This window comes from Nannospalax galili, unplaced genomic scaffold, assembly GCF_000622305.1.
Source record: "Nannospalax galili isolate Female #2095 unplaced genomic scaffold, S.galili_v1.0 scaffold800, whole genome shotgun sequence".
NCBI classification, from domain to species: domain Eukaryota; kingdom Metazoa; phylum Chordata; class Mammalia; order Rodentia; family Spalacidae; genus Nannospalax; species Nannospalax galili.
In genome coordinates, this window is record NW_008347125.1 from 2,970,583 (window position 1) to 3,042,486 (window position 71,904).

The 71,904-nt window shown below is 40.9% G+C and overlaps 3 protein-coding genes and 2 pseudogenes across 4 annotated transcripts in view; 2 read left to right on the forward strand and 3 right to left on the reverse strand.

The window, feature by feature from the left end:
* Positions 1-3,603: 3,603 nt before the first annotated feature.
* Cxcl10 (C-X-C motif chemokine ligand 10) lies at positions 3,604-6,071 on the reverse strand. Its single transcript, XM_008843496.3, has 4 exons — positions 5,962-6,071; positions 5,136-5,262; positions 4,823-4,912; positions 3,604-4,420 (listed from the first exon to the last, which is right to left on the reverse strand). The coding sequence occupies exons 1-4, from the start codon at positions 6,020-6,022 to the stop codon at positions 4,402-4,404; spliced, it is 297 nt and encodes a 98-aa protein (XP_008841718.1). The 5' UTR covers positions 6,023-6,071; the 3' UTR covers positions 3,604-4,401.
* Positions 6,072-9,170: 3,099 nt separating this feature from the next.
* On the reverse strand, positions 9,171-10,236 carry LOC103742447 (annotated as a pseudogene).
* A 16,020-nt stretch (positions 10,237-26,256) lies between these two features.
* Cxcl11 (C-X-C motif chemokine ligand 11) lies at positions 26,257-28,776 on the reverse strand. The gene is made up of 4 exons (XM_017800732.2): positions 28,664-28,776; positions 26,753-26,879; positions 26,579-26,651; positions 26,257-26,330 (listed from the first exon to the last, which is right to left on the reverse strand). The coding sequence occupies exons 1-4, from the start codon at positions 28,722-28,724 to the stop codon at positions 26,289-26,291; spliced, it is 303 nt and encodes a 100-aa protein (XP_017656221.1). The 5' UTR covers positions 28,725-28,776; the 3' UTR covers positions 26,257-26,288.
* Positions 28,777-30,857: 2,081 nt separating this feature from the next.
* Positions 30,858-42,358, forward strand: LOC103742481 (annotated as a pseudogene).
* A 27,381-nt stretch (positions 42,359-69,739) lies between these two features.
* Art3 (ADP-ribosyltransferase 3) overlaps positions 69,740-71,904 on the forward strand; it is a 34,746-nt gene continuing 32,581 nt past the window's right edge. For both annotated transcript variants that reach the window (XM_008843497.2, XM_008843498.2), the window contains exons 1-2: positions 69,740-69,840; positions 71,003-71,080. In XM_008843497.2, the coding sequence (XP_008841719.1) occupies positions 71,012-71,080 (69 nt within the window). In that variant the 5' untranslated portion in view covers positions 69,740-69,840; positions 71,003-71,011. The remainder of the gene's footprint in view (positions 69,841-71,002; positions 71,081-71,904) is intronic.

Here is a 71,904-nt window from a genome sequence, read left to right on the forward strand (position 1 = left end):
AAAGCAGGCTGAGTAGGGGCCAGGGAAGCAAGCCAGTAAGCAGCATTCCTCCTCCATGGCCTGTGTTCCAGCTCCTGCCTCCAGGTTCCTGTCCTGAGTTCCTACCTTTTGGGCTCCCTGATGAACTGCGACCTGGGAGATGTAAGCTGAATAAACCCTTTCCTCCCCAAGTTGGTAGTAGTCAGAGTGTTTTGTCACAGCAATGAAGAAACAAACCAGGACAGTAGGCCAGTGTTCTCCTACTAAGCTCCACCCTTACCCCTTTTTATTTATTTGTGTTTGAGACAGTATCTCACTAAGTTGCCATGCTGGTCTCATCTTGCCAACCTCCTGCCTTAGCCTCCCATGTAGCTGTGATGAGAGGTGCATACCACCATGCCCACCAAGACTTATGCAAGATTGTTTCTGAGATTCATTCAATCTTGTGCTTTATTTTCACTGATATATAATATATCAGTAAAATAACCATACCTCAGTTTTTACCTCATGGACAGTGGATTGTTTTCAGGTTCTGGCTGCTGTTAACAAAGCTGTTATAATCTGTAATATGCTCTTCTTTTCTCTTTTGCTAGTATATATTAATTATACATACTGGGTTTCAATACCACATTTTCATAAATGTACATAATGTATTTTGATCAAACATCCCCCATTACCCTCTCTTCCCCCCCTCATTCCCACTTATCACGGTTCCTCTTCCAACTAGTCCCCCTAATGTGTGTGTGTGTGTGTGTGTGTGTGTGTGTGTGTGGAGAAAGAGAGAGAGAGAGAGAAAGAGAGAGAGAGAGAGAGAGAGACTTTTAATGACCCAGAGTTAACAGAGTTGTTGCAGAATCATGGGTGAGTGGTTGTTGACTGGGGCATAGGCACCTTACCACTAGCTACACCATTGAAGAAAATGTCTTCCCCGCAATTACTGACTGCATATAAATCCTCAGGGAAGGGTGGAGTCACATGAGCTCTCCCTTCTTCCATAACAGGATATCAGTGGGCCCAATCTTGTGCATATCTTGTACAAGTAATCATAGCTGTGATAAGTTTAAGAGTGCAGTGGACATGCGATTCCTGGAAGTGAGTATTCCATACCACGTCCCTTTTTCTTCCTGCTCCTACTTTCTTTCAGCTCCTTCTTCCACAATATTTCCTGAGCCATGGTGTGTGTATGTGTGACCTACAGTTCCATTTTTGGCTGAATACTTGATTGTCACTTATTCTCATTACTTGGACCCATTATGAGCCTTTGGAGTTATTGTTGCCAATTACAAAAAGAAGCTTCTCTGATCAAAAATGACAGCAGTAATAATCTATGGGTATAAATAAGTAGAAGGCAATTTGATGGGCCCATCATGTCCACTTAACAAAATGGATATAGATAGGCCCACTAGAACTTACAATACCCCATAGTCATGGGATTTTGACTGGGTTTATAGTACCAGATAATGATTTGTTCCTGAGGAGTGGGCTTCAAGTCCAAACCGGGAGGAGTTTGCTGCCCCATGACAGATTTGGCACTCTTACAGCAATTGGGTGCATCTTGCCTGGCCTGTTGATAGTGTTGCATGCAGGGTCCTTAACTAGGTAAGACCACTGATGATAATTCTCCCTCAGCAGCCTCATAGCATCTTCTGGCCCTGTGAGGGCTAACCCACAGGGAAGATGCTTAAAGCTCAATTTCAGCATATGGTGTCTTCAACAAGTCCTTACCATCTAGTTTGATGAGCAACCAATGCTGCTAAACTATTCTTGTTGCTAACCTTGTTGCTCTGCTTGTCTTATGTAATAAATTGTTTTATGGTAGTATGATTGCAAAGCATGCAGAATGTACCTGTTCAACCATATTACAATGTCAGACTATTTTCAACAGTCAAGGCTAATTTTTTTTCACTAGTGATAGATTTTCCTCATTGCTGTACATTCCTCATTGATGGTTGGAACTATCTGACTTACATTTTTTGCCTGTCTGATAGTGTGAAATGATATATTTAATGATTTGAATTCAAATTTTCTTTATTAATGAGATTATCTTTTCATATTATGGGCTTGTGCTTTTTCTCTGTGGAATTCTGTTTTTCAACTGCTTCTGCTTGTCTGATTTTATCATTTTTGAGGGGGGGGATGTTTGAGGCAGGGTCTCCTTGTAGCTCCAGCTGGGCCTGGTGCTCGCTCTATAGACCAGGCTGGCCTCAAACTCACAGAGTTCCACCTTCCTCTGCCTCCCAAGGGTTGGGAATAAAGTCATGTGCCACCATGCCTGGCTGATTTTATCCTTTTCATCCATGAGAATTCTTCTGTTTTTTAAGTGTGAGTGTATATGTACCACATGCATGCCAATGCCAGAAGAGGCCAGATAAGAGCTGGAACTGGAGTTAAGGATGGTTGTTAGCAGCTATGAGGTTCAGGGAACCGATCCCAGGTCCTCTGCAGGAGCAACCAGTGCTCTTAACCACTGAGCCATCTCTCCAGTGGCTCCCATGAGAATTCTTTTAGCAATGTTTTTATTACACAGAAAATTGTATATGTGTGTGTGTGTGTGTGTGTGTGTGTGCATGCACGCGCGCCATGGCACACATATGCAGATATGGAGATCAGAGCAGAAGTTGCAGTACTCAGTTCTATCCTTCTGCCATGTACATCCTGGGGATTGAACTCAAGTCTTCAGGCTTGGTGGCAGGTACCTTTACCAGCAGAGCCATCCTTCTGCGCCCCACCCCCCCATGAGAATTCTTTATATATTCTAGGTGCTAATAATTTGATTTGTACTAATTGTGCTGCAGATATCTTAGTAACTAACTGGGCATAGGAGGTGCAGAGATGTGGTAATACAAGCTTCTGGTTTGCGGAACTGAGTGGATAATGGTAGAACTAAATGAACATGAATTCATGGTGAAGAAGCAGACCTAGGAGAGAAGTGAATTGATTTAAGGTACTCCTGTGGAACATTCAAGTGGAGATGATGGATGGAAACTTAGCTATATGGTACTGGCTTAGTTTCCTTTCTGTTGCTGTGATAAAATATTCCCACCCAAAGCAACTTATGGAAAGAAGGAGTTTATTTAAGCTTTATGCTTCCAGGAACCAGTCCATCACTGAGGGAAGTCAGGGCAGGGACTATGGAGGAAGACTGCTTACTGGTTTGCTCTCAGGCTTGCTTCCCCTGGCTCATGCTCAGCCGGTTTTCTTACATGACCCAGGAACACCTGTCCTGGAGTGGTCCCACTCACAGTGGGCTAGGCCCTCCCACATCAATCAACAATCAAGATAGTTTTCTGCAGACATGGCCACAGGCCAGTCTGGTCTGGGAAATCCCTCAGTTGAGACCCCCTCTTCCCAGGTGACCCTTGGTTGTGTTAAGTTGATAATAAAAACTAACCAGGAGAGGGTCTGATGCTCATGCCAAGTTCTCTTACACCATGTCAGTCATGGGGGGGCTCTGGCATGATAGACCTTTCAGGAGCATAAACTTGAAAGGAGTATGGTAATTCTCGAACCCATTTACCCCCTCCCCCCATCCCAACTTCTTTTCCAGGCCATTGATTCTCTAGTATAAGCCTCTAAATAAATGTCTCAGTCACATGACCCACAGGGAACTTCATATTGGTTATCATTGCTTTATTGTCTTTTGGGTCTCAATTGTTTTAATATTTTTAGCACAGCACGTCACTTTTACGTTGAAAATCACCCAACATATTTGTCTTATGTAACATTCAAAACATCTGTATATAAAAACTTCTCCAGTTATTCATTGACATGTACTTAATTGCAAAAATTATTCCACATACAACAAAAATAATATAAAAACATCCAGGAATTCTTTGTCCAGTCTTTCCTTAAATAACATTTATACACACACTTCCAGATACTTTCAGTTTCCTGTAGGTGTTTAGAATCATAACTATCATCCCTTGGGAAGAGGGCATGATATTTCATGGAAGCTCATGAAATAGAGATTGTTCTTAGAAGAACAGAAGGTACTATTACTTTGACTGCATTTGAAATTAAAAGAACTGCGGTCAACTCAAAAGTGAAAAGACAGGAAGGTGAGGAGAGAGTGTCAGGAGCAGGACTGAGACTTGGCTAAGAATGTAGCACCTCAGCATAGCTTACAGTTTAGTGCCAGGGAGAGTTATCATCCACTATCTGAGCTAGTTCTGGGGCTAGCTCTTAGTAATAGAGTTAGAACTCTGTTACTGGAGATACTGTTATCTCAGGTTGATGAACCACCCACTAGCCTGCAGGCATAGTAGCAGCTAACGGTGGTGACCGTGGTTGGTCACTTTTCAGGAGAACTGCAATCCAAGGACAATAGGGTTTGATATACACTCTGTATAGGGAAGTGATGGAGAGGGGCAGCCTCTGTGGTCCATCCTTCTTAGCACTGCAGTGATTTACTTCTCTCTGGTTTTAAGGAGTTCTTTTAGACCTGTAAGAGGAGAAAAGTGTAGTGAGTGGAATAAACTCTGGCTTCAGTCCAGGAACCCAAAGCACCTCAGGGAAAAAAGCTTGGTGCACTTTAGTGCTGCTATACTTGCCACATTTTTTTAGTGAGGAAAGGGGGGAAATTTGGCAGCTTTGCCTTAATAGCTATAACTCTGTCACAAGGTTAAAATGATTGCCTGTTACTTCTAGACAGATATCAGGATGATTTTAGATATTTATGACACAAGAAGTCACCCCATATATATATAAATGGAGGTAGAAAAGGGCATGGTGGTGACAAGTTTTAAGCCCAGATCCCACAGCAAAAAGCCCAGTGCAGATATTTCTTCCCAAGATTGCCAATTCCTAAAGAGCAAAGCAGTTCTGCAAACAACGGCAAGCCTACCTTTTTTTGCTGACTGCTTTCAATAACTTCTTGATGGTCTCAGATTCTGGATTCAGACATCTCTTTTCTTTACTCTTTTTCATTTGGGCACTATAGAAATATAAACAGTGAAATATTTAAAACAACTCCAGGCCAACAAAACAGATGGAATGTACAGTTCTAAAGTCAGACATTCAAGTTTCACTGTAGAGAATACTTTTTGCTTTATGTTAAAGAGTCATCTTAGACTATTTACTGATCTTTTCTGAGTATCATCACACATTTAATATATGATTACATCCAGGAAGTTATCAGCAGGTAGAATTTTACTCACATGATCTCAACCCGTGGACAAGATTGACTTGGACGAATAATTTCAAGTTTTTCTAAGGCCTTTGGATTAAATGGTCGAGAGCTGATTTCGATGCAGATGCAACGTACTGCTCGAGACAGAGGGACTCCTGCAGGGGAGAGAGAGAGAGAGAGAGAGAGAGAGAGAGAGAGAGAGAGATTAGCATAATGTTTCATTTTAGACATTTAATATAAATTAGGCAATATTTAGCAGAACCTCTTCCCATATTGTCACATGTTACTAGTGTGTCTCAGGAGAGATGTTTCCCATTGTATCAGAGGTCTGAATGATCAAATAGTTGATTATCTTGAAAAAGGGAGCTGCAACTTGTTGATTCTAAAACCATGCCTTCAGGCACAGTTCATATTAAGTAAGCTTAGGTAAGGGAGTATCTGTGAATTATTCTCTCTCATCCCCTCACTCTTTCTCTTTTCCCTTCTTTCCTCTTTCCCTTTCTTTTACTTTGCCTGTTTCTCTGACTTCAACTACCGTATGGAAACTCTGAGCAGAAGGAATTGCTGCTTGTTTCTCTCTCCTTTATAGGCACACATTGAATCTTTTTTTTTTTTTTTTTTTTTTTTTTTTTTTTTTAAGACAGGGTCTCCTTGTAGCCCTGCCTGGAACTTGGTATGTAGACCAGGCTGGGCTTGAACTCACAGAGATCTGTCTGCCTCTGCCTCTGCTTCCTGAGTGCTGGACTAAGGGCCTGCCACCATGCCCCGCACATTGAATCTTTAAAATATGTTATTTTTAGAATTTATGCCCAGCCTCTTTCTGATTTTGTTAAGTAGTCCTTGCTCTTTCTTACCTTGAGTCCCACTCAGAGTCAGGAGGATAAGGCAGAAAATAAGAACAGTGCTTTGCTTCATGGTGCTGAGGCTGGAGATTCCTTGACGGAAGGCTCAGAGGGTATCTAAGCAGTTGTTGAGTGTCTCATAAAATCTTGGATTACTGTGCAGTATTTATCTGCAAAGGCAGTTTCCCTCCCTGACTCTGATTGGATAAACAGTTGACTCAGCAAGTCTTTGAGGGAAGTCCCTGTTGCAAAATCAAGGGCAGTGTTTGTATTTATTACAACTTCTGAGTTACGGAATTTCCCTCTGCCTGCCTCTTACTTTTTCAATGAATGAGTTCGGTTTCACTTTCCAAAACACTGAACTATTTCTTGAAAAACATAATTGCAGTGTGTTATAGAATAACTTTTAAATGGAACTGTAATTCTTACCTTTCACCTTCTGTAAAATATCAAGTTAATGTTTAAGTCCCAACCACAGTTTTTGAATGACTATGCTTTAGATTGTGTTTTGCATATATTTTAATTTGTAACAGTAAGACATCAATAGGAATATTTTATATTATTTTCTCTATAAGCTTCAGAGATATGCTTCGCCATTCTCCCCTGCCCTACAAGAACCCTATGACAAGGGTGATATTTTCTTTTCTTAGATGGAAGAATATTAGAGGTTCAATGACTGTATCAGGTACAAAAGGTTGCCATCCATCCATTCACTCTACCTACCATGCGTTTTCTCAATACTTATTATTAAATGTGGTAGTTACTTTAAAAAATATTTTTTGTGGGGCTGGAGAGATGGCTCAGTGGTTAAGAACACTGAATGTTCTTGCAGAAGACCTGGGTTCGAATCCCAGCACCCACATGGCAGCTAACAACTGTCTGTAACTCCGGTTCCAGGGGATCCGACAGCCTCTTCTGTCCTCCGCAGGCATTGCACAACATGGGTGCACTTACCTACATGCAGGCAATACACGCATACACATAAAAATTATAATAAATAGAACATTTAAAAATATTTTGTGTGTGTATGAGTGTTTTGCTGCATGTATATAAGTGCACCCATGCATGCAGTTCCCCTGAAGGCCAGAGGAGGGTGTTGGATCCCTTGGAACTGGAGTTAGCGATGGTTATTAGCTGCTATGTGGGCACTGGGAATGAAACCCAGGTTTCATTCATTTCAGCAAGACCAGCCAGTGCTCTCAACTGCTGAGCCCCTCTCTAGCCCTCGGCTAACAGTCTTTTATTAAGGGGAAATATTTCTTACTTAATAGATTTTTGTTAAACATTCTATAGCATTATGTATCTGTCAGGCATTGATTGAGCTGTTTTATGAATTTTTATTCATTCAATTCTTTTAAGAATATAGGAACTCTAGCTCTATTGTCCATGTTCTTAGACACTTTGTTATGTGGCCGCTCCAAAGGGAATGTTCTTGATTTGGATTCCTGATTTCCATCATGTCTGTTTACACGGTGGAAGTCATTGTTGAGATTATTTTGTGCTTCAGGAAATAAACACCTATAAAAGTTTAAGTTGGGTTGCTATCACACTGCATTTCATGCTAAAATGAAAACTACTATGTAATACACATGTTGTATGTGTGTGTGTTAATTCAGTGAACATCACACAGGTGTGTACTTGGTCACTTGGTGCATTTTAAGTGGTTTTCTTGGCTAAAACATACCATACTGGGTTGGATTTTGGTATAGATTATAGCAAGTATTTTGTACATACTCTGTTATTTCTGTAACTAGGGGAAAACCCATCTCTTCCTACATGCTAAAATTTGTGTTCCAATTTTGTTAAAATACGTGAATTTATTTTGATTTTTATTATTTATTTATTTTATTTTATGTGTATGGGTGTATTGCCTGCATGTGTGTAAGTGCACCTGTGTCCTGCAATGCCTGTGGAGGTCAGAAGAGGGTGTCAGATCCCCTGGAACTGGAGTTATGGACAGTTGTTAGCCACCATATGGGTGCTGGGATTTGAACCTGGGTCTTCTGCAAGATTACAGCCAGTTCTCTTAACTGCTGAGCTATCTCTCTAGTCCCTTGTTTTGATTTTTTAAAAATATTTTTGTTTTTTTAAATTTTATGTGTATGAGTGTATTGCCTACATGTATGTAAGTACAGTATGTGCTTGTAGTGCCCACTGAGATCAGAAGAGTGCATTGGATCCTCTGGAACTGGATGGTCGTTAGTTGCCATGTGGGTGCTGGGAATTGAACCCAGCCAGTGCTCTTAACTGTTGAGCCATTTCTCCAGCCCCCACGTCTTACATATCATTCAGGATCATGCTATTTCTGCAGATAGACAATTTCTGGAACCTATTAGCCTTCTGAACTGGTGTGTGTGTGTGTGTGTGTGTGTGTGTGTGTGTGTGTGTGTGTACATGTGTTCAGGTACATGCATGCATGTAGTGTATGTAAAGGTCAGGGGACAACCTCTGGATTTGGTCCTCAGATACCCTCCACCTTTTGTTGTTTCACTATGTAGGCCAGGTTAGCTTGTTCTTGACCTTCCAGGGATCTGCCTGTCTCTGCCTCCCATCTTGCCATGGCTGGGATTACATGTCCAGATTTTTATGCAGATTCTGAAGCTCTGGAACTCAGGTCCTCACACTTGTGAGGAAAGTGCTTTACCAACCGAACCATCTCCCTAGCCTGTTCTGTGGTGTGTGTGTGTGTGTGTGTGTGTGTGTGTGTGTGTGAATTCATGTGTATGTGGTTACACCTGTGTGTGGGTGCATGTGGAAACCAGCTTGGCATCAAATGTTTTTGTTGGTCACTTTCCTATTTATTTAGTAGGCCAGGGTTTCTCTATCTGGAGCTTGCTGATTTGGCTAGTCTAGCTAACCAGCTTCCCCCAGGGATCCCCTCTCTTCACCTCTGAGTACTGGGATTACAAGAGGATCACCATACCTGCCCAGTTTTTATGTGGGTGCTAGAGATCCAAACTTGCATGGCTAAATGCTGTATCACTAAGACATTTCTTCAGCTTCTGAACTGTTTTTTTTTTTCAAGGTTTGATTATATTTATTTGTTACTTTAAAAAATTTTTTTTCTTTTTGGTCTTTTTGAGACAGGGTCTCCCTGTAGCCCCAGCTGTCCTGGAACTCACTATGTAGACCGGGCTGGCCTCAAACTCACAGAGATCCACCTGCCTCTGCCTCCCAAGTGCTGGGATTAAAGGCCTGCGCCACCACACCCTGCCTAAAGATTATTTTTGACTAGACTCATACTTGGAAGTAGAAGCTCTCAGTGAAAACAGCCTGCGTCTCTTGGCAAGCTGTTCCGCCATTTTCTTTGGCTTCCTTCATTCTCTTGGCCAACAGTTTAGCATATTCTGCAGCCTCCTCCTTATTCTTCTTGGTATGCTGTTTCTTCAGAGCAGTGTCTGCATTTGTGTTGCAGGACACGCGGTGTAAGAACTGAGTCCTGGGTGCTTTAGTTCTGGGCTTCTTACCTCCTTTGTTCAAGGGCTCTCTAACAACATATTGGCGGACATCATCTTTAGAGAGACTGAAAAGTTTGTGGATTCTGCTAGCTCTTTGGGGCCCCAATTGCTGTGGTACAGTGGTATCAGTCAGTCCAGGAATATCCTTCTCTCCTTTTTTTGCAATAACCAAGTTGAGAACACTCAGATTGGCATCCACAATGCATCCAAACAGATTTGTGCTTTCTCTCTCCAGTCCACTTTGGTCTATAACAAGAATGCCCCTTACTCAGCAGCAGGCACACCCCGCTTCATGGGAAAGGCTTGTTTGCCATTTCCACTACTGATCTGGACCACATAACCCTTCCATTCCTCACCTAGGGCATCAGCAACCACTTCTGTGGCCAGGTGCTTCTCATAGGAAGTAGGAAGGTTTTTTTTTCGGTCTTTTTGAGACAGGGTCTCACTGTAGCCCCAGCTGTCCTGGAACTCACAGAGATCCACCTGCCTCTGCCTCCCAAGTGCTGGGACTACAGGTGTGCACCACCATGTCTGGCTGAAGTTTTGGGTTTTTAAAAATTTATTTTTGTTTACATGTATGTGTGTATTACCTGCATGTAGGTAAGTACACCCATGTTGTGCAATGCCTGCAGAGGACAGAAGAAGATGCTGTCGGATCCCCTGGAACTGGAGTTATGGACAGTTGTTAGCTACCATGTGGGTGCTGGGATTTGAACCCGGGTCTTCTGCAAGAACAGTCAGTGTTCTCAACTGCTGAACCATTGTGTTCATTATCCACTTTGATGAGTTTCTGACAGCCAGTGGCTGGGAAGGAGATACTGAGCATCATTGTGATGCAGCCTACCACCTAGTACATGAACTGTTCTTTTAATAGCAATATAGATGCCTTCCTAAGTGCTTCTGATATTTTAACTCTTGTGATTTCCTGAATCATAAAGTGTCTTTCTTTGTCTCTAGAAAATGGTCTTAAAGTCTTTTTTTTTATTGTAGCTTCTCTGGTTCTTTATTTATCCATCATTCACTCATTTATTTTGTATGTGTTATATGTATATGTGCATGTGTGTATGGAATGCATATGGTGGTCAGAGGACAACCTTGGATGTCATTCCTTCTCAGGTAACGTCCTTGTTTTTGAGACAGGATCTCTAACTAGGATCTGGAGCTTGCATGTTAGGGTAGGCTGGCTGGCCAGGAGCCCAAGGGATCTGCCTGTCTGTGCCTCTCCAGTGTTGGGTTACAAACTCATACCACTATACCTGGCTTTTTCCATGAGTGCTGGGAGTTGAACTCAGGTCCTCATGTTTGTGTGGCAAGCACTTTACCAATGGAGTCTTGTCCTCAGCCCCCTCTGACTGTCCTTTTTATTCTTAGCATGATGCATCTGTATTCTTTACTTTCAACCAGTTGTGTCTTTGAATGGGAGCCATGCCTCTTATAAATATAGTTCAAGCAAGTATTATAAATCCATTCCACCAAACTCTGTCTTTCTATTTATAGTGTTTAGTCCATTTATATTTAACATAATGATAAAGTAGTACTTAATGTTTGCCATTTTGCTATTTTCTGTCTCATCATTTTGCTTCTCTTTCCTCTAGCACTGCCTTCTTTCGTATTAAATATTTTCTCCTTTTTCCCTTCCCCTCCCTTCCTTCCTTTTCCCATTCCCTTTCCCTTCCTTGCCCTTTCTCCCTCCCATCCTTCTTTGCCTAGGCCTGTCTCGCTGAGCTGTCTGCTCTGCTTTTCTCTCCCTCTCCTCCTTTTCCCTCCCTTCTCTCCTCTTTTCCCTTCATCTCTTTCTTGAGTCAAGTTCTCACTATACAGCATAACTGGCCTCTAACTCATGATCTTCCTGCCTTTGCCTCCTCAGTGCTGGGAATACAGGTACACATCCCATTTCCAGCTAGATAGATGAAATTCTGGAATTTCAGAATTCATGTATGTAGTGAATTCAAGGCCAGTCTGTGCTACATGAGGCTCTTTCTCAAAAAGTATACTTTCCCCAGAAGTTAATCTAGGTGGGAGTAGGTGAAATCAGCATAGATAATTCTCAGTTACTTTGTAGGCCAGAATCTTCTTTCCAAAGACCGTGGCATAAACAAAACATTCTGCCATTAGAGGATCCTTAATTACTTATCTCAGTGTCTGTAATTACGCATTGAATAAATGAGGGAATGCAAATTTCCTCAGTGCATATTACATACATGGATGGATTTTAGAAGAAGAACAAGAGGAGTTGGACTTAATATTGTCCCTGTACTTGTGTAGAGAACTAAGTTATTCTCAGGGTATACTGGCAGGGATAAGATCTAGTGTCTGTCCTTGATGGAATTGCATTCTAATTTGGAAGACCAAAAAGCATGAAACAATAATAGTGAAAGAAACTATAAGATTCATGTCAAGTGAGTGAAATAAAAAAATTATACTATGGAAGTTCCTAGGAGAGTGTACCCATTAAGGTAAGAAGTGCTTGCTTGGAAGAGATTTCACGAAAAAAGTTAGGCCTCGTAGAACCTTAAGGATGAATTGTACTTAGAAAAGAGGCTGAAAGGGTAACCTTTGCAAGTACAGAAATGTCACCAAACAGCAACATAGAGGGAAGCCAACTAACCTTCAAAAAAGGTTTACATCGACTCATCAGATTTCCACATTTGGACATGGGTATTACTTTCCATAGTCTTAGGAACTGAGTGTAACTTGAGACTTTAATTTCCAGGCCAGGTGTGGTGGTGACTACATATCATCCCAGGGATTGGGAGGTACAGGCAGAAGGATCGGGAGTTTAAGGCCAATTTCAGCTGTGTAGGAAGGTTAGAATGGGATGGGGAAGTAATACCTTGTTGTGATCGGGACTTTATTTTAGCCTTACTGGTTGAGAACATTCATTTACCCCAGTCAGTAGCCACAATCAGCATGTTCTTAGACAGTTAATTATGCTAACTAAGTCTAGTGAAGATGAAGATCCCAGTTAAAAAGACTGTTTATTCATCTCTGGTGAGGATGGTTGGCTGTAATATCCAGGTCACTCCCCTTTTCCAGGATCAGAGTGACTGGGAAGATGGATTAGGATTCAGTATGTTGCCTGGTGAGAACAGAAGCAAAACAAAGATTCCTTCTCTTGTTTGCATGGGAGTCTGCTGAAGGCATAAACCTCATAAATGTTATACCTATATGAGCAGTCATTCAGGAAACGTTCAAACTTGAGCAAACCCACTGTTACTTCTGTCACAGCCAACCTTGCATGGGTTATTTGAGTGGGACCAAAAAAATAGGTAACTCTGAAAATTTATTCTTCTCCTAATGTTTGAAGGCTTTTGGTAAATTTACTTTCCCAGTATTTACTGATCTGGGTCTCATTTTAAAAGGAAGTGAGAGGTAAGGAACCATCCCATCTCAGTTTCAGTTTCCACTTCCGCTGATTTATCTCCTGATCCTTTGGCTATGGCACCAGACCAAAAAATAAAAGAACAACAAATAGTCTGTCCTGAAATGCTTGTGAATACAGGCCTAGGAAAAATGCTTTCCGAGAACTTCGTGTGCTTAGAAGAAGCTTCCTAAGTAAAATGAGCAGCAGGGCTTCAGTGGTTTCTGCAGATGGGAATCCCCTCTGCACTTCAGGATGATCCTTGGGAAGTGGGAGGGAACAAAGCTTCCCCTTTGCAGTTTGAACTTGGTACTCTTAAGAGCTTCCTCAACTGGGCAATGCTGCTTACATGCTTCTGATGACACATGGGCATCTTCATTCATCGGCAGCCTAGGGCAAAGTACGTGCTGACAGAGGAGTTGTGGACACTTGCAGTTGTGTTTGGGAGGGCTGAGAACAGCTATTGTGTGCATGTATTTTAGTGCACAATGATTATTTTTTCTTTCTGTGCTGCATGGATTAAGTATTGCCTGATTGCCTTTTTGGTAAAGTTCAACAAGCTGAAAATCAAATCATATCCTTTGTAGGCATGTATATTTAAATGCTAAAACTATTTCTACAAAGGGAGTAGTTGTTGGAACACCATGAGTGATGTACTCTGACACCAAGCTGTACCTAAAAAGTGTGGAGAGTGAATTTTAAGTTAGGTGTGTTTTACCACAAATATTCAGAACAGAACACAGAGTAGTAGTGTTTATGTCAGAGTTAGAAGATCTGAGGGAATAGAACAGCAAAGAGTTAGCTTGATATATTTGCAGTTGTTGTTAATGTCCTTGATTTGAGTGGAGAGCTCATAGGTCCTCATTATGTTACACAGTAATATGTGGATGCGTCGATCAAGGTGAGAAGTATAGATATCATCAACTGAAACAACAGTCCAAATCTGTATACCTGGGCTCCAGTCCAAACTAACGCCGGCTGAGGTGGCACATGCCTGTAATATCAGCACTGGGGAGGCTGAGGCAGGAGGACCACTGTGAATTTGAGGTCAACCTGGGCTGCAGAGTGTCTAAAAAAAGCAGTAAAAAAAATTAATTTCTTATAAATTTCTCATTTCAGGGAAACATCAAGAGTAAGTTTTAGATTCCTGGTTCCTCCTTTGAAGAGAGGAGACAAGGAAATATGTCAGAACTGGGTGTGGTGGCTCACATCTGTAATCCCAGAACTCAGAATGCCGAAGCAGGGGGTTGCTACAAGTTTGAGGGCAGTTTGTCTTTATAGTGAGATCCAGGCCAGCTACTTAACAGAGTGAGACCTCGGTCTCAAAAAGCAAAACAAGAAAGCCAGGCTTGGTAGCACATACTTGTAATACTGGCACGGGGGAAACTGAGGCAGGAAGCCCACTGTGAATTTGTGGGCAGCCTGGGCTATAGACAAAAAAACCAAAACAAAAAGCGGAAAGCAAGAAATGTGTCATAATCTTACCATGCCAGCATTTTTCTGAGTCATAACATCTTAAACACCAGGAAGTTTCCAAATATACTCTTTTCCATTAAGTTTCAGTAATATTCTGATGTAGCATAGTGACTGAGGGTTTTAAATCATCATGCTATTCAGAGAGCATTATTGTTATTAACCAAGAAATCAAGGAAAGGGGAGAAAGATTATGGCTGATGAAATAAATGTAATAGCTGAGATGAGAGAAAATAAAACCTGAGGTAGGTAGTGGATTCATGATGAGAGCTAGTTTCCTTTCTCCCTTTCCCCTTCTCTCTCTCTCTCTCTCTCTCTCTCTCTCTCTCTCTCTCTCTCTCTCTCTCTCTCCTCTTTTTCTAGAGGCGGCACGGTGGGGAGGCGTATGGCATGAAAGCACCGAAGGGCAGGAAGACTGTGGACTAAGATGTATTGAAAGATCCCAGGGAATCTCATGGCATGAATGGTTCTTAATACAGAGTATAAAGTATGGCTGGTTTTCATATTAGCTACCTATGTAAATGTTTAGTGTTATTTAACAGTTTATAATAAAATCTGTACTTGTTGCATGCCCTCTTTTGTGCTATGCTTTAGGTTTTATTTGTTAAATTTAACCATTAGGACTACTTTATGGAGTATACTTGTTTTAAAAAGCTTAGTGAGATTCCATAGTAAGTTTCACAGTGTAATTCCGTGTTCTCTTTGACATCAGCCTCTGTTCACAAGTAAGATCGATGACAAAAGTCAGCAAATCAGAACATTGGTCATCTCAGCTTTAGGGGCGTAAACTGTCCTTGAAGAAGAAGCAATCTTCCTGACCAAGATCAGCAAGAGTGTACATCACACAGGGACATTCGAGAAAACAGAAGCTATGCTATGGTTTTTGGAAAAGATTTCAATGAAGGTTTTCCTTACAGAAGTGTAGGTAGGATTAAAGAACTGACCAGGAATGCCGAGGGGATCTAGTAGACAGCTGATGTGGAAGTTTGAATGAGAAATGTCCCCCCATAGGCTCAGGTATTTGAACATCAGTCCCCTGTTGGTGGCACTGTTTGAGGACGTCATGGAACCTTTAGGAGGTGGAGCCTTGATGTGTATCGCTGGGGGTGGGCTTTGAGAGTTTATGGGTTCAACTTACCCCCGCCCCCCAGTTCACTCTCTACTTTGAGCTTGCAGTTGAAGATGTTATCCTCAGCTTCCTGCGTCCATACTCATCTCCTGCCATGTCCCTCCCCCACCATTATGGACTCTGTCCCTTGGAACCATTAGCCAAAATGAACTCTTCCTTAAGTTGCTTTTGGTCATGGTATTTTACCACAGCAACACAAAAACCTAAGACAGCTGTTCAGTCTCAGAAAGAGGCAAAGTAGGAAAGCATGTTACTGGAACTTACTGATAAGCCCACTATGTATTAGCACAAGCATATATACATATGTATTTAACAGAGATTCTGGGCGTCTCTGGGAAGTCCAAGGTTGAGGGGCCTGCATCTGGTGAGAGCCTTCTTGTGACTTTATCCATGGCAGAAGGCAAAGGCACAGTGTAATAAGCACCAATGTGCACACATGAAAGATGGATGTAGAGATCAAATATTATATTTTTTTCTCCCATCCACTTTTTTCTCCCATCCAGTTTTTTTTCCTCAAAAAATTATATTTTCTAAAAACAAAATAATTTGGTGAAAAGAGTCATACTGTTTTACATTTCATAAAGCTCTAATGAAAGTCAGATGGGTTCTATCTACTTCTGGATTTGATTTGTTATAATTTGTTTGTTTGTTTGAGACAGGATTTCTCTGTAGCTAGCCTGGAACTCACTATGTAGGCCAGGCTAGCCTTGATCTCACAGAGATCTGCCTGCCTCTACCTCCCAAGTCCTGGGATTAAAGGTGAGGGCCACCATGCCCTGTGATTTGTTGCAATTTTAAATATTTCTATTATTTTAATTTTGTGTGTATGAATGTATTGCTGCATGTGTAAAAGTGCACAGGTGTTTTGCAGTGACTGCAGAGGTCAAAAGAGAGTGTTAGAGCCCCTGGAACTGGAGTCAAAAGCAGTTGTTAGCCACTATGTGGGTGCTGGGAACCAAACCTGAGTCCTCTGCAAGAGCAGCCAGTGCTCTTAACCACTGAACTATCTCTCCAGCCCTGAGACCTGATGTTTTGGGTTTTTTTTTTTTTTTGAGATTTTATTATTTTTAGTCAGGTGTAATGGCTCATGCCTTTAGTCCTAGCACTTGGGAGGCAGAGGCAGGTGGATGTCTGTGAGTTCAAGGCCAACATAGCGTGTCCCAGGCCAGCTGGGACTGCAGAGAGACCCTCCCTCAAAAAGACCAAATAAATAAATCAATGAATAAATAAAGATTTAATTTTTTTTAATTTTATGTGTATGAGTGTAATGCCTGCACTTGTAAGTGCACTTGTGTTGTGCAATGTCTGAAGAGGTCATAAGAGGGCACTGGATCCCTCCCCACCCCCAGAACTGGAGTTACTGTTGTTAGCCATCATATGGGTGCTGGGAAGTGAACCTGGGTCCTCTGAAAGAGCAGCCAGTACTATTCACTGCTGAGTCAATTCTATAGCCTGACTTTATGTTTTAATGACAAATAGCATCTTAATATTATTATGAAATTAACTTTGACTTTGTTGGTTTCTTGAAAGTGTTGCCAAGACCTCTGGACACTTGCCGAACTGCTATAATATATAATGTGTTCATTTAATTATTTTATAGGTATTAACTGAGCACTTAGGATTTTAACGAAGCACATGGATGTTTATATTACCTAGGACATGTAATGCAAACAAATACCCAGGTCAATAATGTTAGTTCATCATTACTGTGACAAAATACCTGAGGTAAGGCCGGGCATGGTGGCACACGCCTTTGGTCCCAGCACTTGGGAGGCAGAGGCAGGTGGATCTTTGTGAGTTCAAGGCCAGCCTGGTCTACATAGCGAGTTCCAGGCCATCTGGGGCTACAGGGAGACCCTGCTTCAAAAAGACCAAACAACAACAACAACAACAACAACAACAAACCAACCCAAAAAACCTGAGGTAATAAAATTACAAGGAGGAAGGTTTGTTTTGTTTTAGAGCTTCAGAAGTTTCAGCCCATAGTTTGTTGGTCATGTTGCTTTGGCCTGTGGTGGCAGAGTATATTACAGTAGGAATGTGTGATAGAGGAGATGGCCAAGGCTATAATACACCTTTCAAGGGCATTCCCTAATGACCTAATTTCCTTCCACTAAGAAAAGTTCTACCACCAAAAGGAACTGTTCTAGTTTGCCTTTTGTTGCTGTGATAAAACACTGACCAACCCCAACTTGGGGAGGAAAAGGTTTATTTAGCTTACACTTCTAGCTTATAGTTTGACATTGAGGGAAGTCACAACAGGAACTCAAGGCAGGAACCTGAAGCAGACACCTATGGAAGCACGATGCTTACTGGCTTGTTCCTCTTGCGATTTTTCTTTATTATTATTATTATTATTATTTTAATTTAATGTGTATGAGTGCATTGCCTGCATGTATATAAATGCACCTGTGTTGTGGAGTTCAGAAGAGGGTGCAGATACAGAGTTACAGATGGTCGTTAGTTGCTGTGTGGGTGCTGGGAATTGAACTTTCTGCAGGAGCAGCCAGTGCTCTTAACCACTGAACCATCTCTCCAGCCCCTTGGCTACTTTTCTTGGACAGCCTGGGCTCACCTACCCAGGGATAGTACAGCCCACAGTTGGCTGAGCCCTCCTACATTAGTTAATTAAAATGCCTAACAGACAAGCCCACAGGCCAGTCTGATGGAGGAAATTCCTTAGCTGAGGTGTCTTCTTTCTAGGTGACACTAGTTTGTGTCAAGTTGATGAAAACTAACCAGCACAAGAACCATCTCCCAAGGTTCCATTATCTCCCAAGAGTTTCACAGACTGGAAACGAAGCCTTCAATACATGGGCCTTTGCAGGACATTCAAGATACAATCTTGCAAATAATGAAAAAAGAAATTAATGATGAAAATAAATCATGAGCATTACCTTCACTACTACAGATTCAGTAACCACAAGTATTTAAAGCACCTCTGTTCTAGTTTGCTTTCTGTTACTTGTGATAAAACACTGCCCAAAACCAACTTGAGGAGGAAAGGGTTTATTTCCTCTTACACTTCCAGGTCACAATTCATTACTGAGGGAAGTCAGGGCAGGAACTCAAGGCAGGAACCCAGAGGCAGGAGCTGAAGCAGAGATCATGGAGGAATTCTGCTTACGGGTTTGCTTCTGGGCTTGCATTCAGCTACCTTTCTTATTCAGCACAGGCCCGCCTGCCCAGGGATGACATCTCTCATAGCAACTGTATTAGTCACTTTTCTGTTGCTGTGATAGAAATGCTGACCCAAGCAATTTATAGAAGAGTTTATTTGAGCTTACGGTTCCAGGGGAATTGCAGTCCATCATGGCAGGGAGGCATGGTGGCTGGAGGTGGCTGGAGCAGGAGCAGCAGAAGTGAAGCTCTTGCATCATCACACAGGCATAAGAAGCAAGAGAGCACTTGGAGATCTGGCAAGGCTTAAGAACTCTGTAAGCCCACCCCCAGTGACGTGCTTCCTCCAGGATAGCCACACCTTCTAAAACTTCCCAAAACAGTGTTATCATCTGGGGACAAAATGTCCAAATACTTGGAGCCTATGGGGGACATTTTCATTCAAACCACCACAGCAATCAAGAAAATGTCCCACAGAAATGCCCACAGACTAATGAAGTTCCTCATTTGAGCTTCCCTCTTTCCTGTTGTGTTGACAATCACAATTAGCCCTCACAACCTCTAAGTGCTGTAAGAGCATGATTCAGAACTGCACATGCCAACCAGACAAATGTGAAGATGTCTGTATGACGGGAAAAATACATGCAGAAACTAGCAAAAACTCTTGGGAATTTTTTGGTACTCTAAGTACTGTTTTACAGGCAAATATTGAGCACCCCCTACCATGTTTTATGGATGCTACAGCAGTACAAATGTGTATCACAGTGTCTCAGTCCTAAGAAAAGCAACTGTTGTTAAGTCAGGAATTTTCTAAATTCCTGCCTAGGAGGCTTCGAGACTAGGAGATTCATGACTGCTGAAATCAGTCTTCCTCCAGAGAGAGAACATTGTATAACTGGATTTTTTGTTTGCTTGTTTGTGTTTTCAGGCTGACCTCAATCTCACAGAGATCTGCCTGCCTCTGCCTCTGCCTCTGAGTGCTAGGATTAAAGACATGGGCAACCATGCCTGGCAACACTGAATATATTTTATAAGTGATAAAATGCATAATGGATGCATTAAGGGGGGGATAATCAGCTCTGAAGTTTACATGTGTGGGAAATAGCCTCAAGAAAATAAAATATCTAGCAACAAACCAAGGACATGAAAGACTTTGACAGATAAAACTACAAAACACTGGGCTGGAGAGGTGGCTCTGGTTAAGAGCTCTGACTGCTCTTGCAGAGGACCCAGGTTCAGTTTCCAGCACCCACATGGCAGCCAACAACCATTTGTAACTCCAGTTCCAGGGGATCAGATTCTGTCTTCTGACCTCCACAGGCACTGCACTACATGGGTCCACTTATGTACATGCAAGCAAGACACTCATATGCATAAAATAAAAGATAAAATATTTTAAAGAAAACTACAAAACACTGAAGAAATTGAGGAAAATATTAGAAGATAGACACATTTCCATTCATGGCTCAGCATATTGATATGAAAATTTGGCTATATTTGTAACTGAAAGAGATCCACAGTTTGAATGCAATTCCTATCAAAATCCCAGTGATGTACCTTAGACAACTAGAAAACACAGTCCTAAGTGAACCTCTTGGCATTGGGCAGACACCTCCTCAGTGGCATTGCTCTTCTGTCAGGGACAGAGCAGATGGCAGTCCTTCGGCTTTGTTGATCCTAGTTTGATGCCTGGGCTGGTGGCCAAAGCTGTTTCATGTATAGGAGACATAAAATCTGACTGCTGACCTTTGTTCTCTTCTTGGGTCTTAGAGGGAAACAATCAAAATGCTAGCCTCAAGTAGATGACTTATTGCTGACTTTCTCATCCACGTCCTGAGCGTCTTTTCCTAGTTCCTTGCTTCATTCATCTGCTTGTTTCCTTTTGAAATCACTGATCATTTTTACAAGTAGACAAATTATTTGGCATTTCAACTAATTCATTGCCTTGGATTTAATAATTACGGAGTTGTGATCTCTTGGTGGGTCATGTTGATTGTTTTCTTCATGTGTTATTTCTGTGTTATGATTTGTGCATCTGCTGACTTGGGTATGTCTTCTGGTTTTCTTTGGGGATCTTAGTTAGCATCCTACTCTTGAGGGCACAATACCCAGTCTACTCAGAGAGAAGAAAACAAGTGGCTGTAACAGCAGCATTGCCAAACCAGGCAAGATAGGGCAAGATATGCCCACATATTTCAGCTGGTTAAAGCCAACTAGAAATAAAATGGCAAAATAATTTTACTGTGAAGTTAAACATTTGAGCAAAAAGTGAAAATAGTAAATGAAGTAAAGAAATGTGCAAGGGAAAGGGCAAAAAGAAAGGATCAGGTTGGATGAAAGAAGAGTGCTATGAACAGAGAGAAAAAAAAGCAAGAGATAAGGAAAGTCGGGTTCACAATGGAGAAGAGTGCAGAGGGTTAAACGAGCATTAGGTAGAGGAATGAAAATTAAAAGCAAATCTTTAAAAGTCAAAATACTATCAGTCTAGTTCTCCTTCCCCAAAATACCAGAGCAACTTCCTTTTGGGTCCTCTAAAATTAGAGTCTACCAGCTGAGGCATCAATGAAGTTAGATGGAGTCTTGTCTTTTCTACTATGCTGAATTTGGACTGGTCAAGAATCAAGTGTCTGGGGGCTTGGAAAGACGAGTCAGTGGTTAAGAGCACTGGCTGCTCTTGCAGAAGATCTGGGTTCAGTTCCCAGCACCCACATGGAGGCTAACAACCATCTGTAACTCCAGTTCCAGAGGATCTGATACCCTCTTCTGACCTCCACGGGCACAGTATGACACGAGTGCACTTACATACAGGCAATACACTCATACACATAAAAATAAAATATTAAAAAAAGAATCAGGTATCTGTTAGAAAATACTGTTTTGGTACTTCAGTGATACTGTAGTTGAAAATTACATGGTGATCTCAGACTTGCTCAGTTACCAGTGTCTAGAAAGTAAAATTAGCAAGACAAGAAGCTACCAATATCCCTCTTCCAAAAAGATACCAAGCAGTTTTGTGAGTGTGTATTATTTATAGTCCACAGAGTATGCTGACCCCTTCATAACTATTTCTGCTTACTAGCTGTGGAGTGTTTTTTGAGACAGGGTTTTTCTATGTAGCCCAGACTTGTCTCAAACATGTGGTGCTCCAGCCTCAGCCTTTCCACAGCTGGGGTTACAGGAATACACTGAAACACCTGGCTTAGCAAAGGAAAACTCATGAGACAGATAAAAAGATGTTAATTCTTTGTGGCCATAATAAATAATAATACCATACTCAGTATCCCAAAATAGTTAAATATAGTCTTTCCTTTTCTAGTAGAAGTTTGCTGAAATATCCCATATATTTGGGAACTCTTCTTGATGAGAAGGAAAGAGCCCTAAATTTCAGAGTCACTTGTCAGTAGTTGGCATTTCATACTCCATACGTTTAACATCTAACCTTCAGACTTGCCCGAAACCACAGCTTCCCCTGGAACTTCTATTCCTGCTAGTGGCAGTATTGTATCAGTTACTTTTCTTATGACTGACCAGACAAGAAGCCACATGAGGAGAAGTTTATTTTGGCTCCATCATGGGGAAGGCATGGTGGAGAATCACATTGTCTGTGGATGGCTAGAACTTGCAGGCTGGCTTGCTCAGAGCTCAGCAGATCAGGAAGCAGATAGCTTGGGCCAGAGTGGAGCTGGAATATTAGGTGGGCCCTGCCCCATGACCCTACCTGTATCCATAAGGTTCTACAACCCTTCAAAACAGTGGAACAGCTGGAGACAAGTGTTCAAACACAAGAGCCCATGGGGGGCATTTCACATTCAAGTACTAACTATTCTTTCAAACTTCAAAACCTTAGCGATTTCTTGATTCCCGTCTCTCTCTTGACTAGAGATTCAAATCCTTAGTATTTTCTTTATTCCTTTCCTCTGCTTCAGCCATTACATTCAATCTTATTACTGAGTCTGCAATGTAGTTCTCATTTTACTTCTATTTGCACCATTACCATATTAATTTAGCCCTTTTCATTGTGAGAAAATACACATAACATAAAACCATTTTATGTTATACATAGCCCTCATTGGCGTTAAGTACATTCCTGGTGCTATGTAACCACCACCACAGTCCAGTGCCAGTACTCTTGTATCTCAGTCAGACACCCATGCTACCAAGGAGCCGTTATTCACCAGCCGTAAATCTACAGACATGCCTGATTATACTTCTGAAATAAATATTTTCATTTTCCAAATGCATATGTGGCTATAGAAGGAGTACTGTATCAGTCAGAGTTTTTAATTATGTCCAGAAAAACCAATCTTGACTAGCATAAGGAGGAAAAGGAATTTAATTAGCAGTTGAAGAATCACAGGAAGACTAGGACAAGGCTTATTAACTTCTTCAACTTCCTTTGTGCCCAGTAAATTTTATGTGACTCTTCAGATAGATAGGTACAAAGCAAATGTTTACTAATCATGAAGAATTTATTTTAAAATAATTATTTGGCATACATATAATTTTGCCATTTACTAAAGATGAACAAGCTTGCATACTAATGAGATTGCATTGTTCCATTTTACATAATTCAGTCTCTGTTAGATGCTGACACTAGAGGACAGGGAGCATCTTCAATGTGTTTCAAAGTTAACTGATACTTCATTTTACAATTGTCAGTGTTGTGAACACTGCTTCGCATAGTTACAAGATGACTAGTGTGTTTAGTGACACTTCAGAAATTGTTAGAAATTCTGTCCTAACCCTAAACTAAATAAAATGAATCCTAAGCTAAAATTAATTGATTTTTTTAAAAATGAAACTCAAGTCAGCAACTCAGTCTTTGTTTTCTCAGTGCTGGGGATTGGACCTAGGAGTCCTGTCCAAGGACCCACATTCTGCAGACTCTTACTCTCTAAACTTTGGCTATTTGTAAACTTTTGTGTTACTGGCCCTCTGTTGCATGAGGGAACTTCATTGATGAGAGCTGAGAGTTGCATTAGTGTTCTCTTTACCCCTTGTTCTATGTTCTGTGAGCCTCAGGTGCAGAGGTTGCATTTAGATGTGCCACTTAGGCTTGGGAAATTCACAGACAATGTCTATATATGACTAGTTTTGAATTCTGTAATAATCTATATCTGTTGCAAAAGAAGTTTCTTTGATGAGTGGTGACTATGTACTTGTCTCTAAATATAAGCATCCATATTTTGCACATAGTAAGAAATTATATTTGTCTAGGGATGTGACAGCCTTGGGATTTTCTCTAAGATCTATGACCTTTCTAGCCATGTGTATTTGGCTATGTTTACAGTACCACACATGAGTTTCCTGTCATTGAGTGGACTTTAAGTCCAATTAGGTAGCTGTTGATTACCCCCAAGATAAAAGTGCCATTATTACACCAATGTCGTTTGCTGTGCCGGTCATTGATGTGGTTATTAGGCCTTAAAGTTGGGGTTGGACCATTGAAAATTCTTAATGGCATCCTTTACGGGGAGGAAGAAGAAAGAAGCCTCCTCTATGTGAATACATGAAAGTGTACACTCCACAAAAAGAACAGAGAAACATAGTAGATCTGGGAAAGAAACAGCCATGTCAGACACAGCAGCTCAGCAAATGTGGGAGAAGGAAAGAAACGACAGTCCGAAAATGTGAAAGGTTTTATTGTTTCTATAATAAAAACAACTGTTTCTATAAGAGCAGAAAACTGTGTATGCACAGTAAAAACACTAAAGTTCATTGTGTGCACAATAGTCTTTGATCTGAGCTAAGGTGTTTCAAGCAGTGTTCATTGGCATGGCCTGGTGTAACGTCATGCATAGTGCAGTGCATGTTGCATTGAAGTCCCACAATGCAACGTGGGCAAGCACGGCCAGAAACACCTTAGATTCTTCATGTGTTTGATTCTGAATTAATTTTTGGTTGTGTGCATTCAGAGCTCTTTTACTGTTGTCAAGTTTTTTGAGACTCCTCCATTGAGTTACATTGTAACCCATTGTTTAAGAAGCTGTGGACTAGAGAATTGGGCTTAGAAAATGGACTAGAACCCAAGGGTGCAAGGTAGCATAAAGGACTAGGGAGAGTCCTGCTCTGTGTTAGGAAGCCTGTGTTGTGCCCAGTTCGTGAGACCCCCAAGACCACCAAGGAGCCGACCGATGCAAACATACAAGGGGACCAAGCTTAAGCTTGGGTCCACTCTGTCACCCACTCAGCGGATCTCAGATGTGAGACCCCTTGCTTTGGGAGACAGAGGTTTTTATAGGTTTATATCAGCAAGTTCAGCAAGTAGGGGAGTAGGGGGGTCTCCATCCTGGCAAACATCTGATTGGCTGCAGCTCAGTGCCAAACCATAAACTGCTGGCTTCAGGAAATCTGAAAAGACATCTGGACTTTAGTACTTTCCTGTCCCTGGTTAATTGACCATTGGTAGGGGAGTTGTTCTCTATCCATTCCAAGTATTGTGGTTTTTCTTGGACAGGGCTCAGGGCTGGGTCAATCCCATGGAGGTTTTATCCAAGATGGAGTCACTCAGGCCCCTCACCTGCTCTACTTATCAAGTCTTACGCTGCTGCTGCTTTAAAGCATTTTATTACCCATAGCTTCTTTGCTGTCCTAGCTGAAGTTCAAAGTTCAAGGTAGAAACAGCTTGACTAAATCTTTGTTGTGGGTAGAAGGGAAATCTCCTTTGTGTCTTGCCTCAGAGATCCACAATATAAGGAATTTGCCCAAGGTGAAAAGGGGATTTGAACTAGGAATATCTTCACCTCCTGAAGAGATGTCTTTTATGACTATCACTAAAGTCTGTTCCTAAAGAATTCTGCAGGATGACAAGTAGTTGTGTGCTTCTGAAATACAAGGTAAACAATTTAAAAGCATCTGAGTGTTCCAGAAAGTGTATGGTTGTTTATACTTTAATGAGGTTTATGGAGTGAGCACACACCTTTAATCCCAGCAGTTGGCAGGCAGAGGCAGGCAGACCTCTTGAGTTTGAAGCTAGCCTGGTCTACATTGTGAGTTCAAGGCCAACCTGGTTTACATAGCAAGTTCCAGGTCAGCCAGGGCTACATAGCAAGATTCCATGTATTTAAAAGAAATAGAATTATGGTAGCTTATTAGAGAAAGAAATAGAATCACAGAGAATAAAGATGATTGACAGATATGTTGACAGCATATATTTTTTCAACATTTTTGGTAAGAAAAAACAATTTACATTTAAAGTATATTTGAGTTACTGTCATCGATAAAATTGGATAAAACCAAATACATATGAAATACACTATCTTAATTCTTTTAAAGCATCTCAGTGAAAAAAACTTGAAAAAAGTCAGTGTTACTAACTCAATTCTGAAATATTTGTGCTCTCACTACCTCTATATCTTATACATTTCTGTAATCCATCTCATCAATTACAGCCTTTTTAAATAAAGGAAACAAGATGATACATGAAAACTTTCCCCTTGATGTTTACATGCTAATGATAGTTGGGGAGAGGCATATTCGTGTGAACAGTTCTTTGAGGAATGTCATACTACACATGTAGATGCTTCTGGGTTGGTTTACAGTAACAATCTTAATGTTTCCATCGTAAACCGAGAAGGTAACATGGATGTGCTAGTATAGACACAGGACTTCTACAGATAAACGTTTTCATGCCCAAGCAGAACAGTTAGAAGTACCAAGTCTCCTCGAAGTTTCTGTAACCTAGCAGTGAGGGAATGTATATTCAACAGGCAGGAAGAAGTCTGTTTCCGGTTGGAGCATTCTTATTTCAGTAGTCAGGGTTCAGCTTCCAGGTTTCCAAACCCTCTTGTCCGGGACTTCATATGTTCCAGTGTTTTAAAAAATTCTTTTTTTCGTGGTACTGTGATGAAAAAATGAAGAGTTTTATTTACTGGGCTGTTTTTGTTTCCTCAGTAATTAAGAGCTGACCCGTAAAAACACAGAAAAAAGGATGTTGTCATAACCCCTTAATTGAGTATTTCAGACATATTCCATCATAGCAGAGTCCTTCTTCAGTTGTCTGTCTGTCTGTCTGTTTGTTTGTCTGTTTTTCCAAAGCTCACTCTTGGTTAAAGCAGATTACAACTTGGAAGTGGTCTGGTAACCTACCTGTCTTATGAGGCGTCCTTGCTTTGAGCTGGGATCCAGGCATCTTTGTCCTCTATGCTCTTTCAGGGTAATGCTGTCAAGGGACAATACAAAGAAGCCTTAAACTTCAGGAGGGGAAAACATCAGTGAAACAAAGTCATCCCCACTGTCATCTTCTGCAAGTCTATTACTTACATCACTTCAACTCTGTCACAACTGTTACTTGGGTAAATTACGGAGGCTTTCTCAATGTTAGCTCTTCTCACTGCTTTCATTCCAGGGCCTCTGCAAAGGCAGCGCCCCCCTTTGAACATAAGGACACCTAGAACAGATCACAGCATTGGTTAGGCTTGTATCTGCAAAACATGGCTGCGGTTACGATCCTGGTAGTGAATATGAGATACATTTCTATTACGATGTTGATAATTTTCTCTTTGAATTTGTTAGCAAACCATTACTATATAAAAGGATGCCTGTGGGCCATTTATTAGAGGTGAAGTGTGTTTGCCTCTTTTATGCATAGGAATTCTTCCAGAATCAGTTTAAAAAGTGAGTAGTTTTGTTGTAAACTGTTTATGATCCAGGCTGTGAAAGAAGGTAAGAAAGCACAGAATTCGCATAGCTCTAGAAGTCACAGTAGGTTTCACAAAGGAATTTCTGTCTTGGTTTAAAATTCATACATATATTAAAGTCTGAAAAGAATTAATGGAATATGTTAGAATTTTGTCAGATCATTGTATTTTAAAGGAGTTAGTCATAAGAAAATAGCCTACATTCTTTACTGATAAATACTGTACTTTACATTTGGTCTGTTACTGTGTTAAAGTTATTAAAACAAAATAGTAAAAAAAAAAAAATGTGACTTTCTATGTAGTTTGTCCAGATGGAAATGAAGTTGTGAATCTCTCTAGAATAATTTCCTGGTTTATGCTAATTTACCTTATCCTTGATTAATTCATTCCTTAATTTTTATTTTTAATTATTTAATTTAGGGTTTAGACAGGTCTCACTATTTGGACCAGGCTGGACTCCAACTCACTCTAAAGCCCAGAATGACCTTGAATGTGAAGCACTACACAGTCTGCCCCATTTCAGTATTATCCTGTCCCAGCCTTCTGAATGGCAAGATTACAAGTGTGTGTATGCCACCCGCCCAGCACTCGTTTTCTTTAAATAACAGCTACACAACATACAGCAACACAAAGAACGGAAGTTGCCTTTGTGAAATGGTGGAGTTCCTGCTAGTGTTGTTGTTTTCTTCTATATTTATTTTGAATAATTTTATAACTGATTAAATGGATATGTATACAAGTACAGTTTCATAGTCATCAGTGATCTTTTTTTTTATTAAATGATCAAATAACAATTCTTTTGATTTTTGTCTTTCCAAATTCAGATTATCATAAAATCATGTTATCCTTTACAGCTAAAACTATGTTTGAGAATTCCCAAACATCCCCAGGGAAACAAAGATTTGTTATTTTATTTATTTTAAAACATTTCATTTTTTAAATGTGTATGTGTGTGTGTGTGTGTTTATGTATTTCTTAATTGGCTGTAATAATTACATGAAAAGAACTATCAAATCACAAGAGATACATTTCTAGGGTAAAGCTATGAGGAAAATATTAATGTTTCTATTCAGAAACAATATTCTTTTGGAGAAGACCTATAGAGAATTATCAATATCTTCACTATCTTTTTAATATTCTTGTCCATAGTGAAATATTGATCAAAAACCTAGTGAAATAATTATGTATCATAGCCCTAGAGAGAAATTTCCTTTTCTCTATCCTGAAATTGTTGATTATTGATGATAATAAATTAATAGTCTCCCAATTCCATATAAAATGGTCTTAGCTACTAGTAAAGTCTCTTGCTAGATAATTGTCACAAAATAAAAAATTCCTTGGTTTATCATCTCTGGTTATAATAATCATGTGTAGTTCCTTAAACATTTCCAACATTTTCTGCCAATACTCTTAAGTAACTTCTCATGTATGAAGTTAAGTAAACTTACCAGATTTTAGGATAAAAGTAGGAGAAAAGACATTTGAAAAATTACAAAACCCACATACCAACTGAGAAGTGAGAAGTACCATATACCTTGAACAACTGCGGTGCAGAGTATCACAGCCAAGGCCACAGCCATGCCCTTCGTGGTCATCTTGGTGATTGTTGATGCTGATGCTGCTCCTGCTTGGGCTTTGCGGCTCCCCTTGGAGAGTAGAAAGGCTGAACCTGAAGGGAAGATCTTAATTGGTGCATCCAGAGCATTTTATAGACCAGCAGTCCCTACATGGCAATAGGAATTTCCCTTCTTGACTCATGTTGCTTTATTGCTTCCTAGAGTTTCTGTTTTGTTCTCCTGCCAGTGCCACTGTCTCTTCCTATCTGCTGGAGTAAAGAAAGTGACCCGAATGTGAAAGCACTGGGGAAAGAGTAAAGCGCTGACTCAGGGCAGAGTAGGCTGATCCTTATGGGAACTAGCCTGCTTCAGGTGGCTTTTCCTAGAAATGCTTTTAGTTGGTGGCTCTGGGCAGTGGTATTCCAATTCGCATCGATTCAGGAAGACCTTTCTGTTTTCAGTCTTCACCATCTGTCCTTCACATAACTACACAAAAGAGCATGCTAAAATGTTTTCAAAAATCACCTTTTCTTTTAAAATCTAAACCCTTTCTAGATAAAGATGTATTACTGGACACTGCTGTCCTTCCTTTAACTTTACATTTTTGTCTATAATTGCATGTCTAGAAAGTTCTTCCCATACTGCTGTACTTGCTTCTACTTTTCATTTTTTTTGTATTTAATTATTATTATTGTTTTATTTCTGTGTCTCTTTGTGTGTGTGTGTGTGTGTGTGTGTGTGTGTGTGTATGGTATATATGGGAAACTGAGAAGGCTAGAAAAGGGTGTCAGAACCCCGAGAGCTTTCCATCTAACTTTCATAGCAGACTGTGTTAGGCCTCTGTTTTTCTGTGTGACAGGATCCTATATTATAGTCAGTTTAGAAGATTGTGGGAGAGAAGACAGGAAATAAGATCTTCCTCTGTGATGAAGACCATGTGGTATGTTGTAGGGAGGATGCTGTTGATCTGTATCACCCTTGAAGAGGAGGGGCTAAGCCTACCTATGTGGGCATATGGCATCCTCTGCTTTTCTTCAGAGATCACAGTTCGAATGCTGAGGAAGGTTTATTTCATTCTTCACTTCAGGTCTTCAGATAATAGATGCAAAACTGCAGGGTTTGAGAAGGGCTGGTTTTGTGCCATAACCTTCATACCTGATTTCCTTAAATCCTACAGAAGATAAGCTTAGCCAGGCTTTGGGCAGGTGCTCACTCCTTACACACATCTTCTTTCTCTCAGTGCTCCTGTCTCACAGTTATCCTGGGAAGCACCTCCCTTTCTGCAGGAGTCGTTTGTTCATCCACTCAGTCAACAAGTGTTCTTTGGCTGTTTGGCACATCCCGGCATTCTTACAGCCATTGGCGATAGTGAGCAAAGGCAACCGAATCCTTCTTGTGTACTTTTTGTCTTACACATCTGATTTCTTTTTTTACATTAAAAAATTATTTAGTATTTTTATTTTCTGTGTATGAGTGTATTGCCTGCATGTAGGTAAAGTGCACCGGTGTTGTGCAATGCCCGCAGAGGACAGAAGAGGCTGTCGGATCCCCTGGAACTGGAGTTACAGACAGTTGCTAGCTGCCATGTGGGTGCTGGGATTCAAACCTGGGTCTTTTGCAAGAACAGCCAGTGTTCTTAACCTCTAAGCCGTCTCTCTAGCCCATATACATATCTGATTTCTAATGGGTCTACAGATGCCTGGGGCAAAGAGGGCCTTCAGTGTTAATGAGTCTGACTTGTTCTACCTAACACTCTCTGGTATCACATGAGAAAGAATTTCTTCCGAACATTCCCTCATCTTCTGAGTCTGACAGCTCTTCTTTCTGTTTACAAAAGTTTGTTCTTGAAGCATGGAATGCCTCTTTTATCTCTTTTTGAATCCTTTAGGTCATAGTATCTTCATGAATTTGCTTTTGAGACAGTCTCTTGCTGTGGAGTGCAGGGCTGGCCTAACTTATAGATTCCAAGTGCTGAGAGTAATGGCCTGAGCCACCATGACTGGGGCTTTTACTTTTTAAAAATTATTTTATTTTATTATTTTTATTTTCTGTGTATGAGTATATTGTCTGCATGTGTGCAAGTGCACCTGTGTTGTGCAAGGCCCGCGGAGATCAGAAGAGGGCATCAGATCCTCCGGAACTGGAGTTACAGACGGTTGGTTGTTAGTCGCCATGTGGTGCAAGGAACCGGACCTACGCCCTCTGTAAGGATAGTCAGTGCTCTTAACTGCTGAGCCATCTCTCCAGCCCACGTTTTTACTTTCTGAAATAACATCTTGATATCATATTACATAATTTTTTTCTTCTAACTTAATAGAACTCACTGTCCTTGTCTTGCTTTACCCAGACATATAATGTAGACCATATCTGTAATTGCAAATATCCTAACAGCCACATTTAAAATTGTGTAACTGTATTAATTCAACTGTGAACCTAGAAACTTACAGCCACTTGTGAAAGAGATGTACTCTTGCTCTGGAGTGTGTTATTGAATATGTTAAAGCTGTAATGAAATGCTTCTTCTAATCATATAGTTATTAAAAATAAAAAAAAATAAATAAAAATATAAAAACTTTAAAATATTAAAAATAAACAAATGAAAAGAATTTAAGGAATATATTTTATCTAATCCAAAATAAAAGATTATTTCACTGTCCAATCAATATAAAACATTAAATGAGATTTTATTTTTATTATTAAGTCTTCAAATTGAACTAGTCATACGTCAGATGCTTGGTACTCAGTAGTCATATGTGCATAGTACATACCATACTGGACAGGAGGCTCTAGTTACTGTATTCATTTGGCATTTAACATATACTGCCTTGATGCTTAATCCAAAACTAAGTTGGGACTGAAGAGGACAACATGCTATGATTTTGTTTTTAAAAAAACTTCTTTAAATTTCCCTAATAGTTTTTTTTCCCTGTTTATTGATGCATTATATCTCATTATTCTTTAAGTGAAAAAGGATTGAACTACATTTTCTTTTTTACAAAGATTTATTTTTTTAAAAAATATTTATTTATTTATTTATTTATTTGGTCTTTTTGAGACAGGGCCCCCCTGAAGCCCCAGCTGTCCTGGAACTCACTATGTAGATCAGGCTAGCCTTGAACTCACTGAGATCCTCCTGCCTTTGCCTCCCAAGTGCTGGGACTACAGGCATGCACCACCACGCCCGGCTATTATTTTTACTTTATGTGTACGAGTGTATTACCTGCACTTGTTTATTTTTTTGAGACAGGAACTCCTATGTAGCCCCAGCTCACCTGGAACTCACTATGTAGCCCAGGCTGGCCTCCAACTCACAGAAATCCACCTGCCTCTGCCTCCTGAGTGCTGGGATTAAAGGTGTGTGCCACCATGCCTGGCTGTTTTTATTATTTTAGTTATGTGTATGCATCTGTACCTGTGGGGGGTTGGTATGTACACATGAGTGCAGGTACACTTGGAGGCCAAAGGTCTTAGATTCTGGATCTGGAGTTACAGGCAGTTTTGAGCCGCTCAACTTAGGTGCTAGGAACTGAACTCAGATTCTCTGGAAGAGCAGTACATGCTCTTAACCACTGAGCCATCTCTCCAGCCCCCTATACTATATTTTCTATCTTTTTAGTACTATAGAACTTTTTAGTTAATTCTCAAACTAGACTATTTTCTGTTGTGTATTCTCAAAGAAGTTTCCCCTTAAGCCTAAATATCTAATTTTCATAATCAACAAAGTCCTTTCCAGCTTAGACATTCTGTAATTTGGGCTGGAGAGATGGCTCAGCGGTTGAAGAGCACTGACTGTTCTTGTAGAAGACCTGGGTTTGAATCCCAGCACCCACATGGTTAACTGTCTGTAACTCCAGTTCTAGGGGATCCAACACTACTTTCTGTCCTCCATGGACACTGTATCACATGGGTTCACTTCAATAATTCTGTAATCTGTGTATCCTGGTTAGCTTTCTGTTGCTGTGATGACACCATGACCAAAAGCATTTGAGATGGAAAGGGTTTCTTTCAGTTTAGAGGTTACAGTCCTTCATTGAGGGATGCCAGGGCAGGAGCTCAGCAGGAACTGATGCAGAGACCATGGAGGAATGCTGCTTACTGGCTCACTTTCTGGCTAGGTCCTTGCTGGCTTTTTTATATAGCCCAGACCACCTGCTGGAGGAATAGTTCCACGGACAGTGGGCTGGGCCCTCCTACATTAATCAGTAATAAAGACAATTCCCCACAGACATGACCACATGTTACCAGTCTGATAAAGGAAATTCTTTACATGAGGTTCCCTTTTCCCAAGTGACACTAGGTTTGTCAAGTTGACAGTAAAAACTAACCATCACACTGTGATCCATTTGAACTTTTAGTAACATTCCTGAATTATTCAGTTAATGTAGAATGTTAAAACATTGGGGCTGAGGATTCAGCGCAGTAGTGGGGCACTTGCCTAGTGCATCTACAAGGCTCCATGTTTGATCCCTAGTAGTTCCTCAAAATAGTTTTCAAATTTGAAGAGATTAATGCAGGTCATTTAAATATAATTCTAACTCACTGTTCAGTGGGCTTCTCAGTAACTTATTGACTCCCCCCAACTAAAGTCAATTCCAAAGATGCTTTCTTCAGTTCGGTTAGTGAAAAGCATATTAGAAATGGAAACTATAATATTTCCACTTGTTACAAACCAGCACGACTTAACAAAATCCTGTTTTGAGTTTATGGAAGGCAGATGACTCACTCCTATGGACAAGGTTGCCAGACACCTAAAATAACACGACTAGACTGAAGACGTTTATGTAGAAACACAGACTCTTAAAACTACAGCAGTATGATACCTACTGCTCTTTAATAAAGCAAATAAAATCATTTTAGGGAGCTCCCAGTAAATTTTTAAAGCTGTCAATGCAATAATACTATGATTTTCTTATAATATTTAAAAAATACTTGTCCCAGAAGTCAGAAAAATCCTTCATACTATATTCAAGGTAGCTGTTAGGCATTGAGTAAGGTTATATGAAAGAAAAAAGCTAAACAGAAGCTTGAAATAAATTGTATAAGCCCCCAAATCCATTAAAGCATGTGGGAAAGTGTGTGTTTTGTTGTTACTGAAAAGGGTTCCAGAGTGATGATGAATTTTGAATAAAATTGTTTCTGAGCTTACACTTGATCTTTTTCTGATAATTTGACAGAAGAAAACGTTTTTTAAAAATGTATTATGCTAATGCAGTCTAGTATTTGAAAATAAGGTCTGCCAGAGCTCACATTTTATAAGGACTGCTTTGTCTTTATATGTGCCACCCTGAAGACTACAGTATCTAATACAGGCACAAAGTAAGGGGCATTTTTCAGTAGCCACCGTTACTGACTGGTTTGAGAGAACCAATGTTTGTTGTTGGTCTTGCCTTACCAGTATGCTAGAAGGGTTTAGATCAAAATGGTGACATGTCTCATATGAAATATTGCTGAACTTTGCATGGGATTTCTGATGCCAAAGGAAAGGCACGCTTCTGTACTCTGAAAGATACAAGAAGAGAAGAATTAGCTCTTGGCTTCCAGTGATTGAAGATTAGAAAATGTATTTTGCATGTGTATGTGCATTTTTGTGCATTTGAATATGAATGTTCATATGTGTTTGAATGTGCATGAGTGCCCATGCATGCAGAGGCCTAAAGTTGATATTGAGTGTCTTCTGTGATCACTCTCCACTTTATTTACTGAGGCATGATCTCTCACTGAACCCAGAGCTTGTCAATTCTGGCTAGTTTGATTAGCTAGTTTGCCCTGGGGATCCCTTGTCTCTGCCTCCCAAGTACTGGGCCTACAGTGGCTGCCATGCCTGCCTAGCATTTATGTGGGTTTGGGGGATCTGAACTCTGGTCCTCACACTTGTCAGACAAGTGCTTTATGTACTGAGCCATTTCCTTAGCCCCCCAAAAAACAATTACCAAGAGTTCAATTTACTTTACTTTTTAACTAAAGAGATTCATGGTGATCTCATGCCTACTATCTGTTCCTGGAGTTGGATGGACTCTTACTGGCTCAATTAAATCTACAGCACAATTTTCTGAAACAGTTGAGCTATAGGTGTTTTGTTGAGCTACAACTTCCCTTTTTTTTTTTTTTCCCAGAAATTAGGTGATTAAGAGTTTGACCTACTGTTTTTCTTCTGAAAGGAAAACTTAATATTTATCTTTTTAGAAGAGTTATCTGATATAATGGCAATCATGTGTGCTGGACACCTTCAGCTACTGGACATTTCTGGGTAGAGGGAACTTCAGTTGAGGAATTTTCTCCATTGGATTGGCCTGTGGCCATGTCTGTGGGGCATATTCTTGATGAGTGATATGGGAGGGCCCAGCCCACTGTGGGTGATGCCACCTCTGGGCAGGTGATCCTGGGTTTTATAAGAAAGTAGGCTGAGCACCGGCCAGGGAACCAAGCCAGTAAGCAACGTTCCTCCATGGTCTGTGCTTCAGCTCTTCTTCCAGGGTCCTGCCCTGGCTTCCTTCAGTGATGAACTGTGACCTGGGAGATGTAAGATGAAATAAATCCTTTCCTCCCCAAATTGGTTTCGGTCAGTGTTTTTATCACAGAACAGAAAATAACTAGGACACCAAGGCACCATTATTTGCTTTTTTATACCCTGGGAAAGCATAGTATATAAGCATTGTTTTATCTATAACCAAACTTAGTTGGCTTGGGATGTTACCTTGTATGAAATCCTCTGCCAAGCTAATTTTATTACATGATTAACAAGTGTCAAAGCTGCTTATTTTTTTAAATTTTACTTTCAAGTAATTCTGAAGAAATGAAAAGAACACGAATTTGAAAACTAATTAATTCAGAATTTAAGTAAATTCAAAAGAGACATATGCCAAAATTGAGAGCATAAGAACCTCACAGAATTGACCAGCTCTCGTTCCCTGTCGCCTGTACTCACAGCATGTTTGCTGCCATTTGCATGTATTTGAGCCAGGAACAGTGCAGCACAAAACAACTTCAGTATCTACCTAAACTCCAAAGAAATGGTTTTTCTCACAACAAAGACGGCTCTATGCATGGCCTTCAGTTGGCCGCCTGGAAAATGACTGCAGTCGACAACTGCCAGGATGATGTGGATGTTCATGTTAATTTTCCAGTTGGGAAACAACCCGCCTATTGTTAAGGAATAGAAACACGTGAGAGCGTAGCAGTGAACAGCTTTACAAACAAGCCGTGGAGGAAGCTGGATCCTGAGACAGGAGGCTAGCACAGTAGCTTCACACCATTAGTTTAGTGCCTCTGCTGCCCAAGAAGCTGGAGGGGAGAGGTGGACAGAGCTAGTGATACTATTTCTGGTCTAGTTGGAAAGGATCTTGCCTGGAGAGATGAGTTCTACATATGAATATTAGAAGAGCCATGTGTGTAAGGTAGGGTACTGTACTGGGTTTTCTCGTATTTTAGTAGAATATGAATCAAATGATCATTTATAAGGACTGTCGTTTGATGGTTTGAAAAGGGTTAACTAGACTTAATGTTTTAAATAGGAGACCTGGTCAGAAATGTGACAAAAGGGATTGGAAGGACGTTGTTGTCGTTGTTGATATAGTAAACGACTTTTTTAGGATTCAAGACAAAGAACAACCTTTTAAATATTTAGAAATGCTATGTTCTTTTCAAAATTTAGTACAATTCTTTTTAAATGAAAAGCCAATAAAGAGTTCTATCATTTCCTGTTTCCTGTTCTGCCTTAGACCTACAACTTGTTTAATTCCTAGCTACTGAATTCTTAGGGTTTTTTTTTAAGAATATTTTTATTATTCCAAAGAGACAATTTTTAACACATTTTTCCAGAAATAACTTGAAGCACGTTACATAAAAATATACAATGAAGTTTAAGAGTGAAAAAGTAGGGATAAGAAATCGAAGACTAAAGCCGGGCATGGTGACATACATCCTCAATCTCAGCACTTGGGAGGCAGAGCCTGGCAGATCTCTGTGAGCTCCAGGCCAGCCCAGTCCATCCAACAAGCTCCAGGCTAGCTGGGGTCACAGGGAGACCCTGTCCCAAAAAGACCAAAAAAAACCCCAACATGGGGTCAAGTTTGGTGGAAGAGTGAAGGTTTCCATTAGCTCTTGAGCTCTTAGTTTTAATGCATGGACAAGTAAGTAGTAAAAGATATGGTCAGAGAATTGTTGCTGCCTCCTCGAGGACCTTACATCTGTACCTGTGAGTAGCTGGGTAGACATAGTTGCCGAATGGGTGCTGGAGACCAGAGTAGCTGCAGTTGTTTGATGTCTACTGTGTGCCACAGAGTGTACAGTCTCCCCAGCTTCCTAACAGTTCTGTAAGAAAAAGTACTTCATCTTTTTAAAGAAGAAAACAAAGATTCAAGAGATTATACAATTCTGTCTTAAGTCATTTAGAACTATTTAGTAAGAAGCAGTGTCGGGGTTCAGCAATGAACAGCACACAAGAATTCCTTTCTACTGTGTTACAGCAGGAAGAAAAGGCAATCTCAAAGATCTGACTGAAACTCCCAGACCCAGGCCTCCCTGGAAAATAGAAAAGGCCAAAAAAGACTGCAGAGCAGAAGGTTAAATGTGGAACAATTTAAGATAAAGAACCTGAAGGTCCTGGGTGAAGAAGCATTTAAGACACCTGGAAAATGTCCAGAGCCCCTTTAATTTACATTTCAAATGGTTTCTGTGTTCCTCTGTCAGTACTGTTTATCTCCTATGTCCCCATCACCACTAGCAGTAGTAAAAAGTAGTACAAAGTCTCAGACTTGCCAGTGCATATTCCACAGAATAAGGAAAAAAGCCAGAAAAGGTGGGAGGCCTGTGGTGTTGACTAGTTATCTGAGATGCACAGAGGCTATCCTAACAGTAGCTGACATTAGTACAGCAGGCCAGCTTCTGTCTGCAGGAACCTGTGTGGAGGCCATGTGTCCTTGCAGAGCCAGTGGGGAAGGACAGACAAGGGGCAAAGAAACTTCTTCATTCCCATCCCTCCAGGACACTGCATTTCCCTTCCTGCAGCTTATGTTCTGAGTCCTTTCCAAGGTCCAGTGAGCTGTTAGCTCTCTCCTCATCCAAAGCTCTCCTTTTCCTGAAACCTTTGAGTTTGTATCTCTGGGAGGATGGCAAGGATCAGCCCAGTTAGCAGACTGAGTTTAGTAAGGGATTAAACTAGTGGAGGTAGACTTTCACTTGTTTCTTTGGAATCCATCCCAAATCTGAAGAGTTTACAGAGCTCAGAGCTGAGTCTGGAAAGCCAGAGGGGCCTGTGAATGTCCGAAGAGCAGGGATTCCAAAAATAGTTCTTTAAGCTAGGAATCAGGGATTAGGGGAAGAGAAAAGAGTAGCAGGTTTAGGGTAAGGGAAATTTCCAGGCTTGGAAGTTGCTATTAGTTTGTTTTGTTTTTCGACAAGTCTTCCTGTAGCCTCAGCTGGTCTGGAACTTGCTAAGTAGACCAGGCTGGTCTCAATCTCACAGAATTCTGCCTGCCTCTGCTGGGATTAAAGGCGTATTCCATCATTTCCAATGCATTATTGTTTAATAGAAGCAGAGCAATTGTGGGTGGAAAGGGTAGGGGTTACACGTGTTTTAAAAAGGCCAGGGAGGAGATAAAATTCCCATTGCCCACCAAATGAAGGGAGAGTGAGTAAGAGAGCTGTATTCCTCAGTCATCAGAAGGAGACTAGAAGACTTTTCTCCCTAGAAAAGTAGATTAGATTACATTTCTAGATCAGCCTGCTAAAATAGTTGCCTTATAATGATTTTTAAATATAGATTCCAGCTATCATGAGGAAAACTATCTCAGAAGAAAACAATGGGTCTTCAAATGAAATTTGAATGTGGTCCTACCGATAAGTGAGAAATCGCCTATAGATTAGAATTAAAGGATATTCATTATAAAGATAATGTGTGCTGGCAATGTGGCTCAGTCTATAAAGTGCTTAGTACACAAGCACAAGGACCTAAGTTCAGGCCTCCAGTACCCATGTAAATGCCAGATGCCCTGGCACAATCTGAACCCCAATGCTGGAGAGGTGGAAATAGGCAGAGCTCATCGGGCAGCAGTCCAGCCAAAGTGATGAGCTCCAGGTTCAGTGGGAGATCCTGTCTCAAAAACTAAGGTAGAGAGTGACTGAAGAAGATACTCGACATTGACCTCTGCCCTCCATGCTTGCACACTTGTGCTGATACATATACACATGCACATACTCACATGAACACATATACTACACACACACACACACACACACACACACACACACACACACAAGATAATTTATACTTAAATTTTAAAAGGTTACACGTCTAGCTGGACATGGCACTGTATGCATTTAATCCCAGCGCTTGTGAGACAGAGATTGGTGGATCTTTGTGAGTTCAAGTTAGGCCAGCCTTGTCTACATAGTGAGTTCCAGGCCAGCCAGAGCTACACAGTGAGACCCTGTCTCAAAAAAGAAAAGAAAAAAGTTATGTGCCTGGCTAGCTCAGTTGGTAGAGCATGAGACACATTAAGATAGTTTAAAAAAAAGAAAGGACCTTGGTGATAACTCGGTTGATAAAGAATTTGGCATGAGGACCTGAGTTCAGATCCTCAGAAGCCACATACATAAAGCTGGAGGTGATTGTGCTCCTCCGTAATCAGAGTGCTGCTGTGTTGAGGTGGAAGGTAGAGACAAGAGAATCCCCAGATCACATGTGCCAGCGAGCCTGGCCTACGCAGCTGTGAACAAGATATTCTTTCTCAAGTAAGATTGTCCTTTGATCTCCACACATGCCTGTACTCACATGAATACATACGCATCATATATCATACATGCAGAAAGATTTTAAAAAGTAGTACTTGTGAAGAACATCAAACTGTTGTTTAGAATGTCACTCCATTCTGTTTATCTGATGTCTTCTTGGACTGGGTTTATTCATTTTTGGCAAGAGAACTACAAAATGATGTTTTTAAGTGTTATATCAAGTTTCATAACATTGAGTGAGTTATTATTAATGCTGTTCATTTTGACCCTTTTATTAAGTTTGCATCTGCTGGGAAGAATTATTGCAGATTAGAGAATGAGAAAAAGGGATATAATGAGTCCTGGGTAGGATCCTGGAAAAAGGACGTTAGTGGCAACATTCAGACCAAATTTAAATGCAGTCTGAAGTTAGTTAGCAATATTGTACCATTGTTCATTTCCCATTCTTTTTTTTATATTTTATTATTTTTATTTTATGTGTACGAGTGTATTGCCTGCATGTGTGAGTGCACCCGTGTCGTGCAATGCAATGCCGTGGAGGTCAGAAGAGAGCTTTGGATTCCCTTGGAACTGGAGTTAAGGACCGTTCGTAGCCACCATGTGGGTACTGGGACTTGAACCCGGTCCTCTGCAAGAGCAGTCAGTGCTCTTAACCCCTGAGCCATCTCTCCAGCCCCAATTCCCCGTTCTTGATAACTGCACTATGATTATAAAAGATGGTTCCAAGAGGGGAAGAAAAGTGAGGGGGTAGGGATATTCTTTGTACCATTTTAATAATTTCTTATAGTTAAACACGAACTCAGAAAGTCAAGGGAGGGGTAGTAATTATGCAAATCAATACTCGTGTATGAAACTCTCAAAAATCCAAACATTAAGACACTTGAGCGCAATGGCTGTGCAGTGTCAGGGCGCCAGCAACAGGAGGTGAGTTTCTGTTGTGCTAAGTGAAACCAAGAGAGCTAATAATGGCAACACAGCAGCAGAAGACGCTCCTCCTGCCAGGAAGATGCCTGTGCACGTGCCAGAGAGAGAGGGAGTAAGAAGGGGACCCGCAGCTAGGAAAGGATAAGGACAGGACAGAAGACAAGTCTGTGAAGGGCTTGTTGTTAAAGAGCACAGCTCCTGTGGACCTGGCGTGTACAGCCAAGGTGGGAAAGATATGTATGTATTGTGAAGGGATGGTGTCTGTGTCAGGCTAAATCAAATCAATCTCCACTTCAACAAGAACATTCTTATTCAGCTGTTAGATGAAGCCTGGTGTTTGGAAGAGATGGGGCCGAGTTGAGAAAATAGGGAAGCACAGCTTGGTGGCTTGTTCTGGTGACCTCACAAGGCAAAACGTTTCAGAAAAAAAAATCCTTGACAAAAAAACAATAGGGGAGATGGTGAGAAGTCTGACAAAGTGCCTGGAAAGTATGCCATGTTACAGCTAGACCCATAAAACAAGCAATCTCCTAGAACCTTGAAACCAGAGTCACAGCTGGATCTTCAGATGCAGGAGCTGATAAAGATGATTTGTAAATATACAGACCATGCAAGTGATGATGACCGAAATGAAGTATGATACCAAGAAAGCCCCACTCGGAAAGGTGACACAAGATCAAGGCAGTCTACCCGTCTCTCAAGAAGACTGAGGATTGTATCTGGGCTGGCCAACTGGGGTGAGTGCTCCTTGAAGCATGCAATGAATTTTACACCAGGATCCCACATGGCTTGGACTCCATACCCCTTTCAGTAAGCAACCGGATAGAGAAAGAACTGTCAGACAAGGAAAAACTGCTGGAGGCTTTGGGAGACATTGAGATCGCCCTAAAACTGGTGAAGACAGAATGTCAGAGCCTAGAACACCCACTGGACCAACACTATAGAAACCTACACTATGCTTTGTGCCCTCTGGACCATGAATGTTATGAGTAATGCTCCTATACATACCTATACACAATGACTATAGTATGACCTTGCTGGATGTTTCTGAAGTACAGAGGAGGGAGAGAAGAAGCCTTCAGAGAGGTGCTTCCTAACAGGATGCTGCTCTGGCTCGGTTCCAGGCCGAGTACCTGGGTGGAAATCCTGAGCCATGGACTTTGCATTGCCCCACATAAGGCTCCTGTCACCTGTCACATGTTTGGGAAAGGAATCTACTCTGCTGACATGCCCTCCAAGAGTCCCAAGTACTGCTTTGCGTCTTTGCCTAAAGAATGCAGGACTGGGGCTGGAAAGCTGGTTCAGTGATTAATTGAAGAACACTGGCTGTTCTTGTTGAGGACCTGGGTTTGACTCCCAGCACCCACATGGCAGCTAACACCTGCCTTTATTTAGGTACAGTTCCAGGGGAATCTGACACCCTCTTATGACCTCCACAAGCATTGTATGACACGGGAGCACTTACATATATGCAAGCAATACACTCATATACATAAAAATCAAAATAATGGGCCGGGCGTGGTGGTACACGCCTTTAATCCCAGCACTCAGGAGGCAGAGGCAGTCGGATCTCTGTGCGTTCAAGGCCAGCCTGGTCTACATAGTGAGTTCCAGGACAGCTGGGGCTACAGGGAGACCCTGTGTCAAAAAGACCAAAAGAATAAAAATAAAAATAAATAAAAATTTAAAAAAATAAAAATAATTTTAAAAAGAGCACAGGACTGCTACTTTTATTAGAGGTGGCTCTGGGTTGGTGTAGTGAGCTACTAGAAGCCAATTTAAAGGCAGAAGGATTACTTCCTAGCGAACACGGCACCAAGGGGCTGGGCAAGATGGCTCCCAGCCCCACCCACTTCTTCAAACGGGAATGTACCGCCAGTAGGAGCAGCAAATGACATGGGGATTTTGAATTCAGAAGGTATACCCTCCACCACAATGAGTTTATTGTCTGTAGTGTCAACCAGGTCCATTTGCAATACCTTCTAAAGGTTTAGTTTAGCTTCCGGCCACTGTGGTGAACGTTGATACTAAATAAATCTGGGAAGATACAATTTTCAAGCAAAAAAGAAAAAAAGACATTATGTTTTTGAACTTTTTACTATTTGGGGTAATAAAATGTTATAAATCTAAAACTATATTAAAAAATAAAAGAAAGTTAAAATAATATAATGCTTATTATGATGATCAGTTTAAACTCAGAAGCAATAAAGCAAAAGAACTTTGTATGGGACCTGAGAATTAAAATTTGGGGAAATAGGTTCAGACGGTTCTGAATGAGTGTTCCAAGGACATTCGAATGGTACACAACTTTAAAGAAGAGGGGGCTGGAGAGAGGGCTCAGTGGTTAAGAGCACTGGCTGCTCTTCCAGGGGATCTGAGCTCAGGTCCTAGCACCCACATGGCAACTAACAACTGTCTATAACTCCAGTTCCAAGGGATCTGATGCCCTTTTTTGACCTCCTTTGGTGTTGTACATATATGGTGTACTTACATACATGCACACCAAACATTCATACACATAAAATAAAAATTTTAAGAGAAAGAAAAACTGAGGGTGAAGGAAATTCTACAAGTTACATGAAGTAAAGGTGATTAGTGCAGAGAAGCTATCCTAACTCTAAGCTGTATCACTAAGATATACATCATGATTGATACTAGGAGTTATCTTTGGTGTTAAGTCTGTTGGCCATTTGTGACAGTTCTAAGGTCAATATCCTTGTGTATTTTTCTTGTGCTCAGTTTAAGAATTCACTAGCCACCTAGTATATGCAGAGGCCTGGTCCTCTGTTGGCCTCCCAATTTCATTTTGAAATGTTGCCTTTCAGCTCCTTTTAACCATAATTTTCTTCTGATTTTCACATTACTCTGTGCCCAGTATACTCTCTCTATTAACAATTTGATTTCTTGCCACAGCCCTGTGAGGGGAACCATTGTCCCCATTTGATGTATGTAGCTACAGAAAGGGAGAATCATGCACATTGTCATGCAGCTACTGACAGTAACAACTGGAACACAGCTGGGCTGAGATTTGCATGGAAGCATTCTATTTTTGTAGCACAGCTACATACTTTTGAACATTTTATTTATATTTTATGTGTATGGGTTTTGCCTGCATGTATGTAAGTGTACTGTGTGTGTGCCCAAGGAGGTCAGAAGAGGGTGTCAGATACCCTGGAAGTGGAGTTACAAATGGTTATTAGCCACTGTATGGGTGCTAGGAACTGAACCCTGGTCCTCTGCAAGAGCAGCCAGTTCTCTTAACCATGGAGCCATCTCTCTAGCCACTACAGTGAAATACTTATTTAAAAAACCACAACAAACCAACCATATAATAGTAAGGCATAGTTGGTGTACCCTGAAATGCTGTGAGAATGCAGTAAAACTGAAGTTTACTGTCACTGTCAAGAATGCTTTGATCACTATGAATGCCTTTTTCATTGAGATTTTCTGTGGTTTATGTGTTGTGTTTGTTTTAAAAAACTCAACCATTTGTCAGCCATTGGAATGAACGATGGTCTTGTGAAGTTTTTTAAATTGAAGAAAAAATATGATCTGAATTACTGTAGGTCACACCCCTGGGGTCTGAAAGACTGCTTGCATCTGGTCTGGCTAGTCTATAATAGGGAGCTTCTGTAATCTGCCCCAGATAGAAGTTTCCGTGGGATATGTGTTACTCTGAAGACTGAGTTAAATAGAAAGTTAATAAAGTGCATCTATTAACACTTAGAAATTTGGTAAGCTCCACAATTTTAGGAACCAATCACTGTTGATTCATTCATATATTTAGACATATTCATTTCTACCTTTCTGTTTTCTTGGGCAAAAAGTTCCCTCATTATTTAAAAGGTGAGAAAGGTAAGAGGAATTTCCTATCTGTTCACACCCTAACACAGAGCATTTTGTCTGCTGTAGAAGCAATTTGCCTTTCTTTTCTATCCATAATTAGGGCATTTTTCCATGTATTGAGTTAAAATTTTAAAAAGAAATTGGGATGCCTTTTTTGGTTTTTAAATTTGTGGGATGGGGAGGGGCACATAAGAGCTTATATTTGCTTTAGAACATCCTTCCCTGTTTGCATCTCTCACCCCTCCTTCCCTCTCTCCCCTCTTTCCTCCCTCTCTCTCCCTTTCATCTTACTATGTAGTCCAGGCTGGACCTCAAACGTATGATCCCCTGCATCAGCCTCCATGACTACCTTAGTTTTCTTTCTTTACCTTTCTTCTTTTTCCCACAGTCTTTGTTCCCATTTTCAGGTCTTTTTCTTTTTCCCATCCATGTTTTTGATTGATTGTTATCAATCAAAATCAGTTCCTATCGGGAACGGAAATTTTTTAAACTACTGGGAAAATTTTTAAAGATTGTTTCTTGGCCCTAACTTTAAAAGACTGTGAGTTGGACCTTTCTTGTCTTTCTGACTACAAAAGTGTAGTAGAAATGACTTTTTTGTGGAGCTGGAGAAATGGCTCAGTGGTTAAGAACACTGGTTGTTCTTGCAGAACTGGGTTTGAATCCCAGCACCCACATGGCAGGGGATCCGACAGCCTCTTCTGACCTCTGCGGGCACTGCATGACACGGATGCACTTACCTACATGCAGGCATGCATACACATAAAATAAAAATAATAAATAAATCTTTAAAAATGTAAAAAAAAAAAGAAATGACTTTTTTGCATACTTAGAGGAAAAAGCATGTCCTTCACCTGCCATTCAGCGCTCTCATCACATATCAGGCAATCCCAAATTGCACCGACTTTAACAATCTAGAAATTAGCAAAATTTAGAAGCACTGAGGGCAGGGGTTAAAAAAAAACACACGCAAACCTCAAAAATAAGTTGGAAGACTGTCAAGCTTATACATACTTGACAAAAAAAGATAAACCATTAGCTACACTGGCACCAGAAATAGAACACCAGCACTTACGAAACAAGCAGAAAGGCTGTTGGTGGCGTGATATGCGAGAAATGTGTGAGTCTATTTAGGAAGTCAGAACCTCTTTACCTACAGCTGTTAATGGGTCCCACCATTGTAAGAACCTTGCTTGAAAAATCTTCCATATTCCCTCATTAACCTTATATAAAATAAAGTCTTTATGTGTGTGTGTGCACATGTGTATGATGTATGGGTATGTGCGTGCATGCGTGCGTGTGTGTGTGTGTGTGTGTGTGTGTGAGCCAGAGGTCAACATTAGGTGTTTTCCTCAAACACTCCCTACCTACTTATTTACCTTTATGTGTATGGATATTTTTAGTGTATGTATGTATGTATGTAAGTGCACCCATGAGTGCAATGCCCGCAGAAGCCAGAAGAGGGCATCAGATCTCTGGAACTGGAGTTGTTAACTGCCCTGTGGGTACAGGGAACCAATCCTGGGTTCTCTGTATGAGCAACCCAGTGTTCTTAACCACTGAACCATCTCTCCAGCCCCTCTACCTTATTCTTTGAGACAAGGTCTCTTACTGCACTGGAATTCATGAATTTGGCTAGGCTGGATAGCCAATAGGCTCCAGAGATTCACCCATCTCCATCTCTCCAGCACTGTACTTACAAATGCATGCCACCATGCCTAGCTCTTATGAAGGTGCTAGGAATCGGAACTCAGGTTCATATGTTTGCTCGACAGGCACTTGACCAACTAAGCCATGTCCCCAGTCCCAAAGTCTTAATAAACTTCTTTCTGTAGTTCCTGTCTTAGGAAATATCTCCCTTCTTTTCTTTATTCTTCTCTCTGTCCATTTATATCTGGAGCTGAACTCTCCTCTATCCCCACAAGGGAGAATGAATGAATATACTGACCTGAGCTATGTGTCAGGTCTCTCTTCTGATTTTTTTTAAAGTTAAGGAGCCTCTCTTGTGGATATTAATAGTGTAGAAGGGCTGGAGAGATAAGATGTTTGATGTGTAAGCATAAGGACCTGAGTTCAAGCCCCTAGCACCCATGTAAACAGCCAAGAATGGTGGTACATGTTTACAATCCCAGTGCTGGTGAGGTAGAGACAGGAGGGTCCATGGGGCTTGATGACCAGCCATTCTAGACAATCAAAAATCTCTAGATTCAGTGACCTCAAATAACAAGGTGGAATGTAATTGAGGAAGGCATTCCATGTCAACTGCTAACCTCTACATGCACATGCACACATGTGCAAGTGTGTTCTAGCCTGGGTAAACACACACAAACACATACTTGAACACACACACACACACACACACACACACACAATGTAGGATGCTATTCTGAAAGACCTTGAGGTGGTACGAGTACGTGGGAAGGATGCCAACTTTCTTGGATGCAGCTCCAAATCAGTTGACAACCTTACTTGGAGATTTTGACTCCTTCTCTGGTAAGACAAGTTCCTCTTTTCCTGTCACATTTCATGCTAGATTTACTGGTTCAGTAAATAGAGACCAAGTCCTTTGTTCAGGGAAAGAATTCCAAGAGAACTCAGAAGGAAGGTGTTCATCAGAACAGATAGAGTTCATTCTTGGTTTTAACCAATGATAAGGGTCAAACTGTCTTTGTTCAGGCACCACTGAATTGTGTCATCTCTCTGCGAAATATTCAACTGCCTATGCAACATCTCCATTTTGGTACAACAGACACCTCCAGCTCAGCATTACTAAAACTAAACTCCTAAACCTTTCTGTGTATCTCACAGTACCATTGACCTATGGTACCATCAATTACCAGCTGGAAATCAACGGTACAAGTCAGTAACATGGAATGTGCAGTAGCCTTTTAACGCATTACTCAAGCCCATTCTGGGACCTTCCATACCAAGTTTCCACAGGAGAACCCTTGATTTCTTAAGGCAGGCTCAACCTTGTGTGTGTCTCTCTGGTACTCTTAAAAAATTTCAGCAATCCTTAGGAGTAAAACCAAATTCATTCAGTATCATAGTCCAGTCTACCTCCCCAGCTACATCTTCCAGCGCTTGGGCCCTTGCTACCTGAGCACCAGCCATACTAGCCTACCAACCTTTTCGTTCCTCCAGTGCACAGTAGTCCCTCCCACACATCCCACAAAGCCTTTGCCTTTCTCTTTCCTACCCCCAGAATGTTCCCTATCGCCTTCCCTGCTGTACATGCCATTCATCGTGCACTGTGGACAGTGGTAATTTTCTTTCCGTGCTTTCAGAGATCCCTACCAATACAGAGCAGGTTCCCTTACTAATTATCTTATGGAGAGATTCTTTTTTCAGCACTCTAGTTATATGTGTTTGCGTGTTCTCGGGCACGCACACGCACGTGCGCTGTCTTTTTCTATGTACTACCAACTTGAAACTTTTTATTTTTTGAGACAGTGTCTCACAGTACAACCCAAGCTGGCCCGAAACTTGCCATGTTGTAGCGCAACCTGCTCTCAAATTCACTATCCCCCTGCCTTAGGCTTGTGCTAAAATTACAGGCATGTGTCACCAATTTGACTCCCCATCAGACTGGTGTTTAAGAGCAAGGACAGTTTCTGGGGTTTGATGACTATAGAATTACCAGATTTTTGAATAGTGATAGTTAAAAATAATTTGTAAAGATAAAGATGTAAACAACTGTAAAGTGAAAGGTTTTTTTTTTTTTTTTTTTTCCAGTTTTCATCACGAGCCAGGCAGAAACTGAGAGAGAGGCAGTAGTGCTTTTTTCATATGGAACATTCACTTGTTCAAGCCGGTTCTAGCTTTGGACACAGAAAATAAGACAAAAACAAAACAAAAACCCCTTGTACTTCTACCCAGCTACCAACTGTTTCCATAGCTTCTGAAAAAGTTTAGCAAGCTGAAACAGTAGGCTCAGGTGTGACCGCTTCTACCTCAGGTGTGACCACTTCTATGTACATAGCTTTGTTACTTTTCCTCAACTTTAAATGATAAAGTAATAAATAACAATTCTTGGTAGCATTGTTACGTGACTTAAATGGTATAATAATGCCTAGGGGAGGGCTGGAGAGATGGCTCAGTGGTTAAGGCAGACTCGGGTTCGAATCCCAGTACCCACGTGGCAGCTAACAACCGTCTATAACTCCAGTTCCAGGGGATCTAATACCCTCTTCTGTCCTCTGCAGGCACTGCACAACATGGGTTCACTTTCATACATGCAGGCAATACAGTCATACACATAAAAAATTTTTTAAAAATGGAAGGTGCTTGGTGCTACACCTGGCACACGCTTAGTGCTTCGCAGATGAGAGCACCATTCACCACCATCATTGTCACAGACTGCACTGGGTTCCCCCTACTCATAAATTGAAAAATTAATCCCCAGTGTGACTTTTCAGAGATAGGGCCTTTAAGGAAATAATTAAGATTGAACGAGACTATAAAATTGGAGCCCTAGTCCAAACAGATTCATGTTCTCATAAGAAGGGGCACCAACTTGGAGACCATTGTGGAAGCAGTGGTGGGAAGATTTTAAGAGCCAGGGGTGGTAGATGACCACAAGGAAACAGTTTTCCAGGTTTCTGGGAACTTGCTCATTACGAACTTATAGCAATGGTGTCAGCATGAAAACTCAACCCAGATAAAAACTCAGCATAGAACTGGGGAAATGGGCAGAGGCTCCAACCTTAGCAGAGGAATTATTGGTAGCTGATCACTGCTTGGTGAGGGAGAGTTGGTCTTTAAGAGAATGATACTAGATAGACTGAACAGGCTCCGGTGGATGGGCTCACACCGAGGGACAACTGGGGACATAAACTTTACTTGATAATCCTTAACCTATAGAGAGAATGCATGAAATCCGATGGGAGGAGCCTAAATATGATTAAGATGTATTGTATGAAATGCACAAAAATTCAATAAAAATATATATTGAGAAAACAGGGAAAGGCTCTAAGGGATGCATACAGGGGATGTATACAGGGGATATAAGAACACGAAAAGTAGGCAGCTCTCAATAAGGAAAGAAAAAGACACACCTGCCAACACCTTGTTCTCTGACTTGCAGCTTCCAGGGCCAAAAGAAAGTTTCTGATATACGACAGGTAGCCAGTTAATAAAATCATCACAAACCTTTTAGAAATCTCTTCACAGTCTTCACTTTCTCCTATTTTCCCTTAACCTACTGATAACAGATTTTTCTACTGTGGAACTACATAAATTACTTGTTAGTTTTATGTAACTAAGTCCCAAAGACTTTTTCTTTGAAATGTATTTTTTCAATTTTCATATATATTGTTATGTTGAACATATTCCCCCCTCATACACTCTGTGCTGGATGGCTTCAGTTGTCAACTTGACACACCTGGGAAGAGGAAGCCTCAACTGGGGAGTTTCTTCTATCAGATTGGCCTGTTGGCATGTCTGTGAAGCATTCTTTTGATTGTTGAGTGATGTGGGAGGGCCCAGCCCATGGTGAATGGTGCCACCTCTGGGAAACTGGTCCTGGGTTGTATAAGAAAGCAGGCTGAGGAGTTGGAGAGATGACTCCTCAGTTAAGAGCACTGACTGCTCTTGTAGAAGACTCGGGTTCAAATCCTAGCACCCACATAGAGGCTAACAACCATCCATAACTCCAGTACCAGGGGATCTCACACCTTCTTCTGGCCTTGGACACTGCACAACATGGTGCACTTACATACATGCAGGCATAACACTCATACACATAAAAATAAATACATAAAAAATTTTAAAAAGACTAGCCGGGTGTGGTGGTGCACGCCTTTAATCCCAGCACTAAGGAGGCAGAGGCAGGCGGATCTCTGTGAGTTCAAGGCCAGCCTGGTCTATATAGTGAGTTCCAGGACAACTGAGGCTACAGGGAGACCCTGTCTCAAAAAGATAAAAAAAAAAAAAAAAATTTAAAAAAAGAAAGAAGGCTGAGCACAGGATAGGGGCACAAGGTAGAAAGCAGCATTTCTCCATGGTCTGTGCTTCAGGTCCTGCCTCCAGGCTCCTGCCTTGAGTTCCTGTCTGACTTCTCTTAAAGATGAGACTGTCACTTCAAAGTGTAAAATGCAATAAACGCTTTCTTCCCCCAAGCTGGTTTTGGTCAGTGTTTTATCATAGCAATAGGAAGCTAACAGAACACTCTCCTGTCCTCCCTTTTTTTTTTCCTCACCCTTTCTTCTTGTTAATACCTAAAGAACTTTTTTAAAATTTCTCATCTCCTCTGTCTTTTTGGCCTTTGACTCCCAACTGTTTTCTTCCTCATGAAAATCTTTTCTCTGACTGAGGGGATGATTCAGAAGGTAAAACACTTGCTATACAAGTACCAAGACTAGGGTTTGGATCCCTGGAACCCACTCAAAAGCCAAACCAGGCAGGCATGGCAGCTGTCTGTAATCCCAGTTTGCTGGAGGTAGAGATACTGAATCCCTGGAGCAAGATGGCCAGCCAAGACTAATTGAAACAGCCAGTTCTGGAATCAATGAGAGACCCTGCCCTCAATAAATAAGGTGAAGAGTAATGGAGAATGGTACCCAGTATCAGCTCCTGGCCTTCACATGAAATGCACACATTCAAACACATGTACATGCACACCACATACATATACAACACAGGGAAAAAAATCTCTGCTCTCGAAGCTTGTTTAGCCTCCTTGAAATCTGGTCTTCATCTGCACTAAAATGCCACTGGTGTGGAGGGCATGATTCTCAGTATCAAGATCCATCTTATCTATTGAATATATGTCTATTGGGTTATACATTAACTGGAATAAGCTTCTGTTAAGAAGTCCATATCTTCATTCCTGGAACCCGTAACGAAAGGAACCTTGTACGTGAAGCTAATCATTGTGGACCTTAAAGTACATATATTACATTGGTACTATGGTTTGGACATTCTTTGTCCTCACCAAAGCTCATGTTAAAATTTCATTGCACTGGGTAAAGCTCTTGCCACACCCAGAACCCACATAAAGACAGAAGGAGAGAACCAATCCATAGAGTTGTCCTCTGATTACATGTGTCATGGCATGAGCACCCTCACACATAAAGACAAGGTAATAATAAATTCTTATTTTCAATATGGCAGTGTCAAGAGATAGTGGACCTTTAAGAAATAATTCGGTCATAGAGGCTTCAACCTCCTGAAGGGATTCACGTAGCTCTCATGAGTGGATTAGTTACTGTGAGTGATGCAGCAAGCCTGGCACCGCCAGTCTCTTGAGTACATGCTTTCTCTTCCACATGGACCTAATTTCCCTTCCATTTTTCTTGGATACTGCAGGCGGCCCTCACCAGAAGCTGAGCAAATGCTAGGTCCATGCTCATGGGCTTAGAGAAGTGCAAACTAAATACATCTCTTTATAAATTACCCAGCTTAAAATTTTTTGTTATAGCAGCACAACACGGATTAATTCTATGGGCACTTACAAGTTGAAGAGGCAGACAGAATTATCAGCTATAAAGATAGAATGGAAGAAAAGGCAGGAGAGGTTTGAGTTGAGAAGGGCCCCAGCTACTGTTGCTGATAAGAGGAAGGTCAAGGAACGAGGGCGAAGACCAAGGAACGTGGGTGGCCTCCTGAATCGGAATTGTGTCAGCTGATGGCCAACATGGAAGGAGTGTCAGTTGTGCTTCTTCAAAGAACTGAATCCTGCCAACAACTGAATGAACACAGAAATGTATTCTCCTTTAGAACTTTGTTATAATTCTAGCTAAATCCTTGACTTAGCCTGAGGAGACGTATGTTGGACTTTTCACCCACAACTCTAAAATATTTTTAGTCACTAAGACTGTGATAATCTGTCATAGCAACAATAGAAACTGAATGCAGCTAGTGACCTTTAATTTTGAATTATTGTCTCAGATCATTCTCTGAACCATAAATCCAGTGCTTACAGGGTATTTTCTCCATAATGTCCTATAAGGCTCTGCTCTCAAACTCATTCTTTAAAACAAAGTTCTTAAGCCAGGTGTTGTGGCGCATGTCTTTAGTCTCAGCACGCAGGAGGCAGAGGCAGGTGGATCTCCGTCAGTTCGAGGCCAGCCTGGTCTATATAGTGAGTTCCAGGCCAGCTGGGGCTACAGGGAGACACTTTTTAAAAAAAAAAAAAAAAAAAAAAAAAAAAAAGTTCTTTTCCCTAATACCCACTGCTGATCCTACCTTGTTCAACACTGTGCTCACACATTTGGATGCCTTGGCTGGAAATCCTGGGATGGACCTCACCTCCTCCTCTCCTCTTCTTTGTCTCCATGCTTCTAGTCTGTGTGATTGTTACCAGTTTTTTCATTCAAGGCCCATCACCACTGATTTAAGTCAACTGCTCAGCACGTCAGGCTTGAATTTGCCTCCCAGATGATTTCCCAGCATATCTCTGTTTCCGGTTAAAAGTTCCTGCTTAATTTGTCTTTCTGCTGTACTGAAGTGACATTTGTGATGGGGTCACTTTTCTCCTCTACATGATTTTTGTTGCCACTTCACTCAGGTCCCAACTTTAAAGGCCCTGATTTTCTCCGCAAGCTTAACTGCTCCTTAGAACATATTGTTGGGGTCTGGAGAGCTGGCTCAACGGTTAAGAACACTGACTGCTCTTGCAGAGGACCCGGGTTCCATTCCCAGCGCCCTCATGGCAGCTACGAACCATCCTTAACTCCAGTTCCAGGGGAATCCGAAGCCCTCTTCTGATTTCTGCGGCATTGCACGACACGGGTGCACTCACATACATGCAGGCAATACACTCATACACATAAAATAAAAATAATAAATAAAATATTTAAAAAACATATAGCTGACTGCTAAGACAGGTAGACACTTTCAGGGGCAAACGCCTTTATTTTCAGCTAAAGCACGCAAGCTGAAATGCCTAGATTCATTCCTGCCCACTGTTTTAAATATGTGTTCAACGACTGTGAGCTAAGCATGTCAGAAGTGTGTCTGTTATCTTTCTTAAATTATGACCTTAAACTGGGCATGCTCAGGAATATGGCCACTCAGGCTAAAGATAAAATGAGGAATGACCTGGAATCTTGTGCTTTCCTGTATCAGTATGCATAGTCCCCTCCCCCCAAGATAAGAGATGCCCCCAGGTTTCAGGGGAGAGTTTTGTTTCAGCATAATGACTTGTGGTTCTTACAAGACATTGTGGAGAAGACCCTTACCTGTTCAAGGGGGGGATTCCTTACCTGCTGCAGGTAATAACAAACTTTCTCACTCTCTTACATCTTGGCCTTGCTTTGCTTTGGGCTTTGCTTTTACCAAGACGGGAACTCATTGTGCTCCCTCACAGGAGAGGCTATCCAGCTGTACTGAGTGCCCTGCATTGTCTTGAATACCTGCTGTTCTTTTATATCATCAGTGCCTGGCGTGTTCTTTCTTATTTTTTCCCTCCCTCATTCCTTGTCCTTCAGTTTTCAAACTGAATTGTTGCCTCAACATCTCTGCCCCACTCCAGGCAGTTGGCCTCCTTTTTGACCCATACCGCCCTACTCACAGTGTTGTAATTTTGGTTTATGTGGCATCCTGTGTATACACTAAGTTCTTTGAGGATTGTATTTCACCTCCATTTTTATGCTAAGCATATACTGGCCTGAGCAAGGGGTCAAAAGATGCCCATGCGTAAAGGCTGTAAACCACAAAAGTGCGTTTCCGCATGAATTCCTAGATTGCCTAAGGACAATTTTAGTGCAATACTTCTAGGGTAGTTTTGTCACGGCCTTTTAATTAATTTTATATAAAGGTAACAAGATAGCATTTGAATTTGGTATTTGAGTGGGAGTAGACAGCTCACTGAAAAGTTATTTTAAAAGAGAAAGCGATTGTGGGTAATAAGACATGTAAGAATGCTACCAGACCCACTCAAGTAAATCACCCACTGGTCTCCAAAGGGGATTATCCCTTCAGTTTTACTTCCCCTTTTCTAAAAGTGGATGTTTCCTGTTCCAAAAGGCAGTACATTTATACTTTTAAAATAGCATTAAGTTATCTTTAGTTTTAAGGCTGGCTGATGTTCCCACTAAGTGTTACTTCATGGGGGGTTTCCAACCTGGGGAACAGAGTAAATAACTGAACTATTGATTACAACATTCATCAAGCCACAGGACAGAGGTTTACTGTTACCTTCATGTTATATAAATGGCTCACCTATTTAATAGCGCATTTAGAAGGAAATGTACACAGCTGAAAGTGAAAACGTCTCTTCCTCCCCCTTCCCACCCTTATCTAGAAGGTCATCACTTCTACAGAGACCAGTGTAAATTAAATCCGTTTCCTCCTCCTTCTGTGTCTTCAGTCCATAAGGCCCTATTTTGGACAATTGAAAATGAATGGCAATAGTTTGTTTTTCCATTACATTTTATATTATATGGAGACATGGCTCAGTGGTTAAGAACACTGGTTATTCTTGAAGAAGACCCGGATTTGAATCCCAGCACCCACATAGCAGGTAACAACTGTCTGTAACTCCAGTCCCAGGGGATCCGACAGCCTCTTCTGACCTCCATGGGCATTGCACGGCATGGGTGCATTTACCTACATACAGGCAATACATGCATACACATAAAAAAAAAAAAAAAGCTGGGTGTGGTGGTGCATGCCTTTAATCCCAGCACTCGGGAGGCAGAGGCAGGAGGATCTCTGTGAGTTCAAGGCCAGCCTGGTCTACATACTGAGTTTCAGGACAGCTGGGACATTCTGTGATAGACTTACTGAATGATCATTTAAGTATTTCTTCCCATTTCTAGGTCTCCATCCACCAAGGACATCATTTCCATTTTTTTCATGTTATGTGTACTGTAATTTTAAGCCTCTCCTCTTCTCTTGCCACATGAAATGAATGAACAAGGGCTTATGGAGCCTAAGGGTTATCTAGAAATGTCTAACAGAAAGGCATAGACTTCATGTGGCAATTCCACTTCCAGTCTTGATATTTCAATTGTTATTATTATAGAAAGTCTTAAAGGACATATGAGGACCCACTTGGAATGGTTCCTTTCCTTTAAGCCATCTTCCACACTTTGTGTCTCTGGCCACACTCACCTCTGAACCTTCTGGTTTTGCTTAGCCATAGCAAGCAAACTGTTCTAGCTCAGTATTGTCTACAAGAAATACAGTGAACTGGGTCTGGCGGCCATTGCTACACGCCCAGCACTCAAGAGGCTGAATCAGGAGAGTTGCAAGTCTGAAGCCATCCTAGGCCACAGAGCAACATTATTGCAAAAACACTAACAGAAAACAGGGTAACGGGGTAGCTCAGGTGGCAGTTTGCCTAGCATGCCCAAATCCCAAGGTTTGATTTCCAGCACTGTGTAAACCAGGTGCAGTAGTACATGCCTGTAATTCTGGGGTTGTGGGGGGGGGGGTAAGAGACCAGGAGAGTCAGGAGTTCAAGGTCATCCTCAGCTACATAATGAGTTGGAGGTCAGCATGGGCTACATTAGACCCTGTCTCAAAAAAGGAGGAGGAGAAGGAGAAAGAGAAGGAGAAGAAAGCTACGTGTGTGATTTAAAGCTTTCTAAGTCAGGTGTGGTAGTTCACACCTGTAATCCCAGCATTCAGGGCAGAACTAGAGGCTGTTCCAAGAGGCCAGCCTGGTCTACATTGCAAGTTCTATGCCAGCCTAGACTGCAGAATGAGATCCTGTCTTTACAAACCAAAGCGGGGGGGGGGGGGGGGTAAGCTACATTTTAAGAAAAAAAGAGAAACAAGTGAAATTAATTATCTTAATCCATTGTATTTATCTAAAGGGTATGTTTTACTTTTTTTCTTACTATATATTTAAAAACCTGACAGCCATTTGTATTTGCATATTTTCATCAGAAATTATTGATCTCTATTTAGACTTTATGAAATGTCAAATTGAAAAATAGATGCAAATACTTCAGTTGTTCCAAACATTGAAAATTTTCCAATAAATAAGTCATTGGTTTTAAATTTTAAGTTAAAATTAAATAAAATTAACTCCACTGAAACATTTCTTTTTCACCAAGTTACATTTAAAGTGCTTAGTACTTAGCATGTACCTAGCATAGAGTGAGTAGGGCTACTGGAGAGGAGTTCCAGCTCTCTCCAAAAGAATGTTCCCCTACAACAAATTCCAGCAGCTTCTTCCCCATTCCTGCTTTTTCTCAGATCTTACCATCTCAGGGATCTTCTCTTGACACCACTCTAATACAAAATACCCTCAGTCCCCTCTCCACACTTCTAACACAGCTCTGCACTCTGCCTTATGTCTTTCCCATCGATTGATTGCTAACGTATTATCTGGTTGTTAATTGGCTCTCTCCCTCTCCTCCATTTCTTGCTAGATAATGAACTTTCTAGAGGCAAGTATCCACTTCATTCACTGATATATCTCAACACCCAGAATGGTGGTAGAGGCTTAGTAAACATTTGTGGTTCAAGAGTTGGGGATTTGGCATTTAGACCAGTGGTAGAGTGCTTGATGGCTCTGGATATACTCATAGTAATTGCTCATGGTTTAGAGAGGAAAAGGGGAGCAGAAAGTGCCAGAACAAAGAAGTTCATAGGATAGGGAAATAGGAATTAGCATTTAGGAAGTGGACTTAGTGTAAGAATAAGAAGTATACAGCTTGATTCTAGAAAAGAGAAGCATGCTGTCTTCTCTGGAATGGAACTCTAGAAAAGGTTGATGAAGTAGTTAGAAACACTTGCTAGGTTCCACATTGAAGGGTTGTTTTTATTTTTGGTTTTTTTCTCTTCTGCATGTTTTTGAGCAAACTAGAGTGCTCCCAAGGTCTCTTAGAAAAGTGTGGTGTCTCACACATAGGAAGGAGCAAAGCAGCAGAAGCAGAGTGCTGACAAACGCTTCAAAGGCTTCTTTCCAGTTTCCTGGAATTGAAGATTTTTGTGATGGAATTGGTGCAATGCCCCTAAGTGAGCCTCCTTGGGGAAGATAACTGGGGCAGGGCTGGCTTACAGCCTTCTATGAGAAGACTTCCCACAAGGAAAGGGAACTCACCTAATGTTAGTAGGAAGACCACCTAATAAGGTTGATGGGGAACAGTAATAGGGTTTCCACTTTCAATGCCCAGTGCAAAGAGGCTATGATGACTGACCATCAGGGCACCCCGAATCTGTAGAAAATATTGAGACACTGAACCAGCCACTAGAGATCACTATTGCAGAGATCAGACTGACAGCTACAACTGCCAGAAAACAAATGACTTTCCCCAGTGTCAAAGTGGCACAATGCCCATGAGAGGCCATATGCAAAAAGGAAACTGTACTTCTCTGTATTGGACATCAACTCAGTTCACAAATTTCCCTGCCCACTAATGGTAAAACAAATTAATTTTTCTATCGGGATTTAGTTAATTGAAACAATGTTCCTTGCGTAAAGACTTAAATTCAAAATGCTTTTTTTCCAGAGAGTAGTCCAAGTCCCTCCACTGAAGTAGAGGGAGTCTGTTCTGGTGCTGCCCCCTGGTAGTCATTGGCCTTCAGTGTTGCCTGATCTGGCATGCTCTTACAGTGGTGGTTTCCTTTCAGGACTGTCATATCCCGCCTTGCCCTCCAATTTCTAAGATGAGTGTGCTCTGCATTCACTTATCAGGACCCTGCCTCTAGGATCCCCAGTTCTTGTCCAGGCTCTTCTCTGGGCCTCGTTAATATTGGAGTAGCGTTTCCTGTATCTCTGTGGCTAACCAAAGAAATTGCCAGGAGTACCTGGGCAATATATTTTTGTTGTTGTTGTCTGTTAAAAATTAACTGAGGGGCTGGTGGGATGGCTCAGCAGTTAATAACACTAACTGCTCTTGCAGAGGACCAGGATTCGAATCCCAGCACTCACATGGCAGCTAACAACTATCTGTAACTCCAGTTCCAGAGGAATCTGACTCCCTTTTCTGACATCCACAGGCTCTGCATGAAATGGGTACACTTACATACATGCAGGCAATATACCCATACACATAAAATAGAAATAAATAAATAAATATTAAAAAATTCTTTATTATTGTTTTCTGTGTATGAGAGTATTGCCTGCACGTTTCTAAAATAACTGAATTTAAATATACTCTGTATAATTAAAATTCATCAATTTGGGGGGATTGTAAGTTCTATGACTTTTGACAAAATATGTTGTCATGAACCACTTACTACAGTTATGAGTTAAAACATGAGAGAGGGGCACATTTAATTCATTGAAAGCAAAACAAGACAACAAACAAAAAATCCAAGCTTTGGCCTGAGGAGATGAACCAGCAGCTAAAAGTGCTTGTCAGGCACTTGACTACCTGAGTTCAATCCCTAGAACCCACATGAAAAGATGGATGTGTTGCATCTGAAACCCTAGATGCCTATAGCAAGGTGAGTGTCAGAGACAGGAGAATCAACTGGAAGCTCACTGGTCAGATGGCCTGGAGTACACAGTGTAGCAGCAGAAACAAGCGACCCTGCTAACAAGGTGGATGGTAAGAACCAACTCCCAAAAGTTGTCCTCAAACCTCCACACACACACACATACACATACTGTGGCATATCCATGCACACACATACACACACAGTAGTAAATTTTAAAAAATTTAAAACAGTTTTATCAAGATGGCAGTCACATACCATAAGATTTACCTATTTAAAATGTGTAATTCTGGGGGCTGGAGAGATGGCTCAGCGGTTAAGAAGACTGGTTGTTCTTGCAGAAGACTCAGGTTTGAATCTCAGCACCCACATGGCAGCTAACAACTGTCTGTAATTCCAGTCCCAGGGGATCTGACAGCCTTTTCTGACCTCAGCAGGCATTGCACGACACAGGTGCACTTTCCTACATGCAGGCAATACACACATACACATAAAATAAAAATAAAATTTTTAAATAAAAAATTTGTAATTCTGAATGGTCATGATGGCATATATCTGCAATCCCCGCACTTGGGTGGTAAAGGTAGGAGGATTGTTAATTTGAGGCACAGTTGAGCTACATTGGGCATTTGAGGTCATTGTTACAGACACTTTTAGAATTACTGCCATATGGGACATGTATAGATTTTAAAAAATTATGTTAAAGAAGTCAGTGACCAAAGACTATATATTGCCTATATGATAACTTTCCAATGACATGGAGAAAGGGCAAAACTATAATGAGAGGAAGCAGATCAGTGATTGACAGGGTCTTTGGTGGAAAGAGTAGACTGACGGCAAACTTGATACAGAAACTGTTTTGTAGTGGTGAAGTGTTTTCATTCCTCTGAATATAAAACATACCCATTAGCAGTCTTCCTCATTCCCCCCTTTATATTTTTAGCCCTAAAAGGCTGGTTTTTCTTTCACTATAGATTTGTTTATTGTAGATATTTCTTTTTAAATATTGTTTTTGGTTTATTTATTTATTTATTTATTTATTTATTGGTCTTTTTGAGACAGGGTTTCCCTGTTGTCCCAACTGGCATGGAACTCACTATGGAGACCAGATTGGCCTCAAACTCACAGAGATCTGCCTGCCTATGCCTCCCAAGTGCTGGGCTTAAAGGCGTGCACCACCATACCTGGCTTTAATTATTTTCTTCTTTTTTTTTTATGTATATGAGTGTATTGCCTACATGTATCTAAGTCTACCTGCATCATGCAATGCCCATGGAGGTCAGAAGAGGGTATCAGATCCCCTGTGACTGAAATTGCAGACAGCTGTTAGCTGCTGTGTGAGTGCTGAGAACCAAACCCAGGTCTTCTGTCAGTGCACTTAACCACAGTAGATATTTCATGTAAACATATCAGTCTATCTTTTTTTTTTTAAGAGTTCAATAATATTCTGTTTATCAATGCATTAGATTGTGGACACTTGAGATGAAATCTAGAACCCCTGTTGCTATGATAAATAATACTGCTATTGAGAAAGGGTAATGGAGGGGGCAAATATGATCAAGATCCTTTATATACACTTATGAAGCTATCACAATGAGGGGCTGGAGAGACAGCTTAGTGGTTCAAAGCACTGACTGCTTTTGCAGAGGACCCAGCACCCACATGGTGACTAACAACCATTCGTAGCGCAAGTTCCAGGGGATCTGACGCCCTCTCCTAGCCTCCACAGGCATTGCATGCATGGGTGCACTTAAATCCATGCAGGCAAAACACTCATACAATAAAATAAATAAGATATTAAAAAGAAAACTAGAACAGATGGGGAGATATTTTAGAATGACTGAAGAGTAGATATGGGTTTCTTTGAGCATCATAAAATTAATGTATGTGAAGTAAAAATAGAAAATGCTATTATGACATTAACTATATATGAAAATCCCTCCCAGAAACCCAACTCCAGTGACTTAAAAGGCACTCCTTCAAAGAAAACGTGAAAGAACGTGAAAATATGTCAATGTTTAGGGTTTTTTTCTCTTAGCAAAAAAAAAAAAAATTTCTTGTAACGGTAACAAAGATTTCTCTCACTATGAAGACTACATTATTACTGAAAAATGCCAGCATACAGCTGGGCTTGGCAGCACACATTTGTAAACCCAACATTTACAAGTGGAAGGAGGTTCACAAGGCATGTAATAAGACCTTGACTCAAACACCAAAACAAAAACCAACAAAAACCTCCAGCATAATGAAAAAAAGTAAAGGAGAAAAACAAAGCACCAACATTAAAACTGTGTATATTTGATGACATAAAAAGGATTTAAGTGAATTACAATATCTGAAGTTTGCAATGAAAATAAGTCTGCAATAAAAAATGTATATTTTTTCCTTTATTATTTTCTCATGTTTTATACAGATAGTCTAAAGGGGTAATGCATATAACAAGGTTAAGGTACAGCCTTCAAAAATATTTACTAGTTCAAGTGTGACATTAGGGAAAAGCCAAAACAGAACCTGAGTTATCCAGGGGCTTTTCAGGCAAGTTGAAGGTCACAACTCTTCTTTGTTTTCTCAAGATTTTATATATGTGTGTATATATGTATATATGTTTATTTTTAAAAAATTATTGTTGTCGTAGGTATGTGAGTGTGGGTGCACATGTGCCATGGAGTTCATGGGGTGATCAGAGGACAACTTTCAGGCATCAATTCTCTCCTCTATGGTCACTGGGGATCAAACTCAAGTCGTCAGGCTTATATAATAAGTGCCCTTACCCACTGAGCCATCTTGCCCTCCTACCCAAAATTAACTTTCTGAAGAACCCTTTCTTTTAATATAACATTAAGAACTTTGAAACACATTCATTTACAAAAGGGAACATATTGTAAATCAATAGTTTGAAAAGTTATCTTTTCAAGAGGATCATAAAAAGAAATACGAGAGTGGAGATCTAGCTTAGTGGTTAAGAGAACTGGCTATTCTTGCAGAGGACCCAGGTTAGGGTCCCAGCACCCACATGGCAGCTAACAACCATTCATAATTCCAGTTCCAGGGGATCTGAATCCTTCTTCTGGCGTCCATGGGCATTGCATGCATGGGTGCACTTACATACATGCAGGCAAAACACTCATACACATAAAATATAAATAAGCCACGAAATTTTCAAAAATACAGGGTCAGGAATGTAGCTAGTGATGCCTACCATGAGTGAGGCCCTAGGTTCAGTCCTCAGCACTATAAAGAAACAAAAACAACTCATAAAATACAAATAAAAGAAGTCTTTCAAAATCCTAGTCAGTAGTATACAAATCCATGCATGATTATAAATATATGAATGAAGGGAAAATAACTTCCACCATTTATTCATAACTCTTAGCACCAAATGGAGGTGTGTGTGTGTGTGTGTGTGTGTGTTTGTGTATGAGAGAGAGAGAGAGACTTGACAGTGTGTCAGTGCTTTCACCTTTAAGATTTCTGCTGTATAGTCTTCCAGATTCTTAAAAAAAAAAAAATCCATGTTGAGGGGCTGGAGACATGGCTCAGCGATTAAGAACACTGGTTATTCTTGCAGAAGACCTGGGTTCGAATTCCGGCACCCACATGGCAGCTAACAACTGTCCGTAACTCCAGTTCCAGGGGATCCAACAGCCTCTTCTGTCCTCCGAGGGCATTGCACGACACGGGTGCACTCACCTACGTGCAGGCAATACATTCATATACATAAAATAAAAAATAATAAGTAAAATATTTTTTTAAACCCATGTTGAATACATGAAAGAAGGTTCTTCACCTCATCAAGTAGCTTTCTTCAGGTTAGATAGGATCTCCATCATTCCTGTTCTACGGCTGTAGGGGAAGCCCTGAGGTAGAGCACTACAATTATCCTGCACAAGGCCCTGGATCTGATCCCAAGTGCCACAAGAAAGGATTTTAATTATATTTATAAAATTCTGATTTACTTTTGGAAGACACATAAACATGAAAGAATAAAGCCACCCATCTGTTAAGCCATTTTCTTACCAAACAAATTTAGTATATATTTTGATGACTAAATGCAAAATAGCTTCTGTGCTGGATCGTTTTAGTGTCAACTTGACACACCTGGGTTGAGGGAGCCTCAACTGGGGAATGCCTCTATTGGACTGGCCTGTGGCCTGAGGGGCATCTTCTTGATGAGTGATGGTGGGAGGGCCCAGCCCACTGTGGGTGGTGCCACCCCTGGGCAGCTGGGCCTGTGTTGCATAAGAAAGCAGGCTGAGCAGGGCCCAGGGAAGCAAGCCAGTAAGCAGCATTCCTCCATGGCTTGTGCTCTTGATCCTCCTTCCAGGTTCCTGCCCTGAGTTCCTACCTTGGGCTCCCAGATGAACTGCGACCTGGGAGATGTAAGCTGAATAAACCCTTTCCTCCCCAAGTTGGTAGTGGTCTGAGTGTTTTGTCACAGCAATAAAGAACAGCTAAGACAGCTTCTTTTATCTAGCTCAAAATTGAGATGTTTTAAAAGGTCATGTCATATCAAAAGCATGCCCTTTCATTAACAGCAAACAGAAGTTACACCATCTTTTGAAAACTCTAGATTACAAAAAGTAGTAGTGCATGTAAAGGTTAGCTATAATTGTCAACTTGATACAACCTAGAATCACCTGGGAAGAATTTCAATGAGTGATTGCCTATGTTGAGTTTGCCTGTGGGCATGTCTGCAGAAGACTGTCTTAATGTGGGAAGAGCCAGCCCACTAGGGGTGACACTATTGTAGGCCTAGAGAACTGAACCCCCAAAGTCTAAAACAGGACGCAGTTTACTGTACTGGTACAGTGACCCAGAGTGAGCTAGTTCTCTAAAGCAAGGCCCTGAGCAAAGAAAAATTCAGCTTTTTATACTTTTTTTGTTTTCATGTCTCTTATAGCGCACATTTTGATTGGTGTTTTTTAAAACTCCATAAGAGGATACAGAATGGCTGAAATGCTTGGAGGGAGACCTTGAGGGCTTGGACAGGAGACAGGCAGAAATGCGCATCATTCATACTTTATGCTGTCACAGCACCATTCCCTAGGCAGGTGGTCCTGAACTGTGTAGGAGTGGAGTGATGAAGCTGAGCACAGCAGGGACTCCAGCGCTATGCACTCGTTTTCCTCTGCTCTTCACTGGATATGGTGTGGCTAGCTGTGTGAAGTTCCTTTCTTGATTTTCCTACTTGATAGCTGTAACCTGGAATTGTAAACAGAAGAAACACATTTCCCCTCTAAGTTGCTTTTGTCAGGGTGTTGAACACAGCCACAGAAATGAAATTAGGGCAGTATATAATAAAATTTCTTACTTAAATTAGAAGAGAATCATAAACTTGGGCGGGGGGACAACATATCTGTTGCAAGCCTGAGAAAAGTCATTTATTACCAAAAGCTCAAAGATAACCTTCAAAAGATGGACGATTCTAACGATCATTTTAATTCAGTAAACAACAGTTACGTTCTTTTTCCTTTTTGAAAAGAAACTCTAATTTGAAATCCAGTAATTGCAACTAAATCCTGGGGAAACAACAACAACCAAAGCAAGCAATGCTAACTTAAGAAAATGCAAGGACATAGCACACAAAGTGTACCAGCTTAAATCTATTTGATGGTGCTCTATCCAGTCAGATTGGCTCCGAATTCTAAAACAAATCAAGAAGATTTATATAGTCTCATAATCACTGCTTGTGTCTGCACAACAGTCCGAGTGAATGCTAAAAGTTTCCATGAGGCTGGGTATGTAACTGTGGGAGAGTGTTTGCAAGGTTCTGGGTTCAGTCTTGAGCACTGAGAAAAAAAAATCCAGGGCAGTACTAGCTTAATTATGTTTAAGGTTTTTAGGATGAATCTATTCAGGGGCCTATAGGATAACTTCAGGGAATTAAGTAGTTGATTTGTCAACTATACAGCCAAGCCTGCCAAGGCTATGGCATTTTGTACAGGTGTTTCTTTAGCGTCACTCTTAACAACTGTCTTTAGAAAATGGTGTAGTTTATGATCTGACACCTTATCTGTCTCTATATTCTTAGTGCTTGGGAACTAAGATGAGCTCTGTAGTTTTCTGGACAAGGTCTGAAGCTATGTAAAATGGTGCATGCACTAGGAGATTAAGAGCTCGTGTGGTTTTTTAATATACCACTTATGAATGGTCATAGAATTAATGACTAACACAGAGACTTCAGTAAGTTAAGTTTGATCAGAGTTAGACATGTGTTTTACTATTTGAAATAAAGTATACAATATACAACTGAGTACTACAAAGTATTTCATCTGCTATCCACAAATTTGCTTTACAACTCTTCAATACCAAACTGGGTGTGGTGGCGCATGACTTTGATCCCAGCATTCGGAAAGCAGAGGCAGGCAGATCTCTGTGAGACTGAGGCTAGCCTGGTCTACATAGCGAGTTCCAGAGCAGTTGGGGCTACAGGAAGACCTGTCTCAAATAACAAAAACAGAGAATATTCAATACCTAGGGGTTAGGGAGATGGCTCAGTGAGTGAGCTGCCACACAAGCACGAGGATCTGATTGTGGATCTTCAGCACCTGTGTAAAAAGCTGGGCCTGGCGGCTCATGCTTGTAATTCCAGTCCTGAGAGGAGAGACCAGCAGATCCCTGTGGATTTCTGGAAGCTGCTGTAGTTGAACCATTGAGTTCCAGGTTCTGTGAGAGATGCTGTCTCAAAAAAGAAGGTAGAGGGGCTGGAGAGATGGCTCGGTGGTTAAGAGTGCTGGCTGCTCTTGCAGAGGAACTGGGTTTGGTTCCCAGCACCCACACTGTGGCTAACAAGCATCTGTAACTCCAGTTCCAGGGGATCTAAGGTCCTCCGTGGGCATTGCATGACATGGGTGCACTTAAATACTTGCAAGCAAAACACTCATACACATAAAAATAAATAAGTTTAAACATATTTTTTTAAGAAGAAGGTGGGTGATCAATTGAGGAAGATACTTGATGTCAACCTCTGGCCTGTACACAAACACCACACACAAAGAGAGAGAGAGAGAGAGAGAGAGAGAGAGAGAGAGAGAGAGAGAGAGAGAGAGAGATAAGTCATTCTGTTATGGGCTCTTTCTGTTCAGAAGCATTTTAGTGTGTGTGTGTGTGTGTGTGTGTGTGTGTGTGTGTGTGTCCACACAGGAGCCAAACATTTACTGAGGCATGCTTTCCTGAAGTCAATTACAAATTTTTTGAATAATAAAAAACTAATCTCTCTTTTAAAAAATGAATATGTGGCTGGGCATGGTGGCATATGCCTTTAATCCCAGCACTTGGGAGGCAGAGGCAGGTGGATCTCTGAGTTCAAGGCCAGTCTGGCTTACATAGTGAGTTCCAGACCAGCTGGGAATACCAGGAGCTGCTGACTCAAAAAGAGCAGATAGATAGATAGATGATAGATAGATAGATGATAGATAGATGATAGATTAGATAGATGATAGCTAGATGACAGATACCTGAGATAGATAGATGAGATAGATAGATGATAGAAGATAGCTAGATATGATAGGTAGGTAGATGATAGATAGATAGATAGATAGATAGATAGATAGATAGATAGATAGATGAATATGTGATAGCTTCCTTTGTGCATTCTAGGGAAGTTTTATCTTAGATATCAGATACAAAGTTTACTGCATATGGCAACTAAGTTAGTAAACATGGAATTAAAAATAGTGACTTTCTGGGGCTGGAGAAATGGCTCAGTGGTTAAGAGCACTTACTGATCTTCTAGAGAAACTAGGTTCAGTTCCCAGTACCCATATGGTGGCTAACACCCATCCTTAACTCCAGTTCCAGGGGATCCAACATCCTCTTCTAGCCTCTTTGGGCATTAGGCACACATGTGGTGTATTTAAATACATGCAGGCAAAACACTCATGCACATAAGATAAAAATAAAATTTTTTTACTTTAAAAAATAGTGGACTTCTATGGAAGCTTCCTGAAGTCTATCCTCATCTTCATGGGCAGCTGACTCTAATAAGAGTGTCATTGGGCTCTTGTTTTGAATCGATAACATTAGCCTGTATAGAGAATATTAGTATTAATCATGCCATTTTAATAGCAGCTAGAGCTATTGTAGTATTAAATTATCTAATGGAAATCCCCAGCAAAATAGCAATCAAATATGAAGGAATAATAGTTCATTCACGAGTGTCTTTACAAGTCAGAATAGAGTACAGGTAAAAGCTCGTTTCATTGAGAATATCCTTATTCTAAATTACCTCACTAATGGTTGCCGAGTTGTGGGATTTTGCTACGCTACCTGCTCATGGGTGTTACCTTTGATAAATCTTGTCTGGGGATAACTTAAGTTTCTGAAAATAAGTGCATATTCTAATCAGAATGCGAACCACAACAACAAGAAAAAGAATCACAGACATGAACCTGATGCTGCAGGTGAGAAGGGCAGTTCTGTCTGGTTACATGTGATAAGTCAGGTCTGAGATACTCAGGTAGCAAGTGCACAAAGTATTAATCAATGAACAAATAAAGTAAAGAATAAATAAATGCAATGTGAACATTAGTGTCATTACATACTCTTCAATTTTTATACTGTAAAGAGGTCAGTAATAGGACTAAATAATTTAAAGACCAAAATTTTCTTTAAACATTGAGAACAAAGGAACTCTGTGATTAAGAGTACTTGCTTCTCTTCCAGAGGACCAAATTCCATTCCCAGCACCCATGTTGGGCAGATCACAACAAACCCTAAGTCCAGCTCTAAAAGATCCAATCCTCTTCTAGCCTTTGTGGGCATCTGCATGCACTTGTGCATATACACACACGGTATGTAAATAAAAGATAATAAAGTAGATCTTTTTTAGAAAATTGAGAACGGAAATGGGTGGAAAGATGTAAAGCACTTGCCATCCAAGCATCAGGACCTAGGTTCATAAACGAGTGGTAGTGTGCACGTGTAATCCCAGCACTGGGAGGCAGATAAGGGGATCTCTGGAACTCACTGGCTAGCCAGCCTAGTCGAATCAGTGAACTCCAGGTCCAGTGAGAAATTGCCTCAAAAAATAAGGTAGAGATTGGTTGGGAAAGACATCTAATGTCAACCTCCAGCCTCCACCCCACATGCACACATATGCACATGCACCTAGGTGAACATGCACACACAGGCATACAAAGTGAGATCACATATACATATTTCTAGAATATACTATAAGCCTTGAGGCAAAGTTTCCCTTTTCCCTCCGTGCTGCCTACACTAAACAAGTGGCTGGGGTAGCCAGGGACTCAGTCTCAGGGGAACAGGACATGATGTGACAAGGGTGGTCACCTCCCTTCACCAGCAGTTTTTGGAAATTCTACCAAGCACAGGAATGCATGCTTGCCTAGCAATATTCACAATAATAATGTTGGCACAGAACTGGACAAAGTTTCTATCACACAGAGATGCATTTTCTTTTTTAAAAAAAATTGTTTTGGGGGCTGGAGAAATGGCTCAGTGGTTAAGAACACTGGTTGTTCTTGCAGAAGACCTGGGTTCGAATCCCAACACCCACATGGCAGCTAACAACTGCCCGTAACTCCAGTCCTAGAAGATCCGACAGCTTCTTCTGACCTCTGAGGGCATTGCATGACACTGGTGCACTTACCTACATGCAGGCAATACATGCATATACATAAAATAAAAATACTAAATTTTTTTAAAAAATATTTTTATTTTATGTGTATGAGTGTATTGACTTCATGTGTGTAAGTGCAACTCTGTGGTTCAGAGTCTGCAGAAGCCAGAAGAGGCCGTTGGATTGCCCTGAAACTGGAGTTACAGACAGTTGTTAGCACACCATGTGTATGCTGGGAATTGAACCTGGGTCCTCTGCAAGAATAGCCAGTGCTTTTAACCACTGAGCCATCTCTCCGGCCCCAGAAATGCATTTTCTAAGCATGTACTTGAAGTGTATACTTCATGATAATGCTAAGTGTCTCACTGATGTAACATGCACAGAAAAATACACCTAAATATATAACTTGATGAGTTTTCACAAACTGACCAACATAGCAGTGTAATCTGTACCCAGAATCAAAGCGAGAATCTAGCCATTACACCAGAAACTTCCCATCCTCCTTCTAGTTACTGTCTACTACCCATGTGACTACTGCTCTGACTTCCTAATGGCAGATATGTTTCCAATATTAGTCTATGTTTTCTATATGTCACAGTAGAGGCATACTGTGTCTTATGTTCAGAATTTTGCTTGTGAATTTTATCTACATTGTTAAATACGTTAGAGTTTATTCATTTGCATTACCACCATTTATCAAATTTATTTCACAATTGTACTGTTTGGAATTTGGATGGTTTTGAGTTTGGGACTATTCTGCATAGCCACTTATTAGCATTTCAGTAATGCATCTTGATGTAAAAATACACCAATTTCCTAGTAGAATTCAAGGGTTTTTGTCCATAGTGAAATTCCTGCGTGTTCTTCAGCTTTACAGCCAATAAATTGCCATGTATATCTTTTTTTTTTCTGTCTTTTTGAGACAGGGTCTCCCTGTAGCCCCAGCTGTCCTGGAACTCACTATGTAGACCAGGCTGGCCTCGAACTAACAAAGATCCGCCTGCCTCTGCCTCCCAAGTGCTGGGATTAAAGGCGTGCACTACCACGCCCGGTTGCCGTGTATATTTTAATTCAAGAGCGTAGGCTTGTCACGGCATTGCCAAGTCCCTTCCTCCTTAACATTCTCATCCAACTCTGTATTGATCAATTGTTACTGTGTTCTGTTCAGGTGCAGTATGCGTATTAGTTAATTTTATTAGACTGGGAAAGCTTTTTGATACTTTGTTTTGCTTGTCCGTGTATCCCAGCACCTGTCACAGTACCTGAAACACAGTCAGCTGGGTAGTGAGTGGAGACAGCCATTACCATTGACAGTGTTTAGCAAAGCAAACCCTCTCAGTTATGTGATCCATGTAATAGAGTGACACATGAGTGTCAAAGGGTTCGGGTTGAGAAATGTTTTCTTACTGAAGGAAGTTCAGAACTGGGCTCAGAACTAAACATGCTGTGTGGCAGAGGGCACTGCTGTGGATTCGCAGGCCTCTTGGAGATTGAAAGTGTTAACAGCAGTGATTCCGGGACAGAGTGTGGGGGCCAGCTATAAATAGCAGAACACCAGTGGGGCAATGTGCCACTGCCAGCTACCGCTAGGGGTGTTATAAAAAGAAAAGCATTCCCCTGTCAGGTCTCACTGTCAACAACATCCCATCCTGGAGGGACGCTCATCACAGCTGAAAGTGGGAATCAATTTGAGACGTGGCATCATTTAAACTACTCCAAAGTCACAAACACCAGGTAAACATTTTGATTTTTTGCACTCAAGACTACAGAAGTGAAGGATTCCCAGGAAAATCCTGACCACAGCTGGCTTGGCACATACTGCCTGTGAACAAGATTCTATTGAATGTTGTATTCCATATATTTTTGGGAGAGGAAATTTAGCACAAAAGTAGCATTTTGGTACTGTATTTTTGTGTCTCTAGATAAAGAAATTGCTTTTGAAGAAAGACAGGAACCTGGGGCCAAAATGATGTACAGAAAAGGCTCTCTACTTTCCCCTATGCCATTCGCTCCCACTTTCAGAGTCCAGAATATGATGATTGGTAAGAAACCATCATATTTCAGCTCCATCACAGTTATGGTAATGTTGACTTTGTGGGAGCATATGCATGTGGGAGGAACTAGAGGCCACCTGCCTGGAGTCCTTAATTGAGTTGGTTACTGGCTCCGGATAGCCTCAACCCTCGAGGACCTCTTGCCTTCCTGTTTACCTGTTCCACTGCCATAAGTACTGGAACGAATTGGGCATTCAGCCAGTAGAGTTATATAATCTTATTAGAATTGCTGCCTTCCTGGTTCCTAGCTCCATCAAGTTAAAAAAGAGACTAGTTTCACCTCTAGGCTTCTATTGGTTATGAATAATTGGGGAAAGGTCACCTCAGGTAATCTGCTTTGTGTACTACCAACCTCATCATGTCTTCCCTTCCACCTAAATGGGCATGTAGCTTTCGAAGAAGGTAGAAGAATAGACGGTACACATGGATAGATTTCTAGAGAAGTCTTAGAAACTGGGAGTTGGGGGTGGGGTGCAGTTTGAGACTGCTGGTTCCAATTTGTGTTACTTTTTATGTATGCTGAGAGGAGATTTAGAGATAGGGAAAAAATATGCCTAGGCATGACTGTGGTGGAGAAGCATGTCGGGGCTGTATGGCAAAAGGCGGATTTGATCTTGAGACTATCACAGACATTCTCAAGTTTTTGTTTCCTACTCCAGAATGAAGGTGTCAGACATCTAGATAAAATTGAATGACTCTTACAGCCGTTAGGAACTTATTAATAATTACTGTGACTATCACATATCTACCCAGAATGAAAATATATAGCATCATCTTGTTCTGCTCCCCTAAACCTCTTTGGTAAGCCTTTACAGAATTGATTTTTTTTCCTTTTAATTTAGAAGAGAAAAATGAAGATGAGACATTTTGAAATGGTCACCATGCTGCTGGCAGCCATGATTCTAATGGACATCTTCCAGGTAATGCTGGGAATGGGGAAGCATGTGGTCACTGGCCTGGAAACCCGATAACTTTCCTGGGGCATCTATGTGGGCCAAGAAAAGCCTGGATAGGTAAACTAACTTGTTGTAAGTACCTTCTTCATCTGTCTGACAGATGAAATACATGGTAACTGTAGAAAGTCAAAAAGTTAAAATGAAGCAAAGAGAGCAGCAAAATTCAATGATGAATTCTCTTACTCAGAGGGAAAGACTCTTAGGGATTGGTATATATAATCTTAGCTTTTCTCTGTCTCTATGTAGTTCATTTAAAAATAAGATTAATAGTATATATACAAATAAGATTAATACACACAGGATTTAGAAAGAAATTTATTTTTATTTTATGTGTATGTGTGTCTGTGTGCATATATGTATGTATTGATGTATGTATGTATGTATGTTCACCATGTGCATGCCTGGTGCCCTCAGTGGTATTAGATCCTCTGGAACTGGAGTTATAGGTGGTTGTGAGCTACCATGTAGGTGCTGGGAACTGAACCCAGCTCCTCTGCAAGAGTAACAAGTACTCAACCACTGAGCCATGTCTGCCCCTGAATATAACATTTTAAATCCTGTCTTTAAGTAATAGTGTGCTATGTGTCTATCCATGTCAATAAATAGTCTGAAAACATCATGTTCTCCAAATAATGACACGTTGTTTGATTCCATGTTATTAAACTATATAATGACTTTCTTCATAGTTTTTTTTACTGATAGAAATTTATGATTTTATTTGCAGTTAATCCTTTAAATACTGTGCAATATACTTTAATATATAATACAAAACACGTATCTCACTTGCC

Coding starts and splice junctions, on each gene's coding strand:
- Cxcl10 (XM_008843496.3), bottom strand. CDS start 6,022: ATGAAGCAAAGCACTGTTCTTATTTTCTGCCTTATCCTCCTGACTCTG. Junction 5,263..5,961: donor GACTCTGAGTGGGACTCAAG/GTAAGAAAGAGC, acceptor TCTCCCCTGCAG/GAGTCCCTCTGTCTCGAGCA. Junction 4,913..5,135: donor TGTCCACGGGTTGAGATCAT/GTGAGTAAAATT, acceptor ATATTTCTATAG/TGCCCAAATGAAAAAGAGTA.
- Cxcl11 (XM_017800732.2), bottom strand. CDS start 28,724: ATGACCACGAAGGGCATGGCTGTGGCCTTGGCTGTGATACTCTGCACC. Junction 26,880..28,663: donor CTGCACCGCAGTTGTTCAAG/GTATATGGTACT, acceptor GATCTGTTCTAG/GTGTCCTTATGTTCAAAGGG. Junction 26,652..26,752: donor TGTGACAGAGTTGAAGTGAT/GTAAGTAATAGA, acceptor GTCCCTTGACAG/CATTACCCTGAAAGAGCATA.